This window comes from Equus caballus, chromosome 10 (assembly GCF_041296265.1).
Source record: "Equus caballus isolate H_3958 breed thoroughbred chromosome 10, TB-T2T, whole genome shotgun sequence".
NCBI classification, from domain to species: domain Eukaryota; kingdom Metazoa; phylum Chordata; class Mammalia; order Perissodactyla; family Equidae; genus Equus; species Equus caballus.
In genome coordinates, this window is record NC_091693.1 from 26,332,871 (window position 1) to 26,404,959 (window position 72,089).

Here is a 72,089-nt window from a genome sequence, read left to right on the forward strand (position 1 = left end):
TACCTGACTGTTGGTTGCTATTTTAAGTCATTAAGCTTTGGAATTGTTACATGCCAAGACATAACCAAAATAAGCAGTAACCGGCCAACCTCAGTTATCACCATCATCCTCTTTTTGCCTATTTGTCTAGTGGTAAGAGGAACACCAGAAAGCTAGAGGACAGTCTCAGCATCCAGTTCTACGGAACTACTGTATCTCCTGCTGGAAAAATTGCCTTGGGTGGTAAAACTTCTAAATCAACAGAGTTCCTGGTGGCAGGAATAGAAAGCTAGAATTTTCAGAGCGGGTAATTCAATATAATGGAAAGAAGTACACCTCTGTTTCAATTCTTTGCTCCTGGAGTTTTGTGTTCCAACCATGGACACATTGTAGGTTTGGGGCATATATCACATCTGGCAAAACAGCTTTCCAATGTCAGAAGGTGATATCTCTCATTGAAGACCACAGCCGAGTTTTTCTTAGGATATATCACTGTTTTATAGAAATTATGGGGGGTAGGGGTGGGATATGTCAGTGGGAAGAGAATTCCTTGGTTACCAGCAATGTATTGTCCTTTACTGTGGTATAGTGATTGCACTAATGCCCCCAATTCTTCACTCCTGCCTGTATCTATACCCTTTGTCATGTGGCTTTAGAATTCCTCTGCTAAAGGTGGAGTATATTCCCCACCCCAGGTGACTTGCTTTGGCCAATAGAATGAGGTGAAAGTGACAGTATACCAGTTCCAAGTCTAGGCCTCAAGAGGCCTTGTGTATTTTCACTTGTTCTCTTGCACTTCTGCCATCACCATAAGGAGGTGGTCCACTAGTCTCAGGAGGATGAGAGACGCAGATGAGAGCCTCCCACCCCTAGCTATAACTAGCCAACATTAGCTGACAGCCAACCAATCCCCAGGGATCTGAATGAGCCCACTCAAGGTAAGCAGAGCCACCTAGCTAATCCTGAGTTGACCCTAGATGCGTGAGAAATAAACGCATATTGTGTGTCATTGAGGTTTGTGTTTACTTGTCATGCAGCATTATTGTGATTGATAACTGCTACATGTGGTACATAAGTGCTATGCGAAGCATCCAGTAAGCCCACAGATGTTGAGAAGAGACTAGTGGGCAGGGAAGGAAAAATCTAAATCCAGAACAAGTCTCTGTTCCACTGAGGATAAAATATTGCCCTAGGATGCAAGGGGCTCGGTGTGATCACCTGCCCCAGACATCTGGCTGGTGTTAGGGGTGGATATAGTACAAGTTCTGGCTTCTTTGTCACTCATGCCTTCCCAGGGTAGGAATGACTTAAACCAAGTGAAAAATATGGAAGGTCTAACTAAGAGATGCATAGCCCAGTTCTCAGGAGTTGGCTTGCCTGCAGCCAGCATGTGACATCATAATTGCTCTTCACCTTGCAATGTTCCAGTCCCCAAGAATGTGTTTTTTAGATGCAACATCCACTAGTCCTTGTAAGGTTTGTTTGTCAACAAATGGATTGTTTATGTAAAAAGCTGAAGGGCCCTTTTCAGCAGGCTAGGTGGAAGGCAGGACTGTTATATATAGCACAGTCCTTCCTCAAGGGTCCCTGGACTCTCCTTTAAGTGGCCTCTCTATAAACTGATTCAGGAGGTTGTGACTCTAGTATAGTGGCCCTAGTCTAACACTTTCAGACCTAGACTTTGGCTTACTTTGTTATATAAGTCACTTTGGGGACATCACAGCCAAGAATCTGTGTCAGAACTCCCCCCAGGATCTGATTACACCAGGTACGCTTCCTATGAGAAGTGGCCCCCTTTTCAATACCCAGCTTCCTCCCATTGCCATGGAGATATCTTTCAACTGCTGCCCCCTCACCCCCACCCCAGGCAGCCCCTTCAACTTGCCCTTGTGTGGGAATGAAGTGGTAAAATGAGGAGTATTTCAAAGGGTCTGGAGCTTCAGAGTCATCTCAATCTTCCCAAGTCTCCTAGATACAACCACTCTGATCACTAGGCTCCTGTTTCCCTAGGGCTGCCTAAACTGTGCATATTAGGAAGAAGGCAAGACTATGGATTTAAGTGATAAGTCAGTGACCTTCAGGATCAAGGTGTTTGTGAAAACCCTACTGGACCACCAGTCTTGACATTCTTCAGTCTTTGGATTTGTCTATGCCAGCAGCTGTCAAGGAAACAGCAGCTTCGCCCCAGGAAACGGATGACTCCGATGACTGACCATAGCAATAAGTAGGTATTTTATTGCCACATGCCTTGGTCTTCTAGTTTCCCATCCCAAGGCCCAATATTGAATTCAAAGTATCCCACATTTCTCTCAGGGTTTATCTCCAACTCATTCCCTGGTATCAATTTCTGTATCAGTTATGGCTCTTTTTGGTTGCAAATAACAAACTCTGGCCAAGTAAAGCAAATAAGGAATAGATTGGAAGGACACTGGGTAACTCAGAGAATCAAAGGGAGAACTCAACAATCAAGCCTCCCGAAGGACAGTTACCTGAACACTATGGCTATCTCTGTAGCAGGAACTAATAATGGTCAGCACTGCCACTGGAATGACTTCTGTGTGTCCTCCTTCTTGGGGAGCCCGACTGGCAGCAGGCTCGGCCTTTGGTTGGGGAAGGGCAGGGTACTGTGGCTTTCCCCCAAGAAATGAGTGGTCCCCAAAAAGTGGAAGGGATTTGGTGCTGGTGAGAAGAGCAAAAACCACACCAATAACAAGGCCAGCTCATGTGGAAGGGGGGTTATTTTAACGATGCAGGAGTTGTTAGGGCCCCAAGGGTAGGCAGTTCAGCTAGGATCCACAGGCACTGGGGTGGGTGAGGCACCAGGAACCAAGCTTCCCTGTGGTCATGTGGCCTTACTGTGGGTCTGTCTGTTCATCAGCACATCCAGCCCCAACCTATATGACCATCCAGGAAGGCCTTAATCTAAGTCTGACTGGACCCTGGGAACCCGTGAGCATGTCAGCTGACGCTGGGGAGGGGTCAGATCTCATGGACTAAACACAGTGGTAGGGGCACAGTCGCCCCTACAACTGAGGTGTGGGTGGAGGAAGGAATTCTCCAAGAGTCTAAGTGCTGGTCAGGCAACACCAAATGACCCTCACTTCATTCCCTTCCTCTACTTCCTTTCATAATATACTCTTCAAGAAATCAACCTTAAAGAACTGACTCTCTTACTCTGACCTACCTGATGCCCCTTGATCACAGAAAAACCATCAAAGCTGTGCAAAGAGATGCCACAAGAGAGAACTGTAATTCAATGGGCTTTCGTTTTAATTTAAAGTTCTAAGAATTTGAAAGAATGCAGGACTCTGCCACTCTGTCAAGTTCCAGAGTAGTAAGAATCAAAATGATGAGGACATTTTTTATCATAAGAGTAGAATCCAATCACTTCAGTGACGTGCAGAGGATTAGAAGGGTGTCAAGTATGTGATCATCTCCTTTGTGCCATGGAGTCAGGGACACAGCAATCCCAAACTGGGTACCTGCAACCTTCAACGGTAGCCAACTGAGATCCAGTCAGCAACCTGGCCGAAATCTATGGACATGACGGAATTACAAGCATGTTTAAAAATTATCTCCCAATTGATCTAGAATGACAATCTGCCAAACTGCCTGAGATGTTCCTGGGGGTGAAGTTAGATTAAAACAAGGGAAATTACTCTCATGAGAAGCACCTTTGAACCTTGAGGGAGAGTTAAGAGTTAAGAGACTCTAAACCATAGTATTAACATTATGTTAAGGGATCATCCTTGTTTGTGCTTTTTTGTTTGAGAGAATCTCATATTTAAAGATTTAATTTTTCCTTTTTCTCCCCAAAGCCCCCCAGTACACAGTTGTATATTTTTAGTTGTGGGTCCTTCTAGTTGTGGCATATGGGACGCTGCCTCAGCATGGCTTGACAAGTGGTGCCATGTCCATGCCCAGGATCCGAACTGGTAAAACCCTGGGCTGTGGAAGTGGAGCGCGTGAACTTAACCACTCGGCCACAGGGCCGGCCCCAGAATCTCATATTTAAATGAGATTAAAATTAAAAATGCCGACTCAAGTAACTGAAATATACATGTGGCTATTATCAAGTTTAAAAACACTATTGGAATATATTTTAATTTCATAAGTACAGCTAAAAATGTGGAATCATGTAGTATTAAAAGACCTCTTAAAAGTAATTGTTAAAATATGCAATACATAAAAATGGAATAAGATTTCTAAGGCAAACTTAAAGGCTTTGTTTGGATTTATAATTTTAACAAAAAACTGTATTTAACAACCCCACACACTTAAAATGGACAAAAGAAGAGAAATATCTTATTTTTAACTTTATTTTTATTGTTGACACTATTACAGATAGATAGAACGACCACAACCATATTAACAAACCAAAAACCTGTGCACAGAAACAAGATGATGAAAACATATCAAGATGTTAACCACAGTCTCTGGATGATGAAAATATGGGCGAGTTTCTCTTCTATGCTTCTGCAACTTCAAAGTTTCTATAATGAACACGTACTGTGTTTATAATGGAAATATATGTAATAAAGGTGGATTACCAAAACACTATGATGAAGACCATTCAAGGAAACCGAGACAAAATATTTAACCATAATCCCACAACAACCACACAACTATTTCTTAATTGTTTTCCACATTCCTTCCCATCTTTGACTCTATGCATACTTATCATTAACGCCCTCATAACACAGACTGGTGCACAGATCGAGATGTTAACAGCAGTTGTTGTTGGGTGTTGGGAATATGGGTGAATTTCTTTTCTTCTACCTTACTGAATTTCCAAAGTTTGCTATGAGTATGTATTATATTTGTAATGGAAAAATACATACATAAGATTTAATACCAAAACACCAAAGATCATTCAGGGAATTTGAGACAAAATATTTAACCATAATCCCACAATGACAACACTATTTTAATTATTTTCCATTTTTTTTTCATTTTAGACTTTATGCATACATATTTAACACTGTTATAATCACAAGCTTGTGCACTAAAACAAGACGGAGGAAATCGATCAAGATGTTAATAGTAGTTGTTGGGTGTTGGGAATATGGGTAACTTTTTTTTCTTTTTTAATTTACTGTATTTTCCAATTTTTCTTCTGGGTACATATTATGCTTGTAATAGAAACAAACATAATAAACTTTGTTACCAGAACACTATCATAAGGAGCATCTGAAAACATTAAGATGAAAGTGTTTAATCATAATTTCACAAAGGTAACATAACAGCTATTCTGAATACACATTTTGACAGTTATAATCATAAACCTGTGCACAGAAACAAGAATAAACAACATATTGAACAGTATATCTGTCTTTGGATGGTGGGAACATGGATTTTTTTCCTCCACTTTTCTGTATTTTCCACATGTCTGCTAATGAGTTTGAATTATGTTCACAATGGAAACGTGATTATAAACTTTTTAGTAACACTACCATAAAGAACATCCAAGGAATTTAAGAAAATAACGCTCAACTATAAGCCTACAACAACAACACAACAGCTTTTGACTATAAGCATACATTTTTAAACAGTTATAATTGTAGTATAAATATAATTCTGTGTCCTGCTTTTTCCACTTAATATTCTGTAAATATATTTCCACGTTGCTACATAACTCTTCATGATTATCATTTTTAAACAGCTGCATGAGTCCACAATATGTTGACTTATCTTTCTCCTATTGTTTGGGATTTAAGTTGTTCCTGATTTTTCACTAACCTAAGGTTGGAACAGACACCCTGGCATTTGGCAAGCTACTTTCTGAAAAGGTTCCACCAACTAATACCACCAACAGTGATGAACCCAAGTTCACCCCAACGACGTCAACACGGGCTCCCATCTCAAGAGCCCTGGTCTGATGTGGGGCCCCACTGCTCCTGTTTCCCAGATGTCTGTCCCAACCTCAGGTCTTTCTATGCAGCTGGCCCTCATCTACACCATGCCATCAAAAAGGCCCCTTCTAAACTGCCCAGAACATGCTGCTCAATTGATTCCTTCTCACCAGCCTGGCCTTCCAATCCCTGCTTCCGATGTCGCCTTCTGTCTGCTTCCTCACCCTCCTTGGGCTGGTGACGGATTAGGACTCCCTTCTTTGGCTTACTCATTTCTGCCTCACTCTCAGCCATACAGCCTCGCTCGACTTTGGCATTCCCTGCAGTCTGACACACGCTCCCCGAGCCCTAACTGTGCGGATCCAGGAGAGTGAGATTTAGACACATTCCAGGGATTTTAATTTTGCTTGCTCAAATTAACTGCTCTTATCTCTGCTCACTTAATCTACAGATTTGTTTTTAAAATTTTTTTTATTTTTATATATTTTTTTCCAGCCAACTCAAAGCCAAAAAATTTGGGAGGGGAAGCAAAAGGAACACAGGTAGTGCACAGAACAGGACACAGGAAACCTCAAGCTATGAGGCCACTTTGTGAGTAAGTAGAAACCCGAGGAAATCAGACAGACACAGCACTCTAATGGATAGCTCAGAAGTACTTAGGAGGGCTCAGAGGGGAAGGAACGGACAGTAACAAAACAAATTAAGGCTGCTGGGGAACCTGAGTCCATGTTAAGCTTGGGTTGACTGTAAAGAAAGCTTTTTTTAAAAAAAACTTTTTAAATGCAAGTTAGATATGGGGTTGAGGGTCAGAGAGGTAAAGACGAGAATTCAGCTGAGCGACAGAAAGCTCTAGGGAAACTAGCTCCTGGGCACCCAGGACGCAAACTGACTTGTGGCAGTACATACTATCAAAGCCACGTTCTACTTGTCACTTAAGGCAGGAAGCGCATAAAGCAAGTGATGAAAGTCGTCAGCCTGCAGCCATATTTACAACCCGAGAGCCTCTCCCCGGGGTTCTCAACCTTTATGAGGCACTACTGTGATCTAGTGATGGTTGCAGCCCACTCTTTAAAGGCAAAGACGTAAGATTTACAGGGAAAAGCTTCGGCTTTTGTGAATTCACTGTTGAACACATCAAGTTGGTTAAAAACAAAAAAGCAAAACTTGTTAATATTTTTGCATGAGAATCACCGCAAGGTACAATGTGGCAAAACGATCAATTTGGGTCACAAAAGGCCAATCCACATGTAAAGGCTTACACAGCATTAGGTTTCAAAGTGTTGGTGTAGACAAAAGGGCTGAAAAGGAAGCTCAAAGTACTTCTCTTTTCAAACAGCAAAGAGTAATCAACATTTTATCTTTCATGCCTACACCTGGACAGGAATATTTAAGAGTAAGGAACAACACACAGTCAATTACTTAAAAGATACTGATGGGGTTCAAATAACGCACAATAAATCTTTCTCAGGATCTAAGATAGTTACAAATATATTCTAATTTGTTGCTCTCTTCCTCCTCCTCCAAAAAAAAAAATCAAAGAGTACCAGGTAAGGTACTTCTGCACAGTAAACTGTAACTATGTATCATATTAAATCAAAATATACGTGATTACTGTACTGCTAAGATTTGCTATTTTATATACGTCTCAGGAAACATTATATATAGGCTACAGGAGTTGATTGGGGCAATTTCTGTAGTGTTGAAAACCACGAAGGTTTTCCCTCAGTGTGATTACTCAAAGGGAAGGTAAGACGTGCTATGGCTTTCCCACATGCACACTAGATGTTTGATGGGGGAGAGCTAAGACAGAAGGAATCTCCACCTTCGGTTTCTTTTCAGTTTGAGTTGTCTGATGTTAAAAGTCAGGTGTAGACACGCCAAGGTATGTTTCCTTTTGACATTATTATGAGGTGGTTCGAATTCTCTGTGGTTTAGTAAGGGTCAAGTTCTAAGTGAAGGTTTTCTAAACTTGACACTTGTGTTCTCAGCCGGTATGGGTATTCTGGTGCCTAGCAAGGGACAGGCGATCATTGAAGAGTTGCCCGCAGACATCACATTTGAAGTACTTGTCATCAGCCCTGTCGTTGTCACTAGTGCTGGTGCTGGCATGTTCAGTGTAGTGTGAGCTTTCCCCATAGACATTTCCAGGCTCAAATATTATCACTCTGGCATGGGTTTTCAGGTGCTCGCCGTAGGCTGAAGTGGAAGCGAAGGTTTCTCCACATTCCCCACAGTCATAGTATGGTTCTTCAACCTGAATCTCTTGATCTTCACCTTCTTCTTCTGGGTCTTCGATCCCTGCCCCATCTGGCTCATCGGCGTCTCCCTCTGGCTCTTCAGCTCTTTCTTCTGGGTCTTCTATCCCTGCACCATCCGGTTCATCAGCATCCACGTTGGGCTGTTCGGCCTCTCCATTGGGCTGTTCGGCCTCCCCATTCGGCTCTGCAGCCTCCCCGTCTGGCCCTTCAGCTTCTCCATTGGGCTCAGCAGCCTCCACATTGGGCTCGGCGGCCTCTACCTCAGGCTCAGCAGCCTCCACCTCTGGCTCAGCTGCTTCTACATTTGACCCCTGGATCCTCAGAACTTCTCTTGGAACCAGGACATTGGCTTCAACTTCCTGGGCTGCTGCTGCTGCTTCTTCTTCTTCAAGATGAAGCTTCTGATGTTTAGTGAGAACTGTGCTATGAATAAAGGACTTCCCACAATCCTTGCACTCATAGAATGGTGAATCTCTTTTGGGGGGCTCAGCAATAAATGACGTGTGAAGAAAGGTGACCCCATAATCATAGGGCTCATCTTTCTCATGAATTCTCATGTGATCCCTAAGGTCTGACTGATTGAGGAAGGATTCTCCACATGTTTTACATTCATAGTGTTTCTCTTCGGTTTGACTTCTCTGAAACTCAGTGAGGGCTAAGCCTGGACTGACAGCCTCTTCACTTCTCTGGCCCTGCTCTGGTAAATCCTCTCCAGTATGAATTCTCATATGTTCGTTAAGGACAGAGCCATGAATGAAGTCTCGTCCACACACACAGCATTGAAGGGATGTCCCTGTAGGAGGATTCTTCTGTGAGGCGCGAGGCCTGTGTGGGTTAATGATCAAGGGTTGCATAAAAGGCTCATCATACCTCCTATGTCCAAAAAATTGATCTTGCTCATGGATTTTCTGATGCTCAAAAAGGAATGAGCTATGAACAAAAGATTCCCCACATGCCGGGCATTCAAAGAGCTGGTCTCCAATGGAATCTTTCTGATATTCGCTGACAGAATGGGTGTGAATTACAGAATGCGTGTACTCACAACTGTCGATGAGGTACTCTCTGCCATGAACTTTCTGATGGTCCTTAAGGTCTGCGCGATCTGCGAAGCCCAGCCCACAGTCCTTACAGCCATAGATTGTGTCTTCAGACTCATCTTGCTCATCCAGCTCATCCTGCTCATCTGGTTTGTCCTGCTGAGGCTCTCCCTGCTGAGGCCCATCAAGGCCTACACCCTGAATGACAGATCCTCCAAACAGGTTACCACCATGGAACTCCTCTCGGGCATAGATTTTCTGATGTGCACGGAGTTCTTCAGTGGTAGCAAAGGATTGCCCACACTCCTTACATTTCTTGCGCACTTGCTGTTCAGCATAACTTGTCTCTGATGGCTGTTCAGCAGGATTCATCTGTGCTGGCTGTTCAGCATAACTTGTCTGCGCTGGCTGTTCAGCATAACTCGTCTGAGGGTCAGTAGAGGCTAAGCTACGAATAACAGATCGTTCATAGTTTTTACTTCCAGATGGCTTCTTTCTATCATGAATCTTCTGATGCTCAGTGAGGTCAGAGTTACGAACAAAGGACTCTCCACACACTGGACACTCATAGAATTTCTCTCTAGGGCGAAATGTTTGATTTTCACCAAAACTTAGGGAGTGAATTACAGAGGTCTCATAGTTCCTACGCTCAATGTTTTTCTTCTTAGCACGAGCCTTCTGATGTTCGCGGACATTTGAGTTGACAACAGATGATTCGCCATCCTTCTTAAATTCACTGGATTCCTCTCCAGTAAGACTCTTCTGAGGTTTGGTATGGGACATACTGTGTATGACAGAGTCCTTGTAGCTGTTATTCTTATCCCCTTCATAAGGGTTCTGTCTGGCAGGAGTTTTTTGTTGCTTATCATGAAGGTCTGAGACATAAATGGAGGATTCTGCCTTCTCATTACATTCAATGAGTTCATTTCCGTCGCAACTTTTGGGAGGTCTGAAAGTGGCTAAGCTATGGATAACAGATCTCTCATATTTCTTTCTGTCAGAGGTATTCTCTCCAGCATAGACTTTCTGATGTTCGGTAACATTTGAGCTCTGAATGACAGACTCTGCAATCACTTTCAATTTATTGGGCCCTGCAGCACTGTGACTTTTCTGAGCTTCAGCAGAGGCTAAGCTATGGATAACAGATCTCTCATATGGTTTCCCCTCAGAGACGTTGTCTTTAATGGGAAATGTCTGGTTGTCATCAGGGTTAGAGCTAATGGTGAACGCCTTCTCGTCTTCCTCATTTTCAGGTGGTCTTGTTATAGTATGACTCTTCTGAGATTCAGTGAAGGACAGACCATGAAAGACAGACTTCTCATACCCCCTGCCTTCATAGAGGTGCTTTCGAGAATGAATTTTCTGATGCACATTGAGGTCTGAGCTTTTCCTAAAGGCATCTCCACCATCTTTAAAGTCATAGAACTTCTCTTTTGAGTAAGTTTTCTGACGCCTTTTAAGGGACTGACCAGGAATAAAGGTTTCCTCACACACTTTACCCTTCTTTTCAAATAGGTTCCCTCTAGTATGGATCTTCTGATGTTCTTTCAGGGATGAGCTGTGGCGGAAGGTCTCCCCACACACCTTACATTCGTACATTTTCTCTTTACCATACATTTTCTGAAGCTCACTAAGGGTTGGGCTGAGTTTAAAGGCCTCCCCACGATCATTATCTTTGTCGTTTCTACCATGGATTTTCTGGTGGTCAATCAGGGCAGAACTATGAAGGAAGGTTTCCTTACACACCTTACATTCATAGAATTTATCTTTTCCATATATTTTCTGAAGCTCACTAAAGGTCGGGCTAGGCATGAAGGGCTCCTCATACTCCTCATCCTTACATTCTGAGAAATACTCTCTAGCATGAATTTTCCGATGTTCAGCAAGAGCGGCACTCTTATTGAAGGTTTCCCCACACTCCTTACATTCAAAGCGTTTCCCTCCAGCCTGACTTTTCTGAACCTCACTGACAGCCACGCTATGAATAAAGGATTCACCATACTCATAGAGATTCTCTCTAGTGTGCATGATCTGATGTTCGACAAATTCAGAAATCACACTGAAAGGCCTCCCACACTCATCACACACATAGGGCATTGCCCCAAAATCAAGCGGCTGCGATTCAGTGAAAGAGGGGGAGCTAAGACTGCTCATGCTCATGGCTTTTCTCATATCATTACATTCAAAGGGTCTCTTCCTTGGATAGCCCTTCTGATCATGAATTGAGCCCTGCCCATCTGTGTCAAAATGATAGCGCCTTTTTCTTTCAAGAACTCTCTTTCTGGAAACAAGGTGTGAGTTAAAATTAAAGCCTCCCCCAAAAGCATTCCCTTCATAGCCCCTCTCCTGAATCACTGATTCCCTCTTGTTGAATGAAACTTCTTTCCAACCATTGTCTGGCCTTCTGGGGAATCTCTGTGACCGATCATTAGATTCCCTCGCCCTTCCTGATTTGGAGTTGCGCGAAACATCCTTGATGAACTTTTCCATTATCACCCCATGGGAAGATTCATCTTCACAAATTCCGCGACGATGAGTTGACTTTTTGGTTTCAGGCATAGTTTTCAGACCTGAAAAGAAACCCCAAATATAAATACTCCCTGGTCCCCATACCTGTGCAAAATAACAGTGGGACTTCTGTGATGGTGGTGTGAATGTAAAATATAAAAGGTTTGTCAATATGTATACCTAGCTCCCAATGCATTTATTAAAGTGGCCACTACACATGATTTGCCTAGTGCCTACCTCGACTGGTGCTTGGGTAGGCATTTCTCTTTGACCTCGACGAATGCCCTTGTGTCATGTGGGAGTGGCCATCGTCTTCGGCAAGCTGAACCCCTGTTCACAAGAATAGTACAACAGCTCAGCTCATACTCCAGTTGGGGACCAGGAATTATCACCATAAATTGATGTCCTTCTCTCAGCCACTAAATATGAAGAAGCCCACATCTAACTCTTTGGATGTCTTCTATTTACAATCTTATTTCCTTAGTATTCATTCCTTAGTCCATTCTAGTCTGAATTTTAATTAATTCTCCTGACGGTACTTGGAAATTTGTATGACAACCTCCACATGTCCCTAAATTCAGGGCATCCTATTGGGTCTTCACCTTCTCATAACCACCTGTTAAATCTTGACATCCTCTTTTTTACTGGCTTCCATGGTTTTCCTCCTATCTATTGACTGCTTTCTCCACCTGTTCTCCAAACACCAAAGCTCCTCAAGGCTCCACCGCCTTACACAATACTCTCGTACAGCTCTCTCCCCCCAGTGCCAAACCTGCATAGCCAACTGCCTACTATGACTTGAGTTAGACATCTTCTAGGAGTCCCAACTGGAACTCAGTATCCCATCCTAAATGTGTATTTAAAAATCTCCCCTGTCACCACTCTTGAAAAAGTACCAACTCTGTGGCAAGCGCCATCTCCCTGTTCTCCCCAACTCCATACAGTATATTCTTCATCTAATGACAGAGTGATTTCTTAAAAACACAGATCTCATCATTTACTACTCTGCTTAAATCTTTCAAAGGCTTTTCGTTACCCTTAAGCACAAACATATTAACACGGACTCTAATATCCTGAAAAGAATAAGGTGACAAAATGCTCTAATGAGTGGATTTGGAGTGACTGAGAAGCAGCTGCTTACCCAGTGAGAGCAGCTTCCTGTAGTTCTCCATGTTATCTTGAATTGGGTTCTGAGGCTTCCTGTCCTCAGTAAGGTCCACAACGTCCTGGTAGGACACTGCATCCTAAAAGAGCAAACACAGATCTCTCAATGGAGTTTGTTCCCACCAGCATCCAAAGAGAGAAGAACGCTGGCGAAAAGGGAGCTACACATACAAAGCTGTGTAGAAAGTGCTCACAGCGTTTGGGGCTCGGAGTGATCCAAGTCAAGTTTTACTAGGGACCTACTTTGTACCTACCTTGGCGCTATACTCTGAGGAAGATCCAAAAGACGTATGACACATATTCCTTGCCCTCATGCAGCTTATAATTTGGTTGGAGAGAAAAGACTCATGAAACAATTAGAGAACAATAAACAATAAAGTGGGGTACAGATAATTAGTGCTAGGTGGGTTTAGCAGAAGGACAGTTCAGGGTGAGCTGGACTAGTGAGCAGAGGTTTTGTAGAGGGCCTAGCGGGGGGCCTGAAGTGCTGGGTAAGCCTTAACAGGGAGGGGGGTGGGGTGGTGGGGAAACTTCAATAGGCCAAATATCAACCACACATGGCAGAGCCGGGAACAAAAAGGAAATGCGTTTCACAGACCTCTGGTCAGGAAGTGGGACTGAAGCCTCTCTCCCTGGTCCGTGTCCTACGCACACCTCCACTGCACAAAATGGCTACACTGTGGGCTCTTTTAGGTGTGTGGAAGTTCCAAATAACCCAGGAGTAACTTTAAGCACTCAGTATCTTCATTTTTATAGCTGCCTGTTCTGCTTTACTGGATACTTCCCTAAAAAGAATTTAAAACTCCCTGCATTTTGCAGGAGTCTTCTACGCAGGATCTTACAGGACCTCTTCTTGTTGCTGCACTGTAACATCCCTGGCTTCAGGGACTTGTGGTCTGAGGTACTATGGGCCTGGAGACAGACTTGAGGAGGGAGATGGCACTGTGGGAAGCCCACAGGCTTTGGAGCCAGAGAAAACTCTAGGATCAAAGGAGGACTGCACCATTTGTAAGCTGTGCAACCTCAGAACAGAAATCTTTCTGAGCCTCACATTCTTCATCTGTAAAATGGAGAGAAGGGCATCAACCTGCCTTGCAAAATTGTGGGTGAGGGTTTTCTGCAATGTGATGTGTTGTGTAAATATTAACAAAAGCTATGTAAAAAAAATGTAAATTATTATTACGACACTATCAAGTAAAGATATTTTAGTATTAAATTTACTAAAGTTCCATTGCTGGAAAATGGCATGGACATTATAGCCATGTGGAAATGTAGCAGAAAAAGACAGTGCTTGCACAATTAAGTGCATCTCCTAATGAGCGAGATAAATAGGCACAGGAATTGGGATTTAAGAGGAAAGCCTCATTTAGGCAACTGCCAACGTCCAGTGATTAAAAAGCAAAACCAGTAACTAAAACTAAACAGAGTTTCAAAAACGAAACTCTTTCTAAATTAGGGCTGAGAAAATCTAGGACAACAAACAAGATACAAAAGCTCAGGAAGCATTGCAAAATCGGTACAACTACCGCACCATAAAGCTAAACCACATCCTTTCTCTTGCTCTCCTCCTGGAGAGCCAGAGCTCCAATGAGTTCAGGGGCGCACCAGTGCTTCCTGAGGCTGTGGCTCTGGCGGATTAGAATGAAGCAAAGACGGCGGGAAGCACAGCTGCTGTGTGAGCTCAGGGGGGAGCAGACCAGAGCTCCTATCTTCAGGGCTGGCAGAACTCAAATGAGGTCAAGAACTTGCGGGGCTGAGAGAGTCAGAGGGGTCACCATCCCTAGCGTTGACCCCAAGGACAATGGCAAAAGGGGAGGAGTGTTTTTCATATCTTTCTCTCTATTTGCCTAATCTGAGTAAAATAAATGTACATTAAATTTTGAACTATGTTGTTCCTATGGGAAAAAGAATGATGCTTTGATTTACAATTCACTTAATCAATGCAAATTGGTAGCTCTAAAGCAGTTGTTCACTTTGTACTTGTAATCAACAATGATATCTAAATTTGCACCAGCTGCAACCAAGTTCCACTTGAATGAATGGGAGTCTGGAGAACAGAGCTAGCACAGTTTCATTTCTACAACATGACCTATACATGCGAACAATTACGCAAAAAGATGATGAGAATTTTCTGTTTTGCACACCCCCAAAATGTAATTTATACCTTCTGCTGCTGCTATTTCTACCATACTGAGTCAGTAGGAATCAGTGACTTCCAGGCTTACGGACACAGGGCCAACTCTTTACAGTGCCAAGGAAGGGCATTTAAAGGGCTAAACAAAGAAGAAATCTGACTACCAATGTCCTATCATCTTCATTTCATAAAACAGTATTTTGACACCTCAAAAATAAGGACACTCGCATTTCTCATTTCTCCACAGGTCAATAAAAATTCAGTCACCAGCTCAGAGGGCAGTGTTCAGAAAGCACTAATATCATGGCTGACCGCCTTCGCGGGCAGCAAATGCAGACCAAAGAGGCTCCTTGTTCAAAATCAAGTTTAAGAAAGTTTCTACGATTTATATTTTTATCTGGATTCCTAAAATTTTGGCCAATTTGGTTTCACCAAATAAGAAACCAAAATTAGTGACAAACTAAGTGTGTCACAAACTTAGGGTATTTCCCTGTGACAACAAAGACATAACCCCCATTCAGGCTAGAGGACCTGGGTCACCTTTGGCCCTGCCCAATTTATTCCACATGCTCTCCCCAGTCAGTTACTGCTGCTGCAGAATCTCTGCTTTCAACATCTGGACACCACCCAACCCTCCTTCTCATACACAACTGCAGTCCTTGCTTGCCTCCTGGACAGAGGACAAATGACAGTTTTCAGGGCAGAATTCAACGCCCTCCATCATCTGACCCTACCTTATAAATCCCAATGCAGGAACGATTATTAACACATCCTGGTGTATGGGGAACAGACTCAAGCTCTCTGTTCAGCTACAGGACACTGCGCCCAAGCCCAGCTATGCTTCCAGGCAGCCTTACACCTCCTGCCCTTTTTGTTGTAGCCAGTCTGGCCTGGCTTCAGCTCCTTCTCCAGGGCCTTTTCCTGGGCTCTCTCAAATGCCTAGGATCCCCTCATCCCAACCTTTGCCTGGCCAATGCTCCTGCCTTTCAGGCATCAGGTGTTAAGTGTCTTAAAGACATTTCCTTTCAAATCCCAACAAGACCTCTCTGACAATTTCTTGTTAACCCTCTATCTTTCCTTAAGAGCACTTTGAACAGTCAGCAGTCACATACAATACCTGTATACAGACAGATTTGTGTGACTGTTGGATGCCCTTCGCTGTTATAAGGCTGAAAGCTTCCAGGGCAGGGACTCTAACTGTCCTGGTCACCACTGTCCTCCCCAGGGCCTGACCTCGTGCACATACTTAATTGTAAAGGGAGATGCAGGCTCGGTGCACTGGGCTCCTCCTTCCTTCCAAAGCCCTGTGCATGCTGTGGCACTCCTCTACACTGTCATGTCACAAGTGACCCTCCTCCTTAAGGGTCAGCTCAAATCCCACATCCTTTCTCCCTTCACCAATTTCCCTAGCACATACTGCCTCTTAAAATGATGGCCATAACTGTTGGCATTTAGGGTGTGCCTACCATGTACCAGGCATCATGTTAAGCACTTCATATATACATTCAAATCTCACTCACTCGGCACAGTAGCCCTGGTGAGGCAACCACCACACCCATTTTACAGATGAGGAAACTGAGGTTCAGCTTAGTTAAGTAAATGGTCCGAGGCCACACAGCCAGCAGGTGCAGAGCTGGGCTTCAGACCCAGCTCCTGTCAGCTCCGGAGCCTTTGCTCTCTCTTGCCAGTCTGCTCCGGGGATTTGTAACTTTCCTGGCTCTCTACTGAGGGCCAGAAAGAGCTCCAGAATCGTTCTGCTTCCCTGGCCCAGTAGGAACAGCCAATGTGACCAACCTACCAAATGACACAAATGCTGAGTGGGAAAGAGTTCCCCTGACTGTGTGGATGAATCAGAAAATAGGCAGCAGTCTCCCCGGCCACTTGTCACCTCTGGGGACAGGCCCGGGCTCCTTGCAGGAAGTATCTGGGGCTCTCCCCACAACCCAGTTGGGATTCTAGGGGACAGATGAACACAGCCTCTTGGGAAAGAAAGGCATCTCTGCCCTGAAAGGAAGATAGCCTTTCCAGAAAGAGAGGAAACCAAAGCATACCTGGGATCTGGACTCATACTCCATCACAGAGTCCCTGCGTTTGTGCTCTCTCTCGGTAATGAAAGTTGTTTTCTCCATCAAAGGAAGGGAAAGATCCCGTTGAGGAAGTCCTGGGAGGAGAAAAAGCATCATGAAGGAAGAAGGCCCAGTGCAAAGTTGACACGCAGCACAGAGCAGGTTAGAGCAGATGACTTACTGCCTCTGGGATTCCTGGTGTACGGCCAGCGGTCTCGAGGCTCGAGGTCTCTTCTTCTGGCCCTCAGCCCCCGCCCCCGCTCCCGGGTGTCCCGCTCCCAGACTCGGTCTCGGTCTCGGTCCCAGTCCCGGTCCCGGTCCCAGTCCCAGTCCCGATCTCGGCCACGGTTCCAGTCCTGGTCCCAGTCCCGGTCCCGGTCACCTGAGAAAGGCAGACATCCGAGGGATTAACAAAGGGCTCTAACCCACACGTTCCCCCTTCACGTGCACAAACACCCCTTTGGAAAGGAGCACTATCCTTGCTCCTCCTTTAGGGAAATGAATGGATCCCAAAATGAGGTCTGCAGATTCCCAAGTGTGATCAGGACTCTTCCGGTCACCCTAGACCTGGAAAATTGTTTCTGGAGGGTTGCTACAAACCAAGCTCCAAAGCTTTAGTTGAGAAGCCAGCTACCCTTCAGACACTTCTGCTGGTTTCCCAGTTTCTACATGGTCACGTCCACATTCACAATGGACTTCAAAGCATCCACTGTCTGGCCTGCCCTGGCCAATCTTCGTGAGCACATTACCTGACTCCAAAGAAACATAACACACGCCCTCTCCAAAGCCAATGCTGTTTTTGAAAAAGTTCACTGATGAACCTTTAACAAATAAAATAGCTTTAGAGGCAAAGGGGTGATGAACTGTGCCTCTCCTTGGGGGCTGTGGGCATAGCTTGAAACAGCTTGCAGCAAATTTCAAATAACTTTAAATATCTTCTCTCATCGTTTAAAAAAATTGCATTCCACTCCAACTCACTGGTCTACTTTGATATAAAGACATCTTATTACGTCACCAATTAATTTACGTCCCCCCTAGACCTCTGACCAGCAGCAGCCACCCTGGAGAAGTGGCGCTGTCTCCAGGGAGGTCTCCATGACCACCTGCCTCTATGCATGCGGCACACTGAGGGGAAACGCGCCCCAAGGGTGGCACAAGTGCCAGTTACTCACTGCCGTAGGAGTAGACGGAGCGTGGGGGTGGGGACTCTGCCACCTTTCGGGTCATGCTGTCTTCACTGTGGACGTCACTGTTGTCGTCGTCTGAGAGGACACCAGACACCGACTTAACACTTTATCATCTCTTGCCTGTGTTCTCGTGACAGTCCCCCAGTGATGTCTATCCCTGCCCCCTACCCACAATCTCTCCTCTGAGAGAAGTTGGAGTGATCTGATCCTCTCCCTCCTCAGCTTCCCCTCACTCCTGGGCGAGGACCATGGCTGCGACTGCTCCTACCTCACCTCCAAACACCAGTAGCCAAGTCAACTTTCTGGGCACCACACCCTTAGGTTTCACAAAAAGGGGCCTGGGCCAGGGGCGTGAGGCACTTAGAGATTCTCTTCCTAACGAACCCCTTTTACTGAAGTGTCATCTTTCCCTCTCGCACCTCGGGGTGGTAGTTCTTAACCGGGGTGATTTATCTCCCCAGAAGACATCTGGCAATGCGATGTTTAGTTGTCACAGCTGGGAAGGGGGGGTGGAAGTGGCATCGTGTGGGCAGAGAGAGGCCAGGGGTGCCACTGAACGTCCTAGGACAGGACAGCCCCCGCATGAAGAGGATAATCCAGCCTAGAGCACTAGCAGTGCTGAGGCTGACACCCTAGGGAGCTCATGGCCACCCCAGTGACCTCTGTCACCTTTTACAAAGTCTCACCTTCTGGTTCATACATCTCCGTGTAATTTTCCAGCAGAGTAACTAGCTTCTCGCAGTTCTCTGGCTTTTTTGCTCGCACCCAAGGCTTGATCTTTTCTGGAAGGATGGTCAGGTACTGCTCAAGGACCAAGATCTCGACAATCTCCTCCTTGGTGCGAGTCTCCGGCTGTAACCAATCGAGGCAGAGGTTTCGGAGTTTGATCAGGGTCTTCCGAGGCCCAACAAATTCCACGTAGAAGAAATTCCGAAACCTCTGATGAAAGAATTCAGAGTCAGTTGTGCCTTCTCTTATGATGGCATCCGGCTCCTTAGTCAAGTCACTGTCTAGCTCATACAGATGGGGGGCCCAAGACTTCTTGGGTTTGGTGGCAGACAAGTACTTTGGAGGCAGCATTTCTCTAAGTAAAATTTTCACTGGAGGAACCAAACATGAGTCAACAGGAGAGACGGCAGCAGCCTGTGACAGTCAGTACTCAGGGACCTGTAGATCGTAAGGAGATATACACATGTCCCAGAAGTTGAGGACCAGGCAGCAGTGTGGGGCTGCCCTATGAGGGGCATCAACAATGCTTTGTGAACAGGCTAAGAGGGGAAGAGATGCATCAATCCCCCCCGCCCAACAGACACGTTACACAGGACACAAAGTTTGCCTAGCACAGGAGTTACAAGCATGACCTCTGGGCACCACACTGACCTGCTTGAGGAGTTAGCTCTGCTACTAACCGGTTCTGTGACCCAGGGCAACTTATTCAATGTCCCAGAGTCTGTCCCCTTATCTGTAAAAGGGGAACAATGGACTTACGTCTCTTTTAGAACTGAGAAGCTTAAATAAGCTAATGTACCTAAATGGCCTAACTACCCAATGCCCGGCAGGTAGGAAGTACTCACAGCGCTCCGATGCCAATGCTTCCCTTAGCAAAAATGGAAGGGGGGAATGGGGGCCAATCCTGGCATTTCTGCTCATTTCTTCCCTTAACAGAATTGTTACAACATTACACAACATGTACAAGATAGAAAACCACATAAAAACGCTAACGGTGCTCAGCTCTGGGTAATGTGATCGCAAGTGCTCTTATTTTCTCCTCAGCAATTAATTTCTCTGCACCTGCACTACTGTATAAAATGTGGCTATTTAAATTAAAATTCAATCCAATTACAATTCAGCTCCTCAGTCACACTAGCCACATTTCCAGTGCCAGTGGCCACCCTACTGGACAGAAGTGCATCTCCATCGTAGTGGGAAGTTCCACTGGCCAGAGAGGCTGTGCCATGCCTGAGTTTGTGGGATGCTCAGGACCCTCCCTCAGCAGTGCACGTCCTTCCAAAGAGCATCTGTCCCAAAACCCAGCCTCGGGCTCCTGCTAACACCACTTCCTCTGGCATCCTTCCTGAGACTCAAGCATTTATCACATTCATTTCTGAGTATTTGAGGTAATTTGCCTATCCCCCCACAGTAAACTGTAAATTCTAGTGGAGGGATCAGAGGTGAACTTTTCCATCACCGTATCCCTTGATGTCTGATACCAAGTCAGGTCTCAACAATGATACAGCATGTTGAAAATAACATTTTCAAAACCAAGGTAAAACTGGTTTTAAACACAGACAGAGGATAGAACAGATATTTTTCCAAAGAAGATACACAGGTGGCCAACAGGCATATGAAAAGACATTCAAAGTCGCTATTAGAGAAATACAAATCGAAACTATAATGAGCTATCGCCTCATCCCCATCAGAATGGCTATAATTAACAAGACAAGAAGTAAGTGTTGGAGAAGATGTGGAGAAAAGGGAACCCTCATACACTGCTGGTGGGAATGCAAACTGTTGCAGCCACTATGGCAAACAGTATGGAGATTTCTCAAAAAATTAAAAATAGAGCTACCATATGATCCAGCTATCCCACTATGGGTATTTATCCAAAGAACATGAAATAATTCAAAAAAATATAGGCACCCTTATGTTCACTGTAGCATTATTCACTATAGCCAAGAGGTGGAAGCAACCCAAGTGCCCACCAATGGATAAATGGATAAAGAAGATGTGGTGTATATACAATGGAATACTACTCAGCCATAAAAAAGATAAAACCATACCATTTGTGACAATGAGGGTATTATGCCAAGCAAAATAAGTCAGACAGAGAAAGACAAATACTGTTATTATTTCACTTGTATGTGGAAGATAACAAAAAAACACACAGATAAGGAGAACAGATTGGTGGTTACCAGAGGGGAAGCGGGTAGGGGAGGGTGAAAGGGGTAAAGGGGCACATATGTATACAGATGGATGGAAACTAGATGATTGGTGGTGAACATGATGCAGTCTATACAAAAACTGATATATAACAATATACACCTGAAATTTACACAGTCATAAGCCAACATGACCTCAATAAAATAATTAAAAATAAAACAAAAAAAGGAAAAGAGAGGAAAAACTCCAGTCCCTGAGATGATACTAGCCCAACCTCTCAGAGGCAACAAGACACTCTCGGGTGTGTAAATCACCTGTTTGGGAATAGGATCCTTTCTGGAACTTCAGAATAGGCAGCTATCCACAGGAACAGAGTCAAAATGCCAAGGACCTGCAGACATTTTAAAAAAAGAAATACATGGACAAATAAACATGGAAGAAATGTAAAAAGAGTGTCAGAGGATTAATTCTCCAAATGGCTGTGGACTCAGATGGCTTTAGGGGTGAGGCCTAATATACTACCTTCAAGACAAGGCCAATTCCCATGTCATATAAACCAACCAGAGATGAGAAATAGAAAGCTTTCAAATTTTCTTTATGAAACCAGCATAATTAAAAACCCCAAGACAAAGACACAGCACTAAAAAAACCACAGCCCAAACTCACTCATGAAAGCAGACATCAAAGTCTTAACACTATTACTACTGAAAATGATTCTAGAGTTCCAGCAAATTACAAGAAGACAAGAAAAACAAATCTGAGACATAAAGAAAGACAAATACAAAACTATCATTCCCTTATGTAAGACTATCCACTCAGATACTGCAAATCAATGGAAAACAGGCTTTATAATAATTTAATAAGGAAATCACTTATCATAGACAGGTAATAATTGGAGAGACACAGGATAATCATGGAAGACGTATGGATCTGGCATATTAAAGCCCCAAATCCTCCCTCAAATTAATCTACATTATCTAATGGAATTTCAAAGAATATTAATGCTGGGGAACTTGACAACAGTTCTAAAGTTGACCTGAAAGAATTCCATTTGGATCAATATTTTGAAAATTCGTAATCAAAAGGGCAACAAACCATACACAAAATTTAGGAAATATTTTAACATAACCTCAGTATAAAAAAAGTTCGTCTATACTACGATGCCTAAAGGCAGAAAAATAACATAAAAATAACAAATGATGGTCCTGTTTATATCATGAAAGCCAAAGAAAGAAAACAACAAAAAAAACTACTTGCAATTTATGACAAAAAGACTGATTGATTTGAGAACTGTGACATGAGTTTACCACACAGGATTGAGTATTCAGTAGTCTATGAAAGTGGCACTTAAAAATAGTAAGGAATATACGGATTATTTCAATAAATAGTAACAGGAAAACTAGCCAATCATTCACTTAGGGGAAAGGGTCATACTATATATAAAAATGCTAAAATTAAAATTAAAATAAAATAAAGGATTAAATTTTATAATCATGGAGCAGGGAAAGGCTCTTCTAACCTGACGATAAAATCAGGAGATATTAAGGACAACTTTGACTTTATATATATATATATATTTTTCTCTATTATGTTAATTTTCCTCCCCAATAGTGACATATTTGAAGCATAACGCACCAGGAGGTGTAAAACTATATGAACCGTGGACTTAAAGAGTTTGCTAGCCAATCAACAGTTTTTCTAAGCAAATATGAATAAGCAAACCTGATTTGGGAGCAGTGAAACTCCAGGGAGGAAAGACAAAATGATTTTAGGAGCAACTTTCCATAAAATGTCCATGAGCAAAGTATTTACCATGTTATAAAAAACCCTTCCAAAGCACCGGGCAGAGATGGAGGCTTCCTACTCATTAGTAACATGACCCTTTGAGCGTCCATAAGTATCCTGTCATAAGGTAGATGCCAACTTCTACACCAAAAATTCACTCATTCTTTTACTCAAAAAACTCAGGAGTGAAAAATATGATATCCATTAAAGCAGCTCAAGACTTTCTGGCCAGGTCAACAAAACAGCACCTGGTCAGTAAGAGCACTGAAAGATGAAAGATTTTTAACACGAAAACCTTAAAAAAAAAATCAGATTCTAACCACTCCTTCCCACAAAGGTAGAGAAAATTTGAGAGTAAAAAAGAGCCTTGCAAACAGAATCAGCATGAAGATGGACAATGTGCGTATCTGTGTGAAGAAGAAATTGGCACATTCCTCTACTGCTTGTGGCAATGGAAATTTTATGGAGGGCGATTTGGCTACCTATCAAAATGAAAAATATACATATCCTGTTCTATAAATTCTACTTCTATGAATTTATCCCAGAGATATGCAATGATATATATGTGAGAATATATTCATTGAAGTACTGTTGATAACGGACAAAATTTGGTATATTCATATGATTATGAAACCTTTTACAATAATGAGGCAATTGTAAATAAATGGACATGAGACGATCTCTAAGATAGTTAAGTGCAAAACGGGACAAAACAATGTGTACAGCACCCAAAGTGACCATAAAAACCGATGCAGTTCCTTAAACAGAAGATTTCTGGAAGGATATATAAGACACTATTAATAGTGATTAATAGTGATTGCCTCTCGGGAAGGGAACTGGGGGCCAGGGAAAGAAGGGCAACTTACTTTTTCATTGTATATTCTCCTTTTGTTTTTTGTTTTTATTTTTTTTTACCATGAGCATGTATTACCCAGTCAAAAGAATAAATTCAAAGTCAAAACAAAACAATAAACAAAAGCACTAATAGAGGCCTTTAGAGATTGCCCTGCCCACTGAGTGGGTGCAGGCAGCACTACTAACATCTTAAAACTTTGGGGGCTCCCCTCCCCATCTCACCTCTGCTTGAGCCCAAGGTCATACCCTAAACTGGCAATTTGCAGATGACAAGACAGGCAATTTTGAAAACCTCAAAGATTCAACTTTGAAACTTCTCAGACTCAAAAAATGCTTATGGAAATTGCAGCTGCAAGTTGAATATATTCCTCAGATCTCCAGCAACTAGTAGTACCTAACTGTGACACCATCCCCATCCTAGTGATTCCACTTCTGAAATCTAACTGACAGACCTATCTGCGCACGTGCACAAAGACACAGTTCACAAGAGTGTTCGCAGAGGCACTGTTTACAACAGCAAGAACAGGGACAGGTAGGAGAATGCTCGAGCAGAATTCCAACACCAGAGACCGCTGGAGGACCACTACATATTAGACATCAAAGTAAAGATGGGTACGAAGTTTCTACACTATAAAACCAACCAATATAAAAACAAGCAAGAAAAAGAAGGGGAAAAATATTTTGCAAGAGATGATAGTTAATATTTGAAATGTAAAACACCCTCAGAAAGCAGTAAGAAGAGCCAGCCCAGTGGCACAGCGGTTAAGTTCACACGTTCTGCTTCGGCAGCCTTCCCCAGTGCAGATCTACACATTGCTTGTCAAGCCATGCTGCGGCAGGTGTCCTGCATACAAAGTAGAGGAAGATGGGCACAGATGTTACCTCAGGGCCAGTCTTCCTCAGCAAAAAGAGGAGGATTGGCAGCAGATGTTAGCTCAGAGCTAATCTTCCTCAAAAAAAAAAAAGCAGTAAGAAAAAGATAAATGGCCCAACACAAAAATAAAGAACATTAATACACTTCATAAAATTAGTAATATTAGAGTCAATATTTACATCAGAAATCAAAGAAATGTAAAATATTACAAAGAATACTTTCTTGGCCTGTCAAATGGGCAAATATTTCCAAAATAAAAATCAATGTTGCTGAGAAGCTGGCTGGTGCAGGCATGAACCACATTTCAAGATTTCATTTTGGCATGTGTTTTTAAAACATTTAAAATGCTTATTCCTTTTGATGAGCAAGTCTCCATTTAAGGATAAAGATAGTCAAGACGTAAAATGTCAGTAAGGAAAAAAAAAGCTTAAAAGTCGGCTGCCCACTATAATTAAGTCCTTGTCTGTACATCTAATTTCCGATTTATAAGGGTAAAACCTTTAGCACTAAAAAGCTGCTGCAGTAAGTGAGGGCAGATGACACCATTTTACACGTGGAGCTGTGGGAAGAGAGGAGCACGTGTCAGAGAAGTGCATGTTCTGTTAGTGTGTTGTTATATGACACAGAACCCGTCAGAGCAACCAAGAGTGAAGCTCGGGGAAAGGAAACACTGGTCAACAGTCTCCTCCCAAGGTTACTTGACACAAGCATTTAATAAATCCAATCTAGAAAAGTCTTAATAGCCCATGACTATAAAAGGCTATTCCAGGAACATAACGATGATATCCCACTTGGGTGGACTGTTATAGATAACGGATTAAAGGGAGAAGAGGAGCCCACGAGCGTCATTACATCTTAAAAAGTATTTGCAAACTTCAACAGCGTGTCTTTATACATTCTTAGCAAAGTGTAAGACTAGGAGACCATCTAAACACAAAAAAGATTTATCTCAAATAAATACCAGCGAATAGATTAAATACTGAAGGCATTCCAAGCAAAGGTGGAGACAAGGAAGGGAAGCCCTCAACACTACTCTGGAAGTCCTAGCTAAGGCAACCGAGGGAGAAGAAATGAAAGGCAGAGACGCGGAAAAAGGATTACGTTGAACTGAAAAATCTTGTCAGTAAATATAGCAAGAAAAAAATCTAATTAATAGCAAAATAAATAAATAAATTCAACAAAGTATCTGCAACTCCAAACAAAATTTTTTAAACGTATAGAAGAACATAAAACAAGTACCAAATAAATGAAGACATATGTTTTTTGATGAGAACATGGAAATTGTCAATCCTCCCCGAACATAAATTAAAATCCAAGAAAAAGGTGGGAGCTTTGACAAACAAAGAATCCAGTTCCTCTAGAAGAATTAATGTGTAAGAATATCAAGATACTTCAGAATAAGAAGGTATACATGTGATGGGGGGCAGGGTGCTGTCTGTAAAATGACCCAAACATATGAACACATAAAGTATTCTTTCCGACACGATATGGGTGCAAGGACAGACAAACTAACGGAACAGAATACAGTCCAGAAACTGATTTGTGTGAAAGTTTATACAAACATGGGAATTTAGTTTATAATACAGGAAGGTTTTCAAATCAAGAAAAGCATTAACTGTGTAAATACAAACCAGGTGCTTTCTTAGGACTAGATGATAAAGGGTAATTTTAACAAAAGTGACAAGAGGAGACAGCCAATACTTTAATTTCTAACCAGTTATTCAAGTATGCATTTCCAAGAAAGCTGGAGTAGGTCTTTGACACTAGGAAAGACCAATAAAACCAGTGCAGGCATCTGGCCTCCCTCCAGGAAATTCTGTGTTTCAACTACACATTGCCAGAAAACTGAGGCCAATGACAAACTTACTTTGTTCTCTCTAAAATAAATCACTGCACTCAAAAGATAGCATGCCTCCAAAAATTTCATCAAACAAGAAGGAATGAAAACAGATAAAATCTTTAATAGAATGTTACGTAGCATTAAGTCACACTTCCAAGAAATTTTATAGCTTTATTTTCCGATTACAAGCATAAAAGATAGTACAACATTCAAACATTACAGAATATTTAATGTAGAAACTGCAAGCCACATCCAACTGGTCAAATGTGTTGCCATACCAAACCTTTTTAAATCTCTCTATATAGTAACATCATCTTTTTACCAAAATGATATCACACCACGAGTTCTGCGTGTGTATGTGCACTTATAAACCTCATAATTTGTGATGATCTCTTTCCATACCAGTACCTATAGATTTACACCATTCTTTCTAAAGGCCACATAGTAATCCATTCCATGGATACACCAGTTTATTTAAACGATGGAAATGACTAACATAAAAAAAATGTTTAAAGTGTTAAAATATTAGGGTATAAAATTGTACAGCACATGTGGCATTCTAACTGCAAATATACCCACTTATATGTTCATAGAAAAAATGAGAATATCCACACAATGGAATATAAGGCAATTTTTAGAAAGCAAAGCTATAGATGGAGATGTAATTATAAGGAAATTCTTGCATATACTGTTAAATAGCTGCAAAACAGTCTGTATACACACAGAGACACACCCATATAAATGGAGACTGAAAATGTGATGAACACATTATACGAGCTCTCCACATGGCACATCACACCCTCCCCCATCCAACTATTGTCTAACACCCCACACTGCACTCTCGGAGCTTGAGTTTGAAATGTTAATGAATTGTACATGATCTCATTTATGTTAAAAAAAAAACTACATAAGTACTTAAATGTATGGAAGTATGTATAAAATAAATTATAAGAAAACTTCCATATAAACTTGTATAAGGACATTCATAAAATGGAGGAAATCTATATTAATTTGTATAAAGACTATAAATAGGGAAAATCAGAAAAAAATAAATGATTAACAAAAGACCCCTCCATTTCTTTTTGCATTTTAATTTAGAATGTTATTTTCACAATCAGAAAAAAAACTTGAATATAAAATTTGGAAGCAAATTCAACTGCTGTTTATCTTTCCTTTTCCCTTCTGCTTCTTACTGCTCATCAGCATCCCCTCCCCAGGACAGGGGCCCCTGCTCACTCTGGCTACCTCCTCCCCACTCTGGCCACCCTGCAGTGCTCCTGCAGAGTCCGCTTACAATCTACACACCCCTGTTGGGCCAATGCACCACTGACAGGGCTCCACACCCAGATCCTGACCTGAGGCCTCTCCCCTCTCTCAGTTCAAACTGAATTCTGGCCACATGGCAAACCCATCACCTTTGTTTCCTGGCTTGGAGGTGGGCTCTCACACACCCCTCGTTACTAACGCTTCAACATCTTCCTCTGCTCTCTCTCTGGAGCAGGAATCCTACCATGAGTCAGGTAGTAGCCAAGGGCAGGATTTTAAAAGGTCTGACCACATTAGGAGGACTAGGGTGAAAGGAGGGACACACAGGGACCAGGCCTGACTGTGGTCGTAGGGGCTGAGGGAGGCCACTAATTCCAAGGGGAGAGAAGGAGAGGAGACAAATGATGGGAACCAGTAATAAGTCTCATTCTCCAAACTGGGCAGAGGGGCTTATGGGTTTCTAGCTGTTCTTCAACCTCCAAATCTGTTCTTAAACACACGAGACATCTAAGCATCATGCCCACCGTAAGCACCATATGCAGAGTAAGTTTCATGCGTGAGCTAGACTGTCTAAAACCTAGGACAGTGGTGCTGCCTGCTGGACAACAGTGTTGCCACCGTGGTCTATGTGGCAGTATTGATGCCATTCTTTGAATATGGTATAGCCCTTTACTTCTATTTCATAAAAACGAATAGAAAACAAAAGTAAAGACCTCAGAATTGATGTAACTGAAACAAAGACAGATTCACCAGGCATTCTTGCCACACGTAGGGGGTCTTTGGCCTCAATCAAAGGATCAGCGGGTCGAGTGTTCAACTGAACTGGAAAGAACTCAGTTAAAGAACACATATCAGAGGCAGGCAATGTGGCTGGGACGTGTGAGGAGAGAAAGAAATTCTGTGACTCCACTGTTTGACCTCGGGCTCCCCATATCCCATCAGTTGTGAGAGAAGCTCCACAACATCTTCTTCAACCCCACTGCTACTTACTTACTTTGGTCCCTCATCACGGTAACCTACATCAGCCCCCTTACTCGTTCTACCTACCTCATCAAAGGGGGCTGGAATTGAGAACTTTAAAAGTCAGGAACCGAGGAAGTTACTTTCTTCGTTGCTCAGGGACAGCATGGTGTGCAGTCTCTTCTCTCTTCTCGTTTGCTCCATTCTCCTGTCTCTTTCTGCAGACCGACATTCTCTACTTCAGCACGCACATGGAGTAAGATGTTGTCCCAGCCCCAGTTCTACCTCACCTCCCAGGTTAAGTACCCATCACTGACAGACCCATCACTCTGTGCCTCCATTCACCCAAACTCACCCAGTCTACAAGTGCATGCCACAGTTCGATGCCTTCTGGGGTAGTGGTTCTTAACCTTGGGGATGTCAAAAAGTCACCTGAGGCACTTATGAAAAATGCGCCTGCCTTTCCAGGTGGGACAACTCATGAGGTCTGTGGTTCTCTAGGAAAGAGGCATTCCAACAAGCGGCCCAGGAGCTGTACTTTGAGAATCACTCCTCTAGGCTTGGGTGTCCAACCTGGTCCAGTTAACCATGAACAGGAACAAATGGACAAGATGGGCTCTTGCGCTAACAATTGTATATGGGAATGTGAGCAAGGAGTAAATGACCATTAGCCCTACCACACCAGCCACAACCTCTACCCTCTGCTCTGTTAGGTGGCTCCACTCAGATAACCGCCACATTAGCCTGGGCTTACCTCTATCACATAAGCCTAGCACTTACCACACTCAGCAACATTTCCTTTTTGTTGTCATTCTTGAGGGGTCTCCTCAAAAATTTAGAACAAAAGGAAACATTATCTAAGAGTTTCTATGATCCGTCCCCAAATGGCTGAAGACAAATAAAGCCACTACAGAGACAAAACGTCTTCTGAGCCGTATGACTTATATAGTCTCATATCAATAACTGGCTGATCAGATTTTTTTTAAAGTGGGGATGGTATCAAAAGGCAGGCCACAAAGCATGGTTCATCTAACCATCTATGAGAGAGAGACAGCGAGCAAGGGAGAAAGAAGGCACTACTCAGCTCAGACCTAATTTAAATGGAGATGGGCTGGGGAGCAGGTGGCGGGGAGGCTCTGTAGATAGCGGGCTTCTGGTATCCTGGTAACCCTAGCAAGAGCTTCACAGCAACCAAATGGTGGCACCAGGCAACCTTACAGGGCAGCGCTATTAAAACTCGCCGGCGTCCTCTAGTGCTGATTCCATACTCACCAAGCTACCTTCTCATTATGGTTTCCTTTCCCATGTAGGTCTGCCTACAGGGAGAGAATGTGCTGATCATACACACTTTTGAGTATTTGGGTCCCTGCTGTAGTGATCTCCCATCATAAATCAATAAACCAAAATTGAGAGAACAAGAACATCCTATTTCAGTCACACTTATTTTCCAACATAAACCAGTAAGTCGGTATGGCTTACATAAGTCTGAGCTTCATTAATGTGGACCTACCAACAAAAGATGAGTCCTTAGGTGAAGTAAGGTTTCTGAGTCTCCACAGGCTTGAGCACCAGACACTGGATACCTGGAGCATTCAATGGAATAAACCAACTTATCCCCCAAGGGCCTACTTGGGACAGCATGTCAGCCCTATTCCAGGTGGTAATACACCATCAGCATAGTCACCTGCCTTGGTAAGCATGTTTTCTCACTCTCCATTTAATGGGAGCTGTCCTTCAGCAGACACTGAAGCCAGGGATAATGTCACTCACTTCCAAAGACCCAAAGGCTAATCCTAAAGCATAATCCTGTCCCAGATCAGGCACAGTGTCAATGCCTGCTGAGAGAATGAACAACCTTTGGTGATTTTGCTCACTTCCCCACATAACGTGATTCACTGAGTCTGGTCTGAATCAGTCAGCAAGCCATGAACAAAGAGTACAAGTCCTATTGAGTCTCTCTCCTCAGTATCTCTCAAATCCATCCCCTTCACTTATCCCCCTGCCATGAACCTAATCCAAGCTACTCTCTCTCACCCAGACTGGAGGTGATCTCCCCACACTCACTATTTCTACTCTCCCCTTCCAAACCCTGAATACCAGATGAAACTTTTAAAACACAAATCTGATTATCGAGTTACTTCCATGGTTAAAATACCTCAATGGCTTTCCATGGTGCTTCAGATAAAGCCCAAACTTACCAGTGATTGCAAGGCCTTCCACACTGCAGCCCTGATTTACCTTTTTCCCACCTCAGTCAAATGCTACTCCATCATTTCCTTTGCTCTAAGCATCCTAGACTTGCGGCTGTTCTCTCTGGATCCCTCAGGAACGTCCCTGTCCCCTGGTTTAAGACTACTCTTCCTATGACATATGACACAATGTCATCTACCACCTTTCAAGGCTCAGCCTTAATGTCCCTGACTTCCTCAGGCAGGAACTATATGGCCTCTCCCAGAATAAGTTACCTGTCTGCAGTGAATGTTCTCTTTCAAAGGCATGAATCACACAATAATTTTTTCAGTGTCTTTCATTACCCAATAGACTATGAGCTCCAGGAAAACACGTCCTTTCCCACTTGGGGCCATGTTTGATAGATGAATCTCTCATGCTTCTTTAATCACCCAATAAGGAAGAAAGAGCAGGCCTGAATGATTAGCTGAGTACTGAGAAAAGAAGACACTGAAAAAGATGTCTTGAGGCCAAGGAGAATTTCTGGCAAAGAAACAATCCACCAGAAAAGTCGTGTATTCTCAGAGAGCACAAACGGTGCTTGTGTGGAGATGTGGAACACGTGTACAATAGGAAAGTGTCAGGATGAAGAAGGATGTGCTCACTCCACGGATGGGTGTGGCACTGTGAAAAGGGAATTCAGCTCACCTGGACCCAGTCACCTAATGTTTGGACCTAGTCCCTCTTCCTCTTGCCAGTCGTCTCCAAGAAGGGTGGAAGCTCAAGAAGGCAGAGCTGAGGAAGGAAAAGAAAACATGAGACACCAAATTTACTTTGCAGTTATTGGATTCTTCAGGCTGGAAATGACTCCACAACAGCTGCATCTTTGTCTCCTATAGCGGCAGAGGTCAAATGAGACTAGGAAAAACAGCTTTCCCTCCCAGGATGAAAGGGCCATGGGCACTACCCCCTGAGGCATATATTGTACCCTGAGCTGTAATCACAGCCTTTTCCCAAAGAGGTTCTGTCAATGGGTGTGCAACTCAATCCTAGGTGTCTTAGAACCTTGTCTACCAAGCAGAGCAAAATAGTAAAGACATGGGGCTTTGAATAAAGAAATCAATTCAAGAACCCCATTTCCTACTTATTGTCTATGTGGTTCTGGCCATTCCTCTAAAGGTAAGAGGGACATGTTACAGGTAAAAAGTGGAGGGAAAAAATGGCTAAGGAGGTACTAGCGTTTACTGTTATTTACATGCCATGTACAGTGCTTAGCACCTTACTTTTATTGTCTCTGTTACTCCTCACCACAACACTATTCTCTAGTTCTCATTTCAAAGAAAAGCAGAGGCTCAGAGAACTCAATCTCACAGCTCATGGCAAACTATTATAGATCAACCTAATGTCATTTTGAAAAACATTACTACATCTACTCATGTTTTCCACAGAGACCACATGGAGTAATGACATAGGTACACCTTAAAAAGGTAAATTGAAACTCCAGTTCTGCCATTTAATAGCCAGTGATGCAGGGCCAGAAATTTAACCCTTCTGTAAATTTAAGTAATACGAAAAGACTAACTTACTTTAGGACCTTAATACAATTATCATTACTAGGTGATGGTATCATTACTTAATCTTACATAATATTTTAAAGGTTATCAACATGTTCCAAATAGATTAACAATACATATTTCAAGTCTCACTGTGCCCAAGAGCATGCGTTCAATCAACTGGAGGTCCCTGGGGGAAGTTATCTTCATGATTACGGCTCTGATTTATGTCAGTACTATCAGTCACTGGCGAGTCAATACTTAATTAGGTTTCTTCCACAACCCAGTTGGGAAAGAGGAATTCACTGCGTCACTTTCCCTACTTCCAAAAAGAGAAAAGGAGAGAGAGGGGTAGGGACTTAAAAGCTCCTTCGGTGGAGCTTCCACCAGAAGGGGCCCCCTGGAATCCAGGGTGAATGTAAACAAACACGGCAAAAGCGGTGAGTTAGGAGGTGGCAACTGGTCCCCTAGCAGACAGCGCCACAGGAGGCTCTGCGCAGGCGCTGCCCTCACCCCTCCCCAAAAAGGAAGCCCTGCCCCTCCACCCCGCCCCGCCCAGTACTTGCCCAGAGAGCCTCCTCCTCTCCATTATTTCCCACGCCACGCCCCCTCACAACCATCTACAGCTCTGAACTCTAACCCACAGCCTTCAGGCCGGCCTTTTACTTTACATAAACGCCCTACCAACCTCAGGGCCTCCAAAACCCACATCGTATACCCACAGCCTGCCTCCTCCATTTCTCATTTAACATCCTGCCCTTCCCAAAGGCTATTACAATTCCTGAATTACCGGCCCACCCGGTGGCCCAGCGGTTAAGTGCACACGTTCCGCTTTGGCAGTCTGGGGCGGCAGGCCAGATCCCAGGTGCGGACATGGCACCGCTTGGCAAGCTATGCTCCGTGGTAGGCGTCCCCCATATAATGTAGAGGAAGATGGGCATGGATGTTAGCTCCGGACCAGTCTTCCTCAGCAAAAAAAAAAAAAAGAAAAAAAGAAAAAATAGAGGATTGGCAGCAGACGTTAGCTCAAGGCTAATCTTCCTCAAAAGAAAAAAAAAATTCCTGAATTACGAACCCCACTTTTTCTGCTAACTGACCCCCGGAACCACGCAGCTGAACCTTGTCCCCACATTGCCCCAAGACTTGGCCTTGGCGCCCCCTGGAGGAAACAGAATACCACTGGACACGTTGAAGCCCCCAAGATGGCGAAGCCGGCCAAGTGGGCGCCTGCGCAACATGCTAGCAAAGCCGCGGGGGCAGGCTCTCCGTCTCCAAGGACACCGAAGTCCCTCAGCCTGCCTCCCTCAGTCCCACTGTGGCTCAGGGTGGGGCATGCGCAGCAAATCTCAGTCCCCTTTCCCGGCCCAGCAAACGTGGGCTGGGCTCTGCAGCCCCCGTCAGTCACTCTGACCACGACAACCCCTCCCTCAGGCCCACCCCCTGCAGCTCCGTCATTCGGGATGGCACCTGTGCTGGAAGCCTCAGTGACCACCTACTGACCAGCAAGCACAGCGCTAGCGTGGGCAGGGTCTGCACTCATCACTCACTCAGGCCAAGGCAGCCCCTCCCTCGGACCCCTGTAGCTCCACTGTGATTCAAGACAGCGCTCGCAGTAAGCCGCGGCTGCCACCTGTTGGCCAACCAACACAATGCTGAAGAAGGCAGGGCTCTGTAGCCCCTCCCTTGGGCCCGCCCCCTGAGCTCCACTGTCATTCAAGTGGCGCCTGCGCAGGAAGCCGCGGCTGCCACCTGTTGGCCAACCAACACAATGCTGAAGAAGGCAGGGCTCTGTAGCCCCTCCCTTGGGCCCGCCCCCTGAGCGCCACTGTCATTCAAGTGGCGCCTGCGCAGGAAGCCGCGGCTGCCACCTGTTGGCCAACCAACACAATGCTGAAGAAGGCAGGGCTCTGTAGCCCCTCCCTTGGGCCCGCCCCCTGAGCCCCACTGTCATTCAAGTGGCGCTTGCGCAGGAAGCCTCGGCTGCCACCTACTGGCCAACACAGCACTAGAATGGGCGGGGCTCTGCAGCCCCCGTCAGTCACTCAGGACAGCCCCTCCCTCAGATCCGCCCCCTACAGTACAACCATCATTCAAGAGGGTACCTGCGCAGTAAGTTTCAGCCGCCACCCGCTAGGCCAACAGCGCTAGATGGGAAAGGGTATGCGGTCCCCCGTCAGTCATTTGAACCACGAGCGTTCCTTCATGGGCCCCGCCCCTGCAGCTCCATGTCATTCATGATGACACTTGCGCAGTAGGCTCGCTGCTACCGATAAGCCAACCAACCGCTACAGTGGGCAGGGTTCTGCAGCCCTCTTATCAATCATTCAAGCGCGACAGCCCCTCCCCTGGGCCCGCCCCCTGCAGCTCCGCTGTCATTCACAACGGTGCCTCCTCAAGCGAGCCTCTGCTGCCACCTATCGGCCAATATTCTTAGTGCCAGAGTGGGTGGGGCTCTGCAGCGCTTCAGGCCCAGGAAAGGCGTTGGCCCCACCCCTCAGCCCTGCTGACAGGGCGCCTGCGCAACAGCCCTCGGCTGCCCCCAACGCCCCCAGTGCCCCCAGCCAAGGATGAGGCCAGACACATGGTAGGGTGAAAACAGCCTCGAGAAGGCAACGACAGGGGAAGGGGTGAGGCTCTCAGCCCTCTGACCCAGCCAAGGAGGAACAGCGGGCACAGTGACAGCCTGCAGCCCTGTCCCTGAGGACAAAAAGTGCCACAGCAGCGGCAGCCGCGGCAAATCTGGGCACAGCGCCTGCTTCACCACACACGGGATTCTCCAGGAGATAACATATCTTTTCTTAGCCAGGGCGGTAAGACAGCCCCCAGTCACTAGCCGAGGCCCAATCTCAGAAGTCAGAGTTCAGACCCCATGCTAGGCCAGGTGGCACCATCGCGGCAAGCGTCTGCGGCCAGACCCGCGACCAGAAAAGAAGGTGCGCGGCAGGCAGGACCCGCAGCTTGCAAGGGACACTGCAGCGCTCGGCCCCGCCCATGAGGCCACCCAGCCAAGACGGCGCCTGCGCAGCTGGCCACGGCCGCCCCAATCGAAGGTGGTACCGAGGTAGGAGGGGCTCAATCAGACGGTCAGTGCCCAGGGACCTGCAGACACCACAGCCCTTGGCCCCGCCCCAGCGCGCAGCCAGCCAATCAGGACAGGGCCTGTGAAGCAACCCTTACCCGCCCAGCCAAAGATGGCGCCGGGGTGGGTGGGGCTCCCAGCCCGCCACGCCCAGAGCAAATACCCGCAGGCACGACCTTAGCCCCGCCCCAGCACGCATCTAGCCAATCAGGACAGCGCCAGCGAAGTACCCCTTAGCCGCCCATGCCAAAGATGGCGCCGGGGTGGGCGGGACACCCAGCCTACCACGCCCAGAGAAAATACCCGCAGGCACCACAGCCCTCGGCCCGCCCCTGCCACCGCCACTGCGGCAAACAAGCCCCGCCCCCAAAGGCTGGCATGGATGCGGGGGTGGCCGGGGGACCGGCCAATCGGGGACCCCGAGGGATGGGGCGAGCACTCTGCAGCCCCCAGACCCAGATGACAAAAGCGGGGGCGCCCGAAATCACGCTAGCCCGCGCATTAGCATCGGGCCACTCCTCCCGCCACATTCTGCAGCACCCACCCGAGCGGGCTTACTGCAACAGGAGCCCGTGGCAGTGCTACCCTCGACTGCGGGCTGATGGACAGCCGTCCATCCCCGTCCCCACCTCCACCCAGGAAAAAAGGCGCTGCAGCCCCCAGACTCCGTGGCCCCTCAGCGGGGCGGCCCGCCCCCGAGACCCTGGCCAGCCGTGTAAGATGGCGCCGCTGCGGCAAGCGCGACATGCCTCGCTGGCTCTCTGGGGACCCCCGTTTGGCCGCCCGAGGGCCGGACCTGCGGCGTGTGACTGCCGTCCCGCCCGGCACACCGTCCAGACGCAGAGGTGCGAGGCCCGGGGCGGTCGGACTCACCTCACCTCACCGCACCGCACCTCACCGCCCGACCGCCCGGCCGGCCCAGAGCAGCGTGCGCGCCGTCTAGCGCGCCCACATGGCCCCAGGCGCCCGGCGGCGCCACCAGCCCAGGGTGGACATGTCGCTGCCCCTCTCCGACCTCGTCCTCCAGCGGCTCCCGGGCGTCTGCGCCGAGCCGCTGCCCGCGACTCCTTGTCAGGATCTCCGCAGAGGCGGGGCTCTGGCGCGGGCCAATCAGCGGCTGTGCTGGCCGCCCTGGGCCCCCTTGCCACGCCCCCTGGCCCTGCCAATCAGGCCACGGTTGCCGTGGCAACAGCTTGGCGCCAAAGCAGGAGGTTGACGTCAACTGAGCTGAGGCGAGGGGCCTCAAAAAGGGGTCTAGAAAAAGGGGGGGGCGGGTGAGTGGCTGTGAGCGACCCCCAAACAAAGAAAGGGGGTGATGTGAAGAAAGGCCCACTAACAACACCCAAACGCAAAACCACCGAAGAAAAAGACATACATTTGTCTAAAAAATGAAAATCCGGCGGGCAAAAACATGTATGTCGAAGTCTAAAGACAAACGAGAAAGTAGGAGACAAGACTTTCCGCCTGGGACACATGAAAGACACGGGGCTAACTTCATTAATAAACGAAGAGCTCTTAAGATAAAGACCAAACCAAGCCAGAAAAATGGGCAGAAGGGAAGGAAACTGGCAATTCACAGGAAAATACAAATGGCTGAGACCTAAGAGAGAAAAATCACGACCTGACTCAACGGAGTGCAAAACGGAGAGCCCGGGCAAGCGCGGGGGACGGGCGTTCTCCACGAGGAGAGCCGCCGTCCACGCAGCCCCTGCAAGCGCGCCGCAGGCGGTGGTACAGAGCGGGACCGCGGGCGACAGAAGCAGAGCTGACCCGGGGTGACTCACTCACAGGCTAGCGCGGTGTGGGGCTAAGACACACCAGGACTGTGTAATAGTTAGTGAAACGCACGAGGTGCTGAAGGGGGTAGAAATGAACTGGTAAGTGTTTTTGTTTGTTTGTTAAGGATGAACACATTTTCAGGTAAAACTTCTGAAAAAGTATACAAGAAATTGTTAACTGGTTACCTCTAGGGAAAAGGGATGGGGGGAAAGAGGATGTAGGAAAGATTTTTCCCTTCTCAAGTTCATACTGTTTGCATCTCCTCGAAAGAAGTTATGTATTTCTTTTCTAGTAGTAAAGTCAATGAATTATAAAAAGCTCGTTAATGTACCCTCCCTTGATCCAATATTCCACTCTCGAGGAAATAATCAGAGATGTACAGAAGATAATATGCAAGCATATTCACGGAGCATGTTTTATTAGAAAAATGTCCTCTGCAGAAGAATTAAATTGTATTCTGGTAAATCCATACATTGCAATTTTATGCGGCCAGTAAAAAAGTATGATTTTAACTTTAAAGGAAAAAATTCATAAAATACAATTAATTACAAAAATCAAGTTACCTAAGAGCACATAGAATATGATACCCAAAATTAAATTTTATATTTATACTTAGTAAGTGTAAATATAAATCAGTGGTTGCTTGCTACATTGTGAAGCTACCGGTTTGGGTTAGGGGACGTCTAAACTTCCCAAGTCTTCAACACCCTCTTCTCACCCAGTAGCGCCACAGAAACATAAAAGCAATGAAAACCTTGTGTTTGCTACACACCTTCAGAACATATTCTCCACCAGCCTCTATAGAAATTCTAGAAGTACCAGTGAAAGTGAATGTAGTACCACCCTTGGGTGAGAGGTTTTCAAACCTGGCTACCTGTTCCGATCAGCTGGGGAGTGTTAAACACTGAATGTACAGGGTCCCACAGACCTGTGTTTGTTTCGGAGCTCCCCAGGTGAACCTAATATTTGGTTATGGTTTTGGAGGTGATCTGAACACATTCTGTGGACCCCATCCCCTCTCTCCTTCTCAATCCTCTGTCTGAAATACAAGTGTCTCTCTGGATCCTGGATCATTCATTCCCATCACATACCACATGCTCTGAGAGCTCCTCCAACTAGTACCCCTTTTCTCAGCACTCTCTCCCCCAACCAAAAAACACCCCTCTTGACAGAGTGGTCTTCTGTCACAAACTCAATGGCCTTACCACACATTCTCTCCCTCTACTATACAATACAGGCTTCCACCCCTTCCACACCCCTAAAACTGCTTGGCAATTTCCACAATGCCCTATGCGGCTAGGAATCCTGTTCTGAATCTCACTTGATCTTTCAGTAACATTCAACATTCTCATTAGAACAAACAAACAGTGATGATAAACAAAAACCCATGCTAGCTTGTTTTCAGGATCACTACACTATCTTGGTTTTGCCCCCATGTCAATGGCCTCTTATCCGTCATCTTAGGCAGCTTCTGCTCTGTTCAACATCTAAATGCTCAGAACTCAGTCGCTAAACTTCTCCATCCACATCCACTCCCTAGGTAGCAGTCTCACTTAGTAGCATGGTTTTAATACCACCTACATGCCAACGGCTCCCAAATTTAAATCTTCTGCCACAGAACTCTCCACAGAAGCCCAGTCTCGTATATCCAACTGTCTGCTTGGGAGCTTACTGCTCCACCTGGATGTCTAACAGGCAACTCTAACCATTTAAAACAAGTATTAATTTCCCTTTTCCCCATTTCTATAAACAGCACCAGCTGCAGTAGCCAAAAACCTCACAATTTTTCTTGATTCCTCTTTTCCTTACCACCAATATCCAGTTCACCAGCAAATCCTGCTGACTCTACATCCAAGACACATCCCAAATTTGTCCCATGAGTTCCCTCCGCATGGTATCCTAATCACTCTCATTTCCCCTAGATATTAGCCTACTCACTTGACCACCTGTTTCCACTCCAAACTCCTCCAATACTCTCTACACAGTGTCCAGGGTGATCTTCTTTAAAGGCAAATAAGACGGCATGTTCCAGCTTGTATTACCTCCTGTCCCCTACCCCAATCATGCTTCAATATAAATCTAAAATCCGTACCATAAACAAGGTTAAAAGAAAAGCCATCAATCTCTCTCATCATAGAAGAGTGTTAAATATTGGTGCTGTAAAATTTAAGTCTCTTCCTTCAGATTTATGCTTTTTATACCTTGAGAAATCCCTCCCCACACTGAAGTCATAAAGATATTCTAATAGCCTTAAGTTTAAGTTTCTTTACATTTACTTTTGTATATGTTCTGTGGTAGGGATCTCATTTTTCTCTCGACGTATTTCTATATATGAGTGGGCCTGTTCCTCAGTTCTCTAGTCTGTCCCACTGGCCCATGTGTCTATTTCTGTATGTTAACATATCATAGTAACTATTACAGCTTTACAGTAGCTTGATATCTGAAAGGGCAGCTGCTGTGCCTTGTTTTTCAAAAGTTCTCTGGCTATTCTTAGCCCTCTATCTTCAAATAACTTTTAGAATTAGCTTGTCAAGTTTGATGAAATATTCTCTAGGGATCTCAACTGACATTTTCTTAAATCAATAGAGCAATTTAGAGAAAAGTGAAAACCTTGTATCAAGGCCTCCCACCTTTAACTCTGGTCTATGCTGCCCATTTATTCATGTCTTCTACAGCCATGAACTGTATACTGTAAATTTTTTTTCTATAAAGGTCCTATTTGACTTTAGGGGGTCTTTTCTCTTATTACTTATCTAATTGGTTATTTTTGGATTACAACAGTGGTATAGCATTTTTTTAATAACTTCAGATTTATGGAAAAGTTGCAAAGACAGTATGAAGATTCCTTACCCAGTTTCCCCTGATGTTAACATCTAACATAATTTTGGTACATGGTCAAAATGAATAAATTATCATTAATACAAAACTATATAACTACAGACTTTATTTGGATTTCATCCATTTTTCCATAAATGTCTTCCTTTCTGTCCCAGGATCCCATCCAGGACATCACATTACACTCAGTTGTTATGTCTCGTTAGGCAACTTCGGGCTGTGACAGCTTTTCAGTATTCCTTGTTTCTCATGACTTTAGCAGCTCTGAGGGGCACCAGTCAGATATTTTGTAGACTGTCTCTCAACTTGAGTTTGTCTGATATTTTCTCATGATTTATCTTGGGTTATGAGTTTTTGAGAAGAATTATCTGCTATTGCTTTTTACATGTTGATTTTGTATCCAGTGAACTTGCTGACCTTGCTTGTTAGTTCTAATAGTTTATCTATTAGACAAAAAGATTTTCCTGGATTTTTTTTAACGTTAACATCTTTCTTAACAACAATTTTTTACACTGATTGACAAACATACCTCATTTCATTATCATAATGCATTGATTAAGACCTCTGGGGTGATATGGAATAAGTCTTGTTCTAGACCTGAAAAGGGCATACTTCTTATCTTTCATCATCAAGTAAAAATGCTCACAACAAGCTTTTTTGTAGAAGCTCTTTACTGAGGGTTAAGGAAATTCCCTTAAGCTCTAGTTTTCTAAAACTTTTATCACGAATAAGTTTAATTTTATATAATGCCTTTTCTACATCTACTGGGAATTATACTTTAGTATTTTGTATAATCTGTTAATGCGGAGAATTAAGGCAAATATTCTGATGCTGAAACATGTCTGCATTCCTAAGCTCTACTGGACCGTGATTACGAGGGTCTGATTTATATACACATACAACTGGATACAACTGGGTTATATTTTACTTTTGTTTTTTGCATCTAAGCTCTAACTTTATTATACTATCCTTGTCTGGTTTCGGTATCAAGGTTATATGCTAAGTCTCATAAAATGACTTGCTGCTTATATTCTCCACAAGTTTATAAAAAATAGAGAGTCTGATTTTTCAAAGTCTAGTATAACTCACTGTAAAGTTATCTAAATATGATTATCTTTTGCATGGAATATTTTGGACTGTTTCCTTAGTTTGGGACTTATATTTATGGTCGAGTCAATTTTGGTCATTTATACTTTCCGAGGAGATTGTCCATTTCACTTAAATTTATTAGCATATAATTATTCACAGTATTCTTTTGATTTTTAATCTTTTCTTCATTGGTAATTATGCCCCCTTTTCTGTTACCCATATCATTTCATCTATTCTTGTTTTCTTCAGTTTTCCTAAAGATTTGACAATTTTACGTCTTTTAAAGTGTCTTTTGGTTTTTTGACCATATTCTTTCTTCTTTTCCATTTAATTAATCTGTTTTTTATTTTCCTTCTACTTATTTGGGTTTCTTTTCCTAGAGTCTTGACTTGCATATTTAACTCATTAACTTTTACTCTTTAATTTTTAACAGAAACATTTAACACTATGACTTTCCCTGCAAGTACCACTTGAACCTCATTCCATGTATTTCATTGTTGTTCAGTACTGTATACATTGTTTCCATTAGATTTCCTCTTAGTGACATAAAGTAATGTGTTTAGGTTTTGAGGTTCTTTAAAACTCTTTTGATTATAGATTTCTAATTTAACTGCATTACAGCCAAATGATACGGCCTGTATGTTGCTATTTGATATTTGTTAAAACTTCCTTTGTGATCTTAGGATATAATCAATTTTTAATTGTTTAACGTGTTAGAAAAGAATGCACATTCTCTAATTGTTAGGTACCAATTTCTATGTAAGATCAAGCTTATTAATTGTGTGGTTACATTTTCAGTATCCTTACTAATTTTCTGTCTGCTTGATGTACCATTTCTAAGTAGTTTTAATAAAATCTCCCATTATGCCTATGGTTTTATCCATTGCTTATGGTCATTCTTTTAGTTTTTGCTTTATATATTTCAAGGCCATGTTTTTACGTAGAAACATGTCCATGATTTCCTCTGTTAAACTGGACATCAAAGAAATTAATCTGGTCATCTGCTTGTAACAGTGAGTTAATCTGTTTGCATTTTTAATTTCTGACATATCTGCTTAATGGATATGCCTTTTCGTCTGCTTATTTTCTCCTTTCCTGCCTTCCACTGAGTTGATCATGTTCTTTTTATTCTTCTTTTTTCCCTCTGCTACTTTAGAAACTTTCAATTATATTTCAGTTACTTTATTGTCTATCTTTAAATTCCTAATTTATACACAAAGTACATATTTTTTTGACAGAGTATAAAACAATAAAGGATCCTGGCATACCTTAGCAATTCACTGAATTTCCTATTCCCACCTTCCTGGTTACTGTCTAGAATTTTAGCTATACCTTTTTTAAACAAACCAAAAACCATTTTTACAATCAATGATTAATTATATTTACTGATATTTTGAGAATTTATTCATTCATTCTTGTTTCTTTAAATTTCACTCCTTCCCTCCTTCACTGTTTTTCTCTCATTGTACTAAATCCTTAAGTCTTTTAGTTAGTGTATAAGGTAGTCTATCTATTTGTATTTCTAAAAATGGCTTTAAAAGACATTTTTGGATGACAATTTATCTAGGTATGGAATTCTAAGGTGACCCTTGTCTTCTCTCCTTATTTTGAAGATATTATTCTGTTGTCTTTCCACATCTAACATTGCTGATGAGAAGGTCTGCTGTCACCCTAAATGTTCCCAATAACATTGGTCTTTCCCTCTGCAGCTTTTAGAATAGGTATTATGTACAGATTTATTTTTGTTCATCCTGCTCAGGACTTGTGTGACCACTGAAGGTCTTTCTTCCATTCTGAGAATCCTTGGCCAATATGTCTTGGCCAATATAGCTTTTCTGGCATTTCGACTCTTCTTCTCAACCTATTAGACTATATTGGCCCTTCTTAATCTATCCTTGATTTATCTTAACTTCTTTATTTTTCATATTCTTTTCTAGGTTGCTTTATGAGTAATTCTTCTTTTTAACTGCATCTCATATAGTGTTTCCCTTGATGTGTTTTACAATGGCTATATTTTTTTCCATGTCTAAGATTTTTAATTGGTACTTTTTTATATCCACCTTTCTCAAATGGATGAACATTTTATGAATACTATTCTTTATCTTTCAAGAATCTTAAAAAGTCACACTAAAACTGTCTAATTTAAATTGCATTTTGTCAGGAGTGAATTCATGTCCTGTTATTTTGTTCTCTGGCTTACTGTAAGTTTTCCTAAGTTTAACATAGTGCTTTGCAATCTTAGTTTCTAACTGTTTCTCCTATGGGATATTTTTTTCTCCTCCTCTCTGAATTTCTCTTTCCTCCATATCTAACTTTTTTTTTTTTCGGTTGTCTCTGCCTTGCCCCTGAGAAACTCAGTCCTGAGACACGTCTTATATTGTCAACTGGGGGCTCTGTGCCATGTGATAGAGGGGTGCATTAGTCACTGAGCAAGATTTGAGCTTAGACTGGCCCTTTCTGCATGGCCATGTTTTTACCTCCTGCCACCACTCCTAATATAAGCTGGAGCCCTGAGTAACCATCACTGGTTTTTTCAGTCTCATTTCATGTCAGGAGAATCCACCCTCACCTCTGTTTAACACAATCGGTCTGGGGCCTCAATATGCATGAGATGCTTCTGGACCTCGTTACTCCACAGCAGTCAAACTTTAACTACCTCTGCCTATTTCAAGATCAGAAGTCCAGCAGGTTTATGTCTTCAACCCCACATATCCTTGTGTTTTTCTGTTCAGTTTTTGATCCACATAGATGTCATAAACATCTCTATCATTGCAAGTTTATATTAAAAAGAGGTTGAAATGTAAATGCAAAGACCCACAGCACCATCTTGAATCAAAAATAGTATCTTCTAAATCATCTATAGCAGTTCTCACTTCTTTCCCAAGTGTACGATGGAGTTCTCCTGAGGCTCTATGACATGTGATATTGTGACAGATTGAATGCTAAAGCCGATGAGAATCTAGATGTTTTCATTTTAGCCAGATTTGCAAAGATATAAAACAATGCCACTCTTCTCCGTAATCTTTTGTTTTGGAAATTAAGTCATTTTTCATTTAAAAATCTTGCTTATATTAACATGTTATGGATTTACTACTGTTACTTCAAAATGAATTAACATACGTTTAAAACTTTAATTTCCAAAAGTGTATTGATAGGTATAATCTACATACACAAAAGTTCCTTGGAGTCCTCAATCATTTTCAAGGGTGTAAATGGGTCTTGAGACAAAAAAGTTTGAGAACCTCTGGTCTAGAATAAATCTGTAATAAATTGGGCTATCTGGGTACTATGACCCCATGGATTAGCACAGAGCTTCATACATAGAAGTCTCTCAATAAATGCTTATTCATCCATTCTTTCAACAAATAGTTGAGTGCCTACAACATAGAAGACCCATGCTAGGCCAGGGTCATGGTTCATTGCAAATGGAATTGAAATGACCCCTGCCCTAATTCATTTATTTGAGAAATATGTCTTTGAGCTCCAGTCTAGCTGGGATGATACATACAATGAGTAAGTTAACAAAATAAACCTTTAAAAATTGTGGCAAGGGCTTTGAAGAAAAAAACCACAATGCTGAAGTGAGGAGGGGTGTGTTTGTGTGGTGGTTACATAGAGTAGTCAGAGAAGGCTTCTCTGAGAATGAGAAGCTAAGACTAAATTGTGAAAAACAGCCAGCCCGGGGAAGAACAAGGGGAAGAACATTCTAGACAGACAAAATAGCAATATACAAAGACTATAATGGAAAAAAATAGAAAAGATACCAGAATGGCTGGAGGATAGTAAGAATGAGGTCGAGGAGGATAAAATGAGGTTGTACAGGTATACAAGAGCCAGCTCTTTAGGAACTGCAGGCCAAGACAAAGATCTTGAATTTCATCCTCAATGTGATGGGGAGCAACTAAAGACTTTTAAATAAGGTCTGACATCATTGTAAGATGATTCCTGCTGCTGTGTGGAGAACTGGGGGACGACAGAGAGGAAAGAGAAGCAGCAGGAAGACCAGTTAGGAGGCAGCCATCTGAGCAAAGGATGCCAGTGCTCTGAACTAGCACAGTGGCAGTGGGGACAGGAGAAATGAACAAATACAAGATGTAGTTTGAAGACAAAATAGACAAATCTTGCTGATAATCTGTGTATATGTGGTAAAGAATATCAGAAATGATTCCTCCATTTCTGGTTTGGGCAACTGGGTAGATGGAAGTGTTATTTGCTAAGTCTTTGAGTCACAGGTTTGGGTAGGGAAAGAGCATAAAATCAAGAGCTCTCTTTTAGATATGTTATATCTGAAATGCTTACACTCAAGCAAATGGAGATGCTGGGTAGGGATCCTGCAGAGGTCTCTGCTAGAGCTTTCACTCTGGAAGACCTCAGCAGAGAGCTGGTTTGCTGCACAAACAGGTTAAAATAAACACTACTTTACAAAATAAAGAAACCAGTTCTTCGGTATTTAGGACTCTTGTGTATACATTCAGTGCTGGATAGGTCAATATCTTAGTATACAAATTTGTATAGAGTTCCTCAGTAATGCAAATCTAACCAATTTTTCTTAAGGGTAAACTTACCTTTATTTTTTAACCCTCTTGCGGAATTTCAGGACAACACAAAATCAAACATTCAGATTAAAGGCAACCAACTCTTTCACAAAAACTGCTCCAAAATCCAAATATTAAAAGAACTGTTCCCCCAAACAATTACATATAAGATTAAAAACAGGCAAAGGACAACCCTATCACAAATCTGATGTTATAAAAGGAAAATATATCAAGTCTGGCAGACAGTGTTAAGGTTCAGAACTACAAGAGTTCCCGTATGCCAGAGGGCTCACCTACCCAATGTTCTGCTCACAGGTCCCTGTCCAAGAGGACAGTGGGCACCTTCTCTCATAGGAAGCAAAAGCATCCAGAAGTCAAGTTATCACGTGCTAATCAAAATACTTATTTAGAAAATGCAGGGTTACTCACATATGTCTTTCTCAAATTGGAAAGTTTACCAGCCAGAAAGCTCTAATCCTGTACTGGCAAAATGGTAGATGCTCATTTATTCAACCATTCAATAAACAGGTATTGAGTACTGACTACATCCAAGACACTAAGGATACAACGATCAACAAAGAAGATGCAGTGTCTGCCTTCATGGGGCATATAGTCCAAGGATGAAGCCAAACAAATAACCAAACAAGTACTCTGAATGCCAAACAGTAAATGTGATGAAGATACACTGTACTACACGAATATACAATCAGAGAGTCTGACCTGGACCAGGTGCTGAGGAAGGAGATTCTACGCCTAATGAGCAGCATGTACAAAAGTTAGGTGGCAGAGAGGAATATGGAGAGCCATGGAGCTAGAATATGGACTGGCATGCAGCAAAGCCTGGAGAGAGAAGTCAGACCTTGCACAGCCCTGTACGCCATTTAAGGACTGGAGGTCTCTGACAATCACAACCTTTAGCACGTTACAGGAACTCCTCCTAGGGGTGACCAGCACTCAAATCCCATCCAAGTCTCCTGAAAAATGTATGGCACGATTTCCACACATACTCACATGTCAACACCTCAGGACATGGCTAGAACAATATGGAAAAGTGATTTGGCTTCCAGAATGCAGATCATCAGGCCAAGAAGATCATGCATTCTTGTCTGGTTGGTTTTGCCAAAGGCCCACCACAAGATACATCTAAAGAAAATAGGAAAAAGACAATCACTGAGATAAAAGTAAAACATGAATGAGAAAGCAGAAAAACAGCTGGAGATAAGAGATACAGATTTTTAAAATTCCATATATTACATATAATAGAAAATTCCATAGCCATAGAAAAGAATGAAAAGTATCTCATGATCTCCAAGATACACTGTTCAGTGAAAAGCCAAGGTATTGAACACTGAACACAGTATGCTTCATTTGTTAAATAAAAAGGGAAACATATGTGTGTGTGTGTATATATATATATATACACATTTGCTTCTACATGCATGGAATAACTTTGGAAAGATTATTCACAAAACTTAGTAACGCTGATTATCTATAGGGAAGGAAACTGGTGGCTGGGAGATGAGATGTGGGAAGGATGTTTTCACTGTATAATACCCTTTTCTCCGTTTTGAATTTTAAACCACAAAAATATATTACCTATTAAAAGTTAAAGCAAACGTGCTAATATTAAATAAGATTTAGATGAATACATATGAAAATTTTAATGAAAAGGAACATTTTCAAGGAAAATAAAAATTACCAAAACTGACTACCAGAAGAATAGGAAAAAAAAGTTAGGAAATATCTTACAAGGAACTCCTATGTTAAGACTCTCCAGTACATTTTAATAATCTAGCACAGGAATTTTCAACCCCACAAGCTCTATGAGAGTACAAACGAATATTCATTGAACACTTCCTTTGTGCTAGATACTGCATCGAGCATTACATGTATCTGCACCCTTACAATACCTCTGAGAAAGGTGTCCTCATCACCTGTTTGACATATAAGGAATCTGAACCTCACGGAGTCTCACTCAAACTTGCATACCCAGTAAATGACTCCAGAGGTCAGACTCTTCGGCCACTGTGCCACATAATTCTATGCTAACAAATTGGAAAACCTTAAAGAAATGCATCATTTTCTAGGGAAGCAGAATTTCCTTGAAATCTCAGTTTGACTGGAAGTGTCCTTCAAATGCCCAAGGAACGAATTATTCTTAGGTTGCACAAATTGTTCCAGGGCATTAAAAAAGACAGAAGGCTTGCCAAGTCATTTAACCAAATTAGAAGAGTAGCTTTCAAGAACATACTTCTCACAATGAATATCTCAGAAGAGCTACCTTTATGAGGCACTTGCTCTGTGTGAGGCACTGAGTTAAGTGCTTTACAAACCATCTGGGTGCTGCTTGGAAAAGAGTCTGACAGTTCCTTAAAAGGTCAAACAGAGTTACCACAGGACCCAGGAATTCCATTTCTAGAAAACATATGTTCACATAAAAACTTGTACATGAATGTCATATACATAATACAGCAGCATTATCATAATAGCCAAAAAGTGGAAACAACTAAAATGCCCATTAGCTGATGAATGGATAAATAAAATGTGGTATATCTATGCAACAGAATATTTGGCAATTAAAAAGAATGAAATACTAATCCATGCTATAGCATGGATGAACTTTGAAAATATTATGCTAAGTGAACGAAGCCAGTCATAAAAGCCCACATATTGTATGGTTCCATTTACATGAAATGTCTAGAATAGGCAAATGTGTAGAGACAGAAAGTGAATGGTTGCCTAGGGCTGGGGGAGAGGGGAATGGAGAGTGAGGGTTTCTTTTTAGGGTAATGAAGATATTCTAAATTGATTGTGGTGATGGTTACACAACTCTGTGAATATACTAAATACCACTGAATTGTACGCTTTGGTCGAACTGTATGGTATATGAATTATATCTGGATAAAGTTGTTATTAAAAAAGATATATCTGGTTGAATTTTCCCAATAATCTTAATGAAATTGGAACTAATATACATGTTTTATAGATGAGAAATCTGCAGCTCAGAGAGGACATCATCTACTCAAGGTCATAATCTAACCGGTTGAGAGAGCCAGGTTCAAACCTAGATGTTTCTGTCTACACTGCTTACTATTTCCCAACATAATCCTATGCGAACAGTGAAAGTCTTAAAAAAAAAATGGCCCCCTTTTTTGAGAAAAACTTTTGACTAACGAGTTCACAAGGGCAATGTCCTAAGAACAAATAATTCCTATAATACTGTTAAGCATTCCAAACCTAGATTAAGAGAGAACGCTGCCCATTTAAGAACCTAGCAAATGGTTTTCAATCTCAAATGGGTCTTACTTTAAGAGTGCCCTGGGGGATAATAAAAGTAATAGCTGTCGTTTGCTAAACGTTTACAGTGGGCAAGGCCTGGCACCAAGCACTTTATGTGCATTATGTTTAATCCTCATAACAACTCTATGAGGTAGATACTATGATTACCCAAGCTCTACAGAGGAGAGGCGAGCCTCGAGGGGATAGTATCTCGTCCCAGGTTACATGCCAGGAGGTGGAAGAATCAACAATCAAACCCAAATCTGTCAGACAGCTGAGCTCTCAACCACCACTGGGTATATTTCTAGGCTATTAAATTGGAAAGCCATAATGAAATGGATCATTCTTGAAAGGTAGGCAGATAAAAACTTAGCAAATGTCAAGGGCGTGCTTTCTTCAAAAAGTGCTCTAAGCCCGTGCCATTTAAGGGCAACTTTTTTCATACTTCCAAGGAACAAATAATTCCTATGCTTTATAAATTGTACCACTTCAGTGAAAAGAGGCAAGTCTTTCATTATAACAACACAGCACAAGGCTTTTCAACCCCAAATATATCCTATTTTGAAGTAATAACAGCTAATATTAATTGAGAATTTATATTTGCCAGGAATTTTTTAAAGCACTTTATAAAGTGTTAATTTATTTAAACTTCAAGACAACTGTGTGAAGTAGGTATTTCAGGGATGAGGAAAAGGAGGCACAGAGATGTTGGGTGACCAGCCCAAAGTCATGTGGCTAATAAGTGGCCAGGATTTAAACCCAGGTCATCTAGTTCCACCTTCTAGCACATATTCTATTTGACTCTCAAAACAGAACATGAGACAGCTAATACGTGATTCACTAGGCTTCCAAAACTGTGCAAGACCTGTCACATATGCATTGTCTGAATCTAAGAACCCGAGGTAGGTATGTTAGTATAATGCCTGCTTGCGAGGTGAAGAACATGAGGCTCAGAGCGCTGGGTAACGTGCCCAAATACATCCAATTAATACATATCAGAACCAAGTCTTTCTGACTCCAGGTCACACCACTAGTCACTATGTCACGAAATTCTATGGTAAGCGTCAGCCAACTACAGCCTACAGGCCAAATCCAACCTGCTGTATGTTTTTGTACAGTCCACACACAAAACGGTTGAATTAAAAAGTGGTTACACGGTTGAAAAAAAATCGAAAGAATAATATTTCATGGTGAACAAAAATTACATGAAACCCAAATTTCAATGCCCATCAATAAAGTTTTACCAGACACAGCCACACCCATGTTTACATACTATCTACGGCTGCTTTCACACTACAACTGCTGACTTGGTTAATTTCGACAGACACCATATATCCCACAAATGCTGAAATATCTACTATTTGGCCCTTTACATAAAAGGTTAACTAACCCTCTATAGTCTTAAGTATTAAATTTAAAACTCTTAGTGAAATGGAGGGGGAGTGTATAAAAAGTACACTCCAAAAGGAAGAAAAGCATGGCTTTAAAGGGTGACTGGAGTAGGAATGGAAACTTCCTTGCAACTTTCAAGGAACAAATAATTTCTCTGTTCCACAATGTGTTCCAAAACCTAGAAAACAGTGGAGGACTTTCCAGTTCCTTTTAATTAACTGGTTCACAGAGGTTTACAATCCTTAAACTGTTTTAATTGGAAAGAACTCTGCATAATGAAAATAACAACAGCTGACAGTTCTGGAATGTTCCCTCTGCTGCCAGGTGCTGTGCTAAGTAAAAGATTTCCATTTAACCCTCTGGACAACCAGGGAAGGTAGGGTGCCATTATTATCCAATTCTGCGGGTGTAAGTGGGGTTTCAGAGGTTAAGCACATTGCCCAAGACACCAAAGTTGGTAAGAGCTCAGGCCTCTAACCCTTACCACCACACCATTTAACTTTAACCTAATAAATCTACAAATATTATGGAAACACATAATTTCGTGAGAAAATACAAAGTACTAAAACTATAAAAAAAAATCTTGGAGGGGGGGATATAAACTTCCTATGAACTCCCAGGAAGGAGATAATTGTGCCACAGACTGATCTGAGTCACAAAAAACAGGTTTCTCCAGTTTTATACCCCAGGCCAGTGAGTTGCAATAGCATCCATCTTTTGACCCATTACCCTCTCCCCTCTCAAAATAGAATCCCTGCAAGATAATGATAGCGAACATTTTTAGCTGGACCATCTGACAGACGCTATTCTAAGACGTTCCACGCAATAATTCATCCAACCTAGAACAGCTGGATAACTGCAAACTGAGATACAGAGACTGAACGGTTGTCCAAAGTCTCACAGCTAGCGAGTGACAGGGCCTGAACCCAAAGCCAAAACAGCATCCTTAACAGACTCCCCGTGATTCTACGGGAGCAAACATGAAAATCCTAATAGAACATGCTCGACGCCGGGAAAACACAAATCAGCAAAACCGAGCCAAACTGAAGGCGGGCGTAAAGAGGCGGCGGCCTTCCTAAGCTGCCCGCACGGAGCCGGCCGTCTTCACGGTTCACCGCAGCGCCCAGCAGTGCAGTTCTGAACCCAAACGATCCTCCTTCGAAAGCGGCAGACGAGCTCCTGACCAAGGCCACTGCGCGACGAGCCTCAAGGCTCACGCTCGCCGTCAGAAGCCAGCCGCACAAGATCACGTGCCGCCCGATTCCGCGTTCGCGCAACGTCCAGGAAGGGAAAACCGCAGCCAGATTCGTGGCCACCGGGGGAGGAGCCAGGCCGACTACACAAGGCCTGAGGGGGCTTTAGGGGGCCGGGGGCGACGGAAATGCTGTGACTGGGCGCCGACGAGTGCTGCACGACGCCGCGAACGTGCGCAAAGCGCCGAGCTGTGCACTCACGAGGCGCAGGGTTCCAGCGTGAAGCCCGCACCTCGAGAGGCTGGCCGCCCCAGCCGCCGTGCGGCCGGTTCCTGGACCCAGCGCCTCGCCTCCCCAGGCCTCCTCCGGGCGAAGGCAGCGCGGGGCCTCGGAAACCCCAAGTTCGAGAGAAGACCCGTGCCGAACGGGCGTGGGGGCGGCCCCCGACTTCGGCAGCTGCTCCCGTAAGGCTTCGCGCTCCCGAAAAGCCCGGCGGGCCAGGCAGCAGCCCCGGCAACAGACACGGCGCGGGAGCGAGGCCGCACGGGCACCGGGGAACGCCTGACTTCCGACGGGCTGGGTCCAGCGCAACGCCTGACGGGGCCGCCAGGGCGGCGGTCTGGAGGACACCGCGAGGGCTGCCGCCGGGGAGGGGAAGCCCCACGTCCTGAAGAAGCCCCGCGGCGCGAGGCGCGACCGCGCTGACCTCAGGAGCAGAAAAGAGACGCCAAGAGGGAGGGCGCATCGCCCCACGCCATGGCCCAATATAACAACGGGCCGCGAGGCCCTCTGCGCATGCGCCCCGGGCCTGCCTTCCCCTCTAGGCCCAAACCGGCCGTTGGAGTTCCCGGTATTCACCCACGCCTGTGGACTAGTCGCCAGGTTCCTCTGTAGAGGATAGCCAGCAGGACCATGGCCTCCATTTACAACGGTCTTAGAGCCCCCGGTCTCTTAAGTCGTGCCCTGCTCACGCAGGAATACAGGAGAAAGACACAGCAACAAGCACATCCTGGTCAGTGAGTACGCGCTTAGTGCGCACGCGTTGTGAGGGCCCTTGCGCAAAGGCGCCTGGGAAACCGTCAGTAAACGAGGCGCCTGGAGCCACAGCTCCATGTAGCGCATCCTTTAGCTTTACCCCATGTCCATAATAGACCTCGGTGAAACGTGTATTCGGACCCATTGCTTTTCTGTCATGACCTAGGCCATGAGATAATCCTTTAAAAATGAATTTCAGTTTCCGAATTCTATTAGATCATATTTTGAATAGATTTCATTATGTTCTGGGAAAAAGATATATGATTCTGTAAGTAGAATGAAAGGCCTGAGAGGGCAGGCACTTGGTGCAAGGATCCACTGCGCCTTAAAGGTGCCTGGCCCGGAATGGGTGCTCAATGAATATTTCTGAAATGACTGACTGAAGGCTGTATAAGGGGATGCTGTGTCCGGAGTTAGAATTAGTAAGTGAATCATCTGCTAGAGTAGCTGATAAAACCAACTTTTCGTTTGTCACACAGTAGCCTACTGTGAGGAGCAGGGTTGCCAGATTTAGGAAATAAAAATACGGGATAACCCAGTTAAATTGAATTTCAGGTAACTTTTTGGCGTTATGATGTCCCATTTGGGCATACTGGGTTCCTTAGATTTTATCTGGCACCCTAGTGAGGAGGCAAAAAGGGGAGGGAAGATGATTTCAGTAGTCTTAGACAACTGGCGAAGGAAAAAAAATAGGGTATCTGGAATTTATAAATAAGCACCTCCAAACAATTAAGAAGCAAATCTGAAGACCACACTTGAGAAATTTTGATTTATGAAGCGCCTGGCCCTGCGCTGAGGATTGTATTTACATTGTCTTGATGGAAACCTCCTATGCAGTAGGATAATTATTTTACAAATGAGGAGAGAGGCTCAGAGATGGGAGGTCACTTGTCCAAGTTACCACATTTCCATTCAGTCACCCCAAAAATATTTATTGAGAACTGACTGTGTGCTGGTCTGGTCTTTTGATTCCACACAGTCTGCCTCCCGAGCTGGAAAATTCCGGTCTCTTCCCATTGTTCCTCAGCCTCCCTCCCCTTCCCCACTCCAGCTGCAGTTTCCATGGTAACAGACTGAACCTGCCTCTCCAACTAACAGGAGCTAAGAGCTCTTGAAGGGGAACAGACCAGAACCATTGACGTCAGCCTAGCCTGGCTGGGGGATGGGGAGGACTGCCTGAAGCCCTAAAGCCTCCTCCATCAGTGGGTTATACAAGACTTTTTTATGTGTTCAAATCTGTCCTTGGATGTGGTCTCTGCAGAAGAGCAGACAATTGGCTATGTGAACCTCTGCAGACTCTGCGAAGTCATAGGTTTTCCGTTCAGAAGCTGCTGCAAGTACCAGGGACATTAATACTATGCATCCTTACCATTTATGATTTCATTTAGTCTATCATTCAACCAATAATGATTGGAAGGAGGTGGCTTTCTATGTATCAGATGGTGCTACATTCTGAAGATAATTGCTATCAAACATTCATGGCCTCTACCTTCTGTTCCTTAGAGTCCAGTGGGAGAGACATTTATTTATTTGTTTATTCTTCAGTAAATTTTGAGAACTCATTATGTGTGAGGCATATATTAGAGTCTGGGGGATATAGAGGTGAGTTAAAAAAGAAAAAAAAAACGTGTGCTGTGTGGAAATGACCCTGGTGGGCTCGAGGTCAGATATTAATCAGATAATCACAAACACAGCAGATATTTACTGAGTAGCTTCTATGGTGCCAGGCACTCTTTTAGGCAAAGGGGCTATAGCAGTGAACAAAACAGATTTGGTATCTGTTCTCATGGAGCTTACATTCTGGTGGAAAGAGGGGAAAAATATGTAAATGAATCCATTAGTATCCTTTCATTTATAACAAATAGGGTATTCAACACAAATTGACGTGTATAAAAATTATTGAAATAAGAATTTATTGGCCTAAGTAATTGAAAATGCCAGAGGTAGAGTTGGTCTCATCAATATTTATAAACACAGTATACGTTATTGCAGACCTCTGTAGGTTTTTGACGAGTACGCCTTCTCCCTGCTTCTTGCCACAGAAGCACTCTTTTCAATGGGAAACTGGTTAGCATCTGACCCAGGCCTGATAAGTTACTCTATTCCATTGCTGTGCCCATGGTGATTGGTTCAGGGATGAGCCCATGGACTCCCATGGGCTGTTCAGAGACTTACCTGGGACTTTCCCCTGGGAGCTATCAGGAATGATATTCTCTTTTTTACTGAGATGCTAAACTGGTCAGAAGTGTGCAGGGCCTAGGACCATGTTGTCTGCCTATCAGGGAGTAAAGCAAGAGAGTTAGAGCTCCCCACTGTCTCTTCTGGTACTTATATTAGATAATGTGTGTAATGTGCTTAGCACAAAGTAAGCTCTCAACGAAACTTGGCCAGTGTTGTTAGTGATTTACAAAGGGAGTAGTGAGAAAAAATTCTTTGTATGGACTGGAAGACTGTGGTTTTGTTGACCACTTCAGAATAAAGGTAAAGCAGGAGGTCTCTTCAAGAGCTTGGAATGAAAACAAATGGAGATACACAATGCAGAGGAATATTTCCTCCAGGCCGCAACGAAGTTTTATGAGCTATCCAGTATTCACTGCAGCATACAATTCTCTGGATTTAGAATTCTTGAACCAACCTATTCAAACGTTGATTGATACTACTTAGTCTGTTTGGGCTGCTATAACAAAATTACAATAAACCGGATGGCTTACAAACAACAAACATTTAGTTTTCAAATCTGGAGGCTGGAAAGTTCACGATCGTGATGCTGGTAGATATGGTGTTTGGTGAGGGCCCACTTCCTGGTTCATAGACAGCCACCTTTTAGCTGTTTCCTCACATGGCTGAGGGGGCAAGGGATCTCTCTGGGGTCTCTTTTATAAGGGCACTAATCATTCTTGAGGATTCCAACCCTCATGACCTAATTACCTCCAAAAGGCCCCTTCTCCTAATACCATCACCTTGGGGGTTAGGATTTCAACATATGAGTTTTGGGGGGACACAAATATTCAGTCTATAGCAGACACCTTCCCTGGGTAAGAGTCTACAGAAGAGAAGATACGTAAGATATGATCCCAGCCATTAAGGACTTCACATTCAACCAGGGTAGCAGAGAAGGCAAGAACCAGTGACAGTTCAGGTCCTCTGAACTTCTATGACATTCTCCATTTATAAGGCTGGAGGAAAATGGGGCGAGCCTTATCTGCACAATTGTTTACGTAAGAAATATTTTTGACCATGTATCATATATACCAAGCGTGGCGCTAGGTGCTAGAGATATTGTATTGAACTAACTTGATGCCTTTTTTTATTGGAACTTATAATCTACTGGAGTGATCAGCAAATTTTTAGTAAAAAACAAGATAAATGTTTTAGGCTTTGTGGACCATACAATCTCTGTTGTAACTGTGCAATCTGCCATTTTCACATGAATGAACATGGATTTCACATGAATGAACATGGCTGTGTTCCATTTTGTTAGGGATACTGAAATTTGAAATTCATGTGATTTTCCCATGTCACAAAATATTCTTCTTATTTTGATTTGTTTTCAATCATTTATAAATATTAAAACCATTCTTAGCTCATGGGCCATACAAAAACAGGCAGTAGGCCGGATTTGACCCATGGGCCATAGTTTGCCAACTCTGGACTCATGGGAAACAGACAAATAAATAATCAGTTGATTGCATTGTTGCAAATTGTTCCTGGCTTACTGGGTTTACCACTCCTTTCATAAAGTGTCTAGTCTTTCCTGGATGGAGAGAGGAATGGACAGTGGACAGATATTGTGGTTACAATGTTATAAACACTCTGGTTTGAGCACACACCATCTCATATCTTGCTGGCCTAATTTCTGCCTTCCCGATGCACCCCCTCACTGGACGTCTATGTACCAGCCTGGGAAGTTGATGTCCTTGAGAACCTACTATTACTGGGCAAGAAAAGAGGAGAAAATAATGAACAAGTGAATGATTCAAGGCTGAACTCTGTCTCAGAATGTTAGATAACCTCTGTTGGTTTTATAATGTGTTGTGCATTGAGATTCATCCTTTGAAATAGATGGTAAAAACCTTAATGTTGGGTCCATCAGGGCTCTGTCCTAGACTGGTTCTTCTCCATCTACACTAGGTCCCTGGGAAATCTTACCTACCCACATGGCTTCAGGTTGCCTTTCTCATCTCTATTCTTAACCACAAACTCTCGTCTGGGCTCCTAAACTGTATATCCACTTATGACCTGGACATTCCACCCAGCTGGATCTGACATCTCAAATTCAAGAAAATTCAAAACTGATCTCATTGAGCCCATCCTCCACCTCTACCCCCCAAATCCACTTTTTCTGCTTTTCTCAAACTCACAAAATGGTGCCACCAACTGTGTAGACCAGGACTCTGGATGATGTCCTTGACTCTTCTCTCTTCCTCAACTCCAGCATCAAATCCATCAGTCCTCTCTCCAAAATATATCTTTAGCTTACCCTCCCCGCTCCCAAGTCCCTCTTGATTCTTGCTACTTCTCTTTGACACAGTCCAACCTCCCTGGGCAATGCCTTATTTCTTTTGTGTAGGTAAGGATATTAGTTTCCTAGGGCTGCCATAATGAAGTATCACAAACTGAGTGACTTAAACAACAAAAATTTATTCTCTCACAGTTCTAGAGGCCAGATGTCTGAGACAAAGGTGTTGGCAAAATTGATTTTTTCTGAAGGCTGTGAAGGAGAATCTATTTCACGCCTCTCTCCTAACTTCTGGTTGTTTGCTGGCAATCTTTGGCGTGCCTTGTAGAACGCCAGTCAACGCAGGCTTGTAGATGTATCGCCCTGATCTCTTGCTGTGTGCATGTGTCTGTGTCCAGATTTCTCCTTTTCATGAGGACACCAGTCATATTGGATTAGAGGCCCACCCATCTGCAGTGTGACTCATCTTAACTAATTGCATATGCAATGACCCTGTTTTCAAATAAGACCACGTTCTGAGGTGCAGATCCATGTATGAATCTGGGCAGGAGTACAATTCACCCCAGAACAGCAGCAAGGGTGCCAGCCTCTTTGCTGGTCTCCCTGCATTCACTTTTCCTTCCCCAACCTGGGCAAGGGTGAACTTTCTGAAATGCAGACAGCACCAAGAGCCTGCTGTGAGTTTGAGGGCTCATCTGAGCCCATTTTTTCTGTATCCCAGAAAAAAGGCAGAGCCACCTCAGACCTCTTCTGCCCTCCTTCTGGTGGTGAAGATGGAGGCCTTGAGAAGGATGGAGCCGGATAGGTGAGCCTTGCGGCTGGGGTCAATATCTGTTCTCACATGTCTCCTTTCTCCTCTCCCAGCTCTTTCTGTCTCAAGGACCAGTTCTCCCTTCAGAGGGGAGCAGAGAGGAAGAGGGGAGGAGATGGCCCCCATGTACTCCCAACACTATTGGACTGGATTGGTCTTTTTCTCTTTCAGGCCAACCCAGGGCCACTGTGATGAGTCCAGTGGTGGCCCCCAAAAGATACACCCTCTTCCAAATCCATAGAACCTGTGAATGTGACCTCATTTGGGCAAAAAGTCTTTGCTGATGTGGTTGTTAAGGATCTTGGCATGAGGTCATCCTGGATCACCTGAGTGGACCCTACATCCAATGACAAGCGTCTTTATAAGAGTGAGGCAGAGAGAGATTAAATAGACAGAAGAGGAGGTGATGTGGAAGTGGAGGCAGGGTGCATTCAGTGGGCAATTTGACCAGGGTGGGACTCTCAACCCACCCCTGATTCAGACCTTTGGAAATCTCTTATCCACCAGGTGTTGGGATGGGAAGAGGAAACACCTGAGTCACTTTCCTGCGCTGGCCGGGGCACGATGCTTCACTTTGGCTCAGATGGGAGGAGGAGCCTAGCAGCCAGTGGGCTCTACACATGTCTGAATCATGATGAGGGCTCCCAACTGCCCGGGAGGGTTTGCTCTCACCCCTCAACTATCCCTCTGCTGAAGGGAACATGGCATTCATGACAAAGGAAAAATACCAGGAGAGGTCATGAGAGAGACCACAGAAGGAAGAAACACTATATTTTGGTAACTTCAGTGCACATTTTTTGCTGTTTTTTGAACAATTTTCATTTTGCACTAGGTCCCACAAACTATGTAGCCAGCCCTGCTTTCAGGAATTGACCTCTTTCCCCCCAGAGGGTAGACACACTTGGCTCTACCTCCTTCTAGAACTCCTCTACCCAGAAATGTACATTTAAACATGATCCTGGTCTTGCAGACAACTCGCCATCCACACGTACTGAACTGCAGTTCCTCTCGGGCCAGGGCAGAAACCTGGGTGTTGTCCTTGTCAGTCTTCTCTCTACACCTGACATATCCCATCGGTCATCAGCCCTGCTGATTCTGCCTCCTGAAATAGCTGTTTCTTCAGACCTGATCTCATTGTTTCCAGGATGGTGAAGGCCACCACTCCCTCAGCTTGGATCCCTGCAATCACATCCTACCTCCCTTGCATTTTTGTCCCCTCGAATCCACTCTCCATCTTTTTAAGATGAAAATTTGACGATGCCATTCCTCTATGTAAAATCCTCCATAAGATTCCTGCGGTTCTTTAGCAGAAGACCCAACTCCTTACCAAGGCTTGCGTGGAGCGGAGACTCCAAGTGCTGTTTGGAAGGTCCATGGAGTAGCAGTTGGCTTAAAAAAGTGGGTGATCATGGGGCATGCCTGAATGTGTCTGGAAGCTACATTTGCAGCACCTTGTGAATGATTCCGTCATACTACGATTCCAAAAAACAGGTAATGTTCATGAGTATGTACTTATGTTTTGGTGAGTGTGTGAGTATGTGTGAGTACATGTATACCGTGATAGAAACACATTGAGGTGACAGATAGTAACAGTGAAAATATTCCCATTATCTTATGATTACATTCAGGACATGTTTTAGAATTTAGTTCAATGGACAATAATAAGGCCCTTTCTCTGTGCCAGTCACTGTGAAAGGAATTCAGGACACTGAACTGCTTTATCAGAACATGAGAGGAGAAGATTATCAGCCCCCAAAAATGGGAATAAAACTGGTGAAAAGTAAGATAATCGGTGAAACAGACTATTACCAGCAACATCTTTTTCTGGTTTGGAAATGTGGACAGAAAATGGATATGGTGTGCCTCTTCTAAGCAAAGCTTTTGTTCCCTCCCCTCCATACCCACACACCCCATAGACTGCAGTGCATCCATTGCTTTGCCCCCACCTCGCATTTGGCTCAGGAATCAAAGGAACATTCTGAGGTGGGACGTTGGCTAGGACCCTGTGGACGCTCAGCCTGTGTGAACTCTGAAACTCCCTTTTTTCAGGGAGCACAAGCTTCAACCAGAAAGTTCCCTCCCACCTATCTCCAAATTTCTTTACCTATTCAAAGACTGATCCTCTCTCATCATCTTAAAACCTCTCAACTGGGTCTGTTTGTATGTGTCCCATGACCATGTCTGTGTTGCCACCATGTCTCTCTGAGCAACTGCCACCATCTTCTAAATGTTCTCCCTCCTCGATCCAGTCACCTTCCGCCCATTCCACACAGCAACCAGAGTGACTTCCCCTTGCCCTTACAACAAATTCCAAGTCTCTAACCTGGACCACATGAATGTTTATGACCTGACTCTTGGTCCTGGACTTCCACTTCATCGTCATACTCACCTCCCAGCTCTCCACACTTGAGTCATAATGACTTTTCTTTCCGTTCTTTGTGGAGCCCACATTCTCTCTAAAGATCTGTGTGTACTTGTTGCTCCCATGCCTTGTTCTTCATCTTCTGTTTTGTATTAACTGCATTTCTAGCTTCTGTAAACCTGATGCTTTAACTCTGCCCTGCGTGTATACGCTGGACACACCTTTTTGGGACAACCCCATAACATGCTTGCCTCACCTTGCCTTGGCCTCCTGCCTCCCTGATTGCAGCCTCCTGCCTGCTTGGGAGGAATCCTCTTCCTCAGGGCATGCTCTTCAAATACAAACCAATCCATCCAGAATTTACACATCCCTAACTACTCCTTTATCAGCCTTTCATGCTCTGGGCCACCATTCCTCTGCACTTAGACCCCAAAGCCAGGTACCAGATGACCAGAGACAGCCCCTCTACTCCAGAGGCCATGAAATTATTCAGACTAGAAAATCCCAATCCTGCTTACTCTGCCTTCCTATTCCTTCTTGCAGAAACCACAATCAAGGACCTTGCCCACATTTCCCCTGGCTCCCTCTGCCTCCTGACCAACCCTGGTGCTTTCCCATGTGGCCCTGCATGGCCTGGTGTCCTCCCTCATCTTGGGAATTGTGAGTAACCAACTATCTTTTTAATGACAGTCATCTTCTGATCTGTCAGCCTTGCTATACCTCAGGTTTTCTATTCGTATACTATATTTTAGAAGACATTCTCTCACCAGTTCCTTGTAAACAGGCTTCCATTGACCCCATACCCCTGAAACTGCTGTGCTCAAAATCCACCATGTTGTCAGCTCCAATGGTCACTTCCCTGTCCTCAGGTTACATGGCTTCACCATGGCAATCACCACAGTTGGCCTCTTCCTCGTTCTTAAAACCTTTTCTTCTAGTGCCTCCTTTGATCCTCCATTCTCCTGGTTTCCTGACTCCACATTCTCATTCCTACTCCTCCTCTTCTGCTTTTAGGTATCAAAGCTGAAGATGTGCACATCCTTTGACTGGCCATTCTCATTCAAGGAGCCTAGATGACTACTCCCAGGAATGCACACTGAGCAAGGAGTAACAATTATTTCCAACATTTATTGAGTGGCTACTCTATGCCCATCATGTTCTAGGTACTAGGATGCATTTAGATGAGCAATTCAGATCACGTTCCTTTTTTCACGGAGCCAACAGTCTTGTGGGGCTGTAATCATAACACAAGTTGAGAGTAAGAAAGTTCCCACAAGCTTAGGAAAAGACAGATTGGTCTGCAGCCAGGGAAACAAGTAGCCATCAGAGTCAGTTTTAAACCTGTTCAACTGATCAATGACAGCTCGCCTCAGCAAACCCGCTTTTGCAAGCCAAACAATCAGTGTCAGCACTTTGCTTTGGAAAGTCAGCTGGTGAAAGAGCCCATCAAGGATGGACTCACTCTGATAAACACGCCTCTGAGTGCCAACCAATTAACAAGGGTCTCACTTGAGAGACCACAGTTCTACAGATGATGTTGACCTGTTTATGTCTCTGAAGGCCTGCCAACCCCTGAACTCCAAACCCTGTATAAAATCAGTCCATCCTGCACAGGGAGACTGCCTGACTAGTATAGCTCTCCCTTCTTATGGTAAAAAATAAACTCAGCACTGTCCTTTTATTTCAGATATTGAGTTGTATTAGTCTAGTAGGACCACCATAACAAAGTACCACAGACTGAGCAGCTTAAACCACAGGAATTTATTGTCTCACAATTCTGGACACTAGAAGTCTGAGATCAAGGTGTCACTAGGAGTGGTTCCTTCTGAAGCCTCTGTCCTTGGCTCGTAGACAGCCTCCTTCTCCCTAGGCCCTCACACGGTCTTCCCTTACCTGTGTATGTCCAAATTTCCTCTTCTTTTAAGGACGCCTGTCATTGTATTAGGGCCCACCCTAGGGACCTCATTTTACCTTATCTACCTCTTTAAAGGCCCTATCTCCAAATACAGTCACATTCTGAGGGGTTAGGACTTCAGCATAGGAATTTGGGGAGGTGTAATTCAGTCCATAACAGAGTAGCAGTCTCATTGTGTTTTGACAAAGTGAATACACGACTATGGGTATGGTTATAGATTATTTCTGCATTTCTGAGCTCTCTGTGCTTTCCTGGGAACACATTTGTTTCCTCCAATGGGAGATACAAAGTCCTTATTATCCCTGGTTTTTGGATACATTCCAGTGAGTTCTCCATATGAGCCAAATTCATTTCACGTAAATTCTCTATATTCTGGAGTGTCCACTCATTGTTTGCCTGGCCCTCACATCTGGGACAATATCAACTTGAAGAATCCCTGTAAGGAGTGGATTTCTTGTTCTCAGGGAGTAAAACTTTGCCTGGTCATTAACCTCCAAAGTCTCTGGGAATCGAAGTCCCACCTACACATCCCTTGGGGAAAGGGAATGCCTGTCACAGTTGTAAGGCAGAAGCATGGATGTCAACACAACACTCTGCTGGCCAGTCTCCATAGACCACAAGCCAAGAAGTCCTGTCGATGATGCACCTCCTCCTTCAGACCAGTTCTCTTTACCTCCTTTGCTGGCCCCCCTGGTCTATGCCACCCTCATCTTTCTCATGGATTACTCCATTGATCCGCTGGTTGTATCCCTGCTTCCATTCCTGCTACCCTCCAATCGATCCCTCACACAAATAAGATTTTACCACTCCCTTGCTTCAAACCAACCAATACCTCCTCATTGCTATTAGAAAAAAATCTAAGCTCCTTTATGAAAAGCTATTAGGCTTAAAAGCAGTGGGAGCTCTAGAATTGCCACCGTGGAGGGCTTAGGGAAACAATTTAGTTACATAGGAGGGGAGAGGCTATTCGACTTTTCTTGAAGCTGCCGTTTGTACTGTTTTTCTAACTGTGATACAATATAACTCATCACAAAAGCAGATGATGGCTATGAATATTGCTCTGTGTGTGTGTGTGTGTGTGTGTGTGTGTGTTTAGGTATCTATAGAGCTGGGTTTCTCAACCTCAGCACTACTGGCATTTGGAGCCAGATCATTCTTTGCTGTGGGGGGCTGTCCTGTGGTTGTAGGATGTTGAGCAGCCTCCCTGGTCTCCACCCACTAGATGCCAGGAACACTACCCATCCCAAGGTATACCACCAAAATTGTCTCCAGACCTTGCCAAATGTCTCCTGGGGGCCCAAATTCCGCCCCCCCCCCAACCCTCCCCCCCATTGAGAGCCACTGCTTTAGAGTGAGGTGATAAAGTAATAAAAGTGAAATTCTTTTCATTGCTTTATAGTTAAACTTGGTTTTTCTTCAGCTTGAGAAGCATCTTTTATAGACCTACTTTGTGCTGGGTGGTATGAAATACACTCAGCAAATTAGAAAAAGTGGGTATAAGACAATCAGTACCCTGAATTTAGGGGGAAACTAGGAACCAGGGATTATTTGCAAAACAGATGGCTGGTCCTTACACCTTTTTACCTTATAGAAATGGACATTCTCCAGAATACTGGGCACATTATGCCTTTCTAAGAAAGTTAATTATTAGACATTGATGTATGCATAGGTTGGAGTCCAGTTGGCGTTCAGCTCATGGATCAGGGGAAATTCCACAGAAGGTTGTTGACCTGAAATTTTCATCTGGACACTGGGTCTTGTGTTAATGTTCTAGTGAGATTTCCAGACATAAATTTCTCACCTAACTGCTGCGTTTTTTTCTATCCCTGCCGTCAAAATTGCTCTTAAGTCTCCTAACTTCTCTCCATTCCCACCATCCTAATTTAGAACCAGCTGCCATGTTCTCTCTAGCAAAGGCAACACTAGATTCCCATGGAAGCATCCTCTCTTAGCCCCTCACAGCTATTCTCCAATCAGCCATCAGAAAATAGTGAAAACACAGATTGTGTCTCTCCCAGCTTAACCCCTTACATGGCAAACTAATTCCCCAACCACCTCACACCAGCATCAAATCAAATCAAAACAAACAAACAAAAAAGACAATAACAAGTGTTGACAAAGATATGGAGAAATTGGAACCCTTGTACAAGCAGTCTCAAAAAGACAAATACCGTATGAATCCACTTAGATGATGTCCCTAGAGTAGACAAATTTATAAAGACAGAAAGTAGAATGGTGGGTGCCAGGGGTTGAGGGGAGGGGAGAATGGAGAGTTATTGTTTAACAGAAACAGAGTTTCAGTTTTGCAAGATGAAAAGAATTCCAGAGATAGACGGTGGTGATGGTTGTACAACATTTTGAGTGTATTTTATACCACTGAACTGTACAATTAAAAATGGTTAAGATGTTTAATTTTATGTTATGTGTATTTTACCATAATTTTTTAAAATTAAACAAAAAGACGTAGGCTTCAGTCATCTAAAACCTTGACTAGGGTGATAAGATCTACATCCCGGATGGCTCAGTCAAGTGCCTGGCAAGTGGCTGCTGGGTGTTGTCAGGAAGCATTAGTTCCTCCCCAACATGATGGCTCCATAGGACTGCTTGAGTGTCCTTACAGCATGGCGGCCAGCTTCCTCCAGAGTTTCTGATCCAAGAAAAAACTAAGCAGAAGTTGCCATGTCTTTTATGATTTGGCTTCAGAAGTGACACACTGTCATTTCTGCAATGTGCTGTTGGTTACACAGGTCATCCCTGCTTAGTGTGGGAGAGCACATCACAAGGAGGTGAAGACCATTGAACACTGTCTTGGAGGCTGGCTACTACAATCAGTAGTGGTGAAAGAGGGGTGTGGAGGTGAATTCTTGGAAGTAGATTCTTCCCCAAAGCCTCCAGATAAGAACACAGCCATGCCTACACCTTGATTTCAGCTTCGTTGAGACCCCAAGCAAAGAATGCAGTTGAGCCTGCCTGGACTTCTGACCTATAGAATTGTGAGATGATAAATGGTCGTTGCTTTAAGCCACAAAGTTTGTGTTAATTTGTTACCCAGCAATAGAACACTAATAGAGAGTTATTGTCAGAGTGGGCCATGGAATCTAAATTGGTCAAGGAGGGACATGAAGTCAGGTTAGTAGACTGAATGTGCCAGTAAGGTCACAGAATTACATGTGTGAATTGTGTGTGTGGTTGGGGAGAGGGAAGATCTGAAGGGACAGGGGATAGTGATGAGAACAAAGACTATCTGATACCAAGATTTTAGGCACAATGCAGTTTCTGATGATGACAAAGTCTGGGTAGGTAGGTAGGTAGAATAAATGGATGGATGGATGGATGGATGGATGGATGGGTGGATGGATGGATAGAAGGGTAGGTAGATACATAGATAGATAGATAGATAGATACATAGATACATAGATAGATAGATAGATAGGCATAGGAAAAAAAGAACGGAATAAATACCCCTAAACCTTAAGAGTAGTTATCCCTATGTTGTCTGATTGTAGAGAAGAATTTTTTTTCAATATATATATATTTTTTCTTTTGAGGAAGATTAGCCCTGAGCTAACTGCTGCCAATCCTCCTCTTTTTTCTGAGGAAGGCTGGCCCTGAGCCAACATCCGTGCCCACCTTCCTCTACTTTATTATGTGGGACGCCTACCTCAGCATGGCTTGCCAAGCGGTGCCATGTCCTCACCTGGGATCCGAACCGGCGAACCCCAGGCCACCGAAGCAGAACATGCAAACTTAACCGCTGAGCCACCGGGCTGGCCCCTAGAGAAGAATTTTTTAACTTCTGTCAAGAATCTTCAACTATTTCTTCCTATTGACCAAATATTTCTACTTCTGGGATTCTCCATAAGGAAAGAAGCAGCAAGGCAGAAAACAATGTGTGTACAAGGACTTTCCAGCTCTTTTTACATTTATGAAAAACTGGAAATGAGCTGAAAGTCTAATAATTTCTGAAGAGCAAATACTTTCTGGTGTATCCATATGATGAATATTTAAGGTGTCATTACAAATCATGTCTCTAAAGAAGGTTTAATGGGAATAGGGACAATGCTGATGAGATAATGTTAAATGACAAAAGGGAAATACATATAATGCAGAATGGAAAGCCCATAAAGGCAGGGAATTTCATGTTTTGTTCGCTGCTGTGTCCCTGGCACCTAAAACAGTGCTTTGCCCATAATAGGCACTCGGTTAAAAATGGTTGAATGAATGAATGGTATGCTCACAATTTCATTAAAAGTGTTTTTCGTGAATATATTTGTGTTGAAAAAAATGGATGAAAATACCCCACAATGTCTCCAGAATTCATCTCTGGTTCTTCTGCTTATAGGTGATTTTAATTTTTTTCCTTTAATATTTTTTCTTTAATTTCTAAAGTAGCCACAATGAGCATATATGCCTTTTAGCGTAAGAATAAACAAATCTTATTTAAAAGAGTGAACTAGAGGACAGGCTAGCCAGGATGGTGTATTCCTTTCAAAGCCAGAACAACTGTGGCAGATTGAGTCTGGGCTCTGTTACGTCAGTTCTTCCTGCCTCTGACCCTCTCCACCCCCGCAGCTGTCATCTGATCCAAGGACACAGCTACAGGCTCAGCAAATGGAGAAACACGTGGCGATCCCTCGAGGAGATCCCTGCCCAGCAATGGCTAGCCGTTTCTGTTCAAATGTAGTCCCATTTTTAGGGAAGGGAGTCCTTGCTCAGCCACATAGTATGCAAGGCAAGAACCTGGGAGACCTCCGTGACTTTACCATCCCCACATCTTGCACATTAAGTCATGCCCAAATGTACTTCTGGATGTCTTTCAAAACGTTCCTCTTCTGTCTCCATGGACATACCTTTGGTCCGGGTCACTCTGTGTCACCCTGGATTTGGCAGTGATCTCCTAACCTGTCTGCCCCTGTCCCACTCTGGCTTCTGATACACTCTGTGCCTGCAGCCAGAGGGACCTCCTCAAGAGAAAAATCTCAGCACAACACCCTCTCTGCTGAACACCTGTCAGTGCCCTTACGGTGAAGACGGCTCTCCTTCGAGACTCTTACTTGTTGGAAGCTCCGATCAACCCAGCCTCTGCCCACCAACCTTGCTCTCTTGTAGCTCCTCCTACTCAAGGAGTCTCACCTCTCTGAGCCCTTGTGGAATGGATATCTTATGATATAAGCCTCTCTGAGCCCTTATGAATGGGTATCATTATGGTTTTTACCTTAAATGAGATAACCCATATAGAGTTCTTGGCAGATGCTGGGTACACAGTGGGTCCCAAGAAAGTAGGATTCCCCCCAAGACCCTTTTCTAGGAACAGCTCAGTATCTCCCAGGACCCTTCTGAGTGCCAGGCACTATGCTGGGGCAACAGTAATGTGCAAGGCAGACTGGGTCTCTGTCCAGCAATTCCACTTCTGGGTATATACCCAAAAGAATTGAAAGCAGGGTCTCAAAGAGATATTTGCACACCCATGTTCTTAGCAACATTATTCACAGTAGCCCAAGGTAGAAGCAACCCAAGTGTCCAATGATGAAAATGGGTAAACCAAATGTGGTATATCAATACAGTGGAACATTATTCAGCCTTCTAAAGGAAGGAAATTCTGACACATGCTACAACATGAATGGACCTTGAGGGCATTATGCTAAGTGAAATAAGCCAGTCATAAAAAGGTAAATATGATTCCACTTCTCTGAGGTCCCTAAAGTATCAAATTAATAGAATCAGAAAGTACAAGGGTGGTTGCCAGGGGCTGGGGTAGGGGAGAATGAGGAACGGTTTTTAATGGGTTTAGAGTTTCAGTTTTGTGAGATGAAAAGACTTCTGGAGATGAATGATGGTCATGATTGCACAACAATGTGAATATACTTGACACTACTGAACTGTGCACTTAAAAGTGATTAAGATGGTAAATTTTATGTTACATTATTTCAACATAAAAAAAAAAACTGGATCTCTACTTGCCTTGCTTGTCACACACACTTCTTAGAGGCCACACTTAATGGCCAGTCTTGGAGCTGTGGATCTCTTGCCCCAAAACACCTCGCTTCCCGGTGCCTCTCCTTCCTGGTTCTGTCTGCCTTTTTCAGGACACTTCCTCCAAGAGGCCTTTTCCGACCTTTCCCAGAAGAAGGGAAATAGTGGGCTTGTGCTGGCTTTCACAGGCTCACAAGAGCCAGTTGTGTTCATCTCTTCCCAACTCCACATTCAGTGACATCACATTGTTAGCTTGAAATCAGCCGCAGTGGGAGTATTTACACCAAGAAAATCAGCAAATGCTACAAATCATTTTTTTGTTCCCCTGGAGAGCCAGTTGTTAAAATTTCCCAGCCCACCACTGGCTGGTTTCCTGTGCTGCTCAAGCATCCCATCCTTCCCTGATAATAACCTCCAGCTCATTCATTTGCTGTTGCAATGTCTCTCATTCCCGTTAGACTAAAAACTTCGCTAAGACAGGGGCCAGCCATGCAGCTGATGAGTGGTGGAACTGGGTGGGTGAAGGGATCTCCTTCACCCTGCCCCCTGCTAGGGGACATTTTCTGGTTAAACGATTCATCCTGATGATGGCCACCATAACTTTAGTCTGCCTCTCTGGAAATTGACAACACAATAATGACTATAGAAATAATGGTTGTAACTGCTATTATGCATTGCAATATTCCTATAGCCTTTCACCCTTAAAGAACACTTACCTTACCCAAAGTAACCTCTTCCCACCTTCCACTTCACACACAATGCTCCAGCCACACTGGGTTCCCTTCCACCCAACGTTGTTCTCTCCAGGGTCTTCACACTCTTTCTTCCTCTTCTTAGTATGTTCTTCCCACGGACCTTCACCTGGCTTCTAATCTAGGCTTTGGCTTAAATGTCACCTCTTTAGAATGTCCTTTTCTGAGAACTCCAGCTGGAATAGCCCCTTACACCCTCCAACAATGTCTGTCACCCCATCAGTGGCCCCATCTCCATAATGAACACTCATTCTTTGACGTTGGTAACTGATGTCTTTTCTAAGTTACGTATGAAGTGATGTACAAACCAGCTTCAAGATCCTTCCTCCCCACCCTTCTGAAGCCTCTCCTGTGGAGGAATTTCAGAGGAATCAGCAGGTTACCTGTCTTATTATCTCCATTAATTTGTTTTAATTCTAGTGAAAAACACATAAAATTTACCATCTTACCATTTGTAAGTGTTACAATTTAACGCTACACTTCAGTAGTGTTGAATATATTCACTGTTGAGTGGGAAACAGATCTCCAGAGCTTTTTCATCTTGCAAATCTGAAATTCTATATCAGTTAAAAACAACTCCCCATTTCCCCCCTCCCTCCAGCTCCTGGTAACAACCATTCTACTTTCTATTTCTATTAATTTGAATACTCTAGGTACCTCGTAGAAGTGAAGTCACACGATATTTGTCTTTTAGTGAATGGCTTCTTTCACTTACCATACTGTCCTCAAGGTTCATCCATGTAGTAGCGTGAGAGAGGATTTCTTTCCCTTTTAAGGCTGAATAATATTCCATTGTATGAATAGACCACATTTTGCTTATCCCTTCATTCACTAATGGACACTTAGGTTGCTTCCACCTCTTAGCTATTGTGAATAGTGCTGCTATGAACATGGATGTACAAATATCTCTATCAGATTCTGCTTTCAGTTCTTTTGGATATACACCCAGGAGTGGGATTGCTTGATCATAAGGTAGTTCTATTTTTATTTTTTGAGGAATCTCCATACTGTTTTCCATAGCAGCTGCACTATTTTATGATCCCACCAAGAGTGTACAAAGAGTTCCAGTTTCTCCACATCTTGGTAACACTTGCTATTCTCTTTCTTTTTGTAATAGCCATCCTAATGGGTGAGGTTGTATCTCATTGTGGTTTAGATTTGCATTCTCTGATGATTAATAACTTTCAGCATCTTTTCATGTACTTATTGGCCATTTGTACATCATCTTTGGAGAAATGTCTACTGAAGTCCTTTGCCCATTTTTTAAACTGGTTTATTTATTTATTTTTTGTCGAGTTTAGAAGTCCTTTACACATTCTGGATATTAACCCCTTATCAACCAGGTCATTTGCAAATACTTCCTCCCATTCCATAGGTCTCCCTTTTATGTTGTTGATAGTTTCTTTTGATGCACAAACATTTTTAAGGAAGTTGGAGTCCCACTTGTCTCCTTTTGCCTCTGTTACCTGAGTGTTTGGTGTCATATCCCAGAAATCATTGCCTATCTCCATTCATTTTAACAATTATCTTGACTTTGTTTGCCAGAGTCCTCACTCTCTACCCCACCCCTTCCAGGAGCAAAAGAACATATCATCATGAGCTCCCCTGACTCCCCAGGCTTTAGCCTGGCGCCTTGGGACATAGGCATGCAAAATACTTGCTGAATGAGTGAGTGCTCCTTTGGGTTGGTTCTCATAGAATTTTATTTATAGTCTGCACCTGACTGTCTCAGGCAGGGTCTCTGAATTCCTCTGGTTGGCACCACAGAGGAAGAATGGGGGCTTCCAGAGGGGACCCACCTGTCACTGTCCTGTAGTATGGCATCTAAGGGACAGTCTACAGCTCCTGGTTCCCCTGAGGGCTCTGCACCAGGCTGGGACCTGGGAGCCATCTTGCTGTTTGATTTGCAGGGTGAATGGGATGAGAGCCTTCTGTCCCTCCCTCCCTGCTCCCTCCTCTGGAATGCAGGAGCCTGAGGCCTTCTGGGGGCTTAGGGAAGGCTGAGGCTGAGTGAGGCTTGGCAGAAAGATGCAGGAAGTTCTGGTTCTAGCCTGAATCCTCACCAAAGCTGGAGACAAGCTTTACTGGGTCACCTCCCCTAGAAGGAGATGTAAGTGGAGGCTGGGTCTCTGTGTACCCCGTTCCTGGATATGGAAATATTTACAGGGTCGGTGCTTGCCCCCTTCCTGAATATGGAAACATTTATAGGGTCAAGGCCTCCCTCATTCCTGGATATGGAAACAGTAACACTTTCTTTCTCTTCCTAGCCAGGCTGTACTCCCTAGACCTTACTGGCGCAGAAATCCTGTCACTTGGGTGTCGGGCAGGGGGCTCAGGCAACCGCCCTCTGCTGAGGCGGAAGACCAGGGGTCAGGGTAACAAGCTTTCTTCCCGGCTTTTGCAAGGGCCTCCAGCCCCAGCTGGAGGGATTAAGGAGAGGAGGCTCCTGGCGTCCCTCAGTCTGGAGTGGCTGCCTGGGAGTGTCCCAGGAGAGACTGAGCGGGCCAGAGGGCTGGAGGCTCCCAAATCCGTCGGATGCCTGAAGGTTATTAGAGCTGTGGCCTTCAAATGAGGTTGCTGGAAGCTTGGAGGCACACAGGCCCCTCCACGGGGAAGAAAGGCAGATTGTTTAAGAGAAGCAATTTCCCAGAGAGCTGCCCTGGGGTCTCCTTTCTCCAGGGCCCTTCTACCGCTTCACAAATGAATAGCATGCCTCTCCCTTACGCCCCTAATCTCACAAGGCATTATTCTGGGGCCTAAGACAACCCTCAGGATCCCAAACCTAGAGACAATTAGAAATACTGTTTAAAGCCTAAGGGAGCAAAAATGCCAGAATTTGCTTCTGACAGATCAAGGTTAATGTGTTAAGTAAAAGGTATATATTGGAAATAATGCAGTGTCTTCTGTTTTCCAGGACATTTATCTGGACATGCAGGAGAAAGGCTTTCATTACCTTTTGGTGAAGGATGGTTGCGTATTGTAGCTCTATCTTCGACGTTCAATAAATATTCAATTCATTGTTAATCGTGTCTTTGCTGGTTTATTCCTACCAAGCATTAGTTCACAGGATAAACTGAAATGGGGACCGTGTTGTAGATTATACAATAAGTGATGGACAAACTACCATAAGATTATTATATATTATTAGTATTTATCATTATATAATTTTATATAAGATTGTTATATTCATATATAATTATATATATGATTATTGTATATGTTTTACATAAGATT

General features: G+C 43.8%; 1 protein-coding gene across 31 annotated transcripts; it reads right to left on the reverse strand.

Moving 5' to 3' along the window:
* Positions 1–4,284: 4,284 nt before the first annotated feature.
* Positions 4,285–36,491, reverse strand: PEG3 (paternally expressed 3). Of its 31 annotated transcripts, none has more exons than XM_070224989.1 (14): positions 36,320–36,460; positions 31,523–31,609; positions 30,156–30,228; positions 29,918–29,961; positions 29,001–29,055; positions 28,733–28,863; positions 21,380–21,456; positions 18,872–19,037; positions 18,171–18,260; positions 17,180–17,380; positions 16,984–17,093; positions 12,776–12,878; positions 11,872–11,964; positions 4,285–11,696 (listed from the first exon to the last, which is right to left on the reverse strand). In XM_070224989.1, exons 8-14 carry the CDS (start codon positions 18,885–18,887, stop codon positions 7,816–7,818), a joined length of 4,494 nt encoding a protein of 1,497 aa, XP_070081090.1. In that variant the 5' UTR covers positions 18,888–19,037; positions 21,380–21,456; positions 28,733–28,863; positions 29,001–29,055; positions 29,918–29,961; positions 30,156–30,228; positions 31,523–31,609; positions 36,320–36,460; the 3' UTR covers positions 4,285–7,815. The 31 variants fall into 31 exon arrangements, with proteins under 31 accessions (XP_070081090.1, XP_070081078.1, XP_070081089.1 ...); XM_070224977.1 differs by having other exon boundaries at positions 18,872–19,352; XM_070224988.1 differs by lacking the exon at positions 29,001–29,055.
* Positions 36,492–72,089: the final 35,598 nt, after the last annotated feature.

Excerpts from the sequence above, each read along its gene's own strand:
- PEG3 (XM_023650574.2), bottom strand. The coding sequence starts at position 19,265 with ATGCTGCCTCCAAAGTACTTGTCTGCCACCAAACCCAAGAAGTCTTGG. Across the intron at positions 17,094-17,179 it reads CACCAGGAATCCCAGAGGCA|GACTTCCTCAACGGGATCTT; the intron begins GTAAGTCATCTG and ends TTCTCCTCCCAG. Across the intron at positions 11,965-12,775 it reads CAGGAAGCTGCTCTCACTGG|GGGTTCAGCTTGCCGAAGAC; the intron begins GTAAGCAGCTGC and ends TCTTGTGAACAG.